Source organism: Ovis aries, chromosome 4, assembly GCF_016772045.2.
Source record: "Ovis aries strain OAR_USU_Benz2616 breed Rambouillet chromosome 4, ARS-UI_Ramb_v3.0, whole genome shotgun sequence".
Classification (NCBI taxonomy): domain Eukaryota; kingdom Metazoa; phylum Chordata; class Mammalia; order Artiodactyla; family Bovidae; genus Ovis; species Ovis aries.
This window is the reverse complement of record NC_056057.1, coordinates 4,069,857-4,141,945: the sequence shown is the minus strand read 5'-3', so window position 1 is coordinate 4,141,945 and position 72,089 is coordinate 4,069,857. Positions and strand designations below refer to the sequence as shown.

At 36.9% G+C, this 72,089-nt stretch overlaps 1 pseudogene; it reads right to left on the bottom strand.

Moving 5' to 3' along the window:
• Window positions 1–42,735: 42,735 nt before the first annotated feature.
• LOC101106253 (small nuclear ribonucleoprotein E-like) lies at window positions 42,736–43,014 on the bottom strand (annotated as a pseudogene).
• Between the last annotated feature and the right edge of the window lie 29,075 nt (window positions 43,015–72,089).

The following is a 72,089-nucleotide window of genomic DNA, read 5'->3' as shown; positions in this document are numbered from 1 at the left end:
TTTACCATAAATGCTGTATTAGTTCCTGGAGCTGCTATAACAAACTATTAAAAAACAGACTGCTTTAAACAAAACTAAGCACAATATTCACTTCAGTTTCAGAGGTCAGAAGTCCAAAGTCAGAGTGTGGATGGGCCCACACTTCTCAGGCTCTGGAGAAGAATCTGCTCTCTTCCTCTTCCAGATTGTGCTGACTCTCAGCATCCCTTGACTTGTATCATCCCTCTGCTCCATAGTCACATAGCCTGCTCTCGGCGTGTCTTCTCTGTGGGTCTGTCTTATCAGTTTACTTGTCATTGGATTCAGGACCCATGGACAATTCAGGATGATCGCCTTTTCCTAAGATCCTTAAATTGATTACATCTACAAAGATCCTTATTTCAAACAAGGTAACATTCACAGGTTCCAGGGCTTATGACATGGGTATACTTGGCTAGTGGCCACCATTCAACCCATTTCAGATGCTACTAGTTATTACTACAGTAAAATGTTCTTTGCCAAATAATGTTTTAATCATCCTATGCATTGTTGCCTGTGTTATGAAGAAATGAGGCATTCTAAAGTAGACATAATAGTTTCCTGTTTTAAACATAGTATTTTACAAATTCACTTGTCCATGAAAACATTAAACAAAATATGTAGGAATCTATTTGGACACACTACAGTTCCAAGGGACACATTTGCAGTAGTGCCAGGTAACATTCATACCTTAAAAAAAAAAAAAAAAAAAAGAGTTTTAACTGATCTTACTAGCATATTTCCAGGAAATATTTAAAGCAAATTTGTCATTTAGGTTTATGAATATAGATAGATAAATCCTTCAAAGCTTCAAAGTACTTAATAATTATTAAAAATTATAATATGATGCTGTTTTCAATCAGATCCTTAATTGACTCTAAATTCTAGTGAGCAACTTATTTCCTTAGTAAACCTTATCAGAAGAAACATTTCTTATGGAGATTGTATGGAAAACAACATGAACTTCAATATTTATTTCTCTTAATTTTGACTTACTCTTCCTTAATATTGAAGTTAGATTTTAATCAAGGCCACTTCTAACTGCTCAGTCACAGACACATTCACTCTGTGAAAAGTGAAGAGATGCTGTGTTTTTTGAGGATGATTATTGGCCAGTAAAGAGCTATTTAGATGTTTCAGTCAGCCAAATAATTCTTTCCTCATCAGTGCTTTTGATGATCTGCTTCCTCCAACTCCTGTGCTCACAGAATATAACTCCTGTATTCAGAATATCTGAGTCTCTACAATATCGTTTTTATGATGATCCTAGCAGTTTCTACAAGGACAGAGACAATGGAGGACCAGCACTTGCCCCCATCTGCAGTACAGGATTTTGTCCTCCTTTTCTGGTGACTTGAATCTTTAGAGTATAGCATAGTCATTAAAGATAAGCAGTGGTTGAAAACCAGGGGTCACATAACATTTGCATTATGGATGAAGTTTCAAGCAACATTACTCTGTGTGTCATACTCAAGGCAGTGCAGCCTGCATTAGTGGGATGCTGGGTATCCTGGAAGTGATAAGCTGTTGAGCTACAGGGGATTTATAGTTTCTCTGGCACAATGGATAGTCCAAGGGGCAGTGAGACACTACAATAAATGAGGTCTGGCATTTCACTTGCCCCACTTTCCCTCCAAAACTGTGAGTGATGGATGTATCTAAATATTCAGCCTCCTAATGGAAAATGATTGGCCATTTAACTTGTCTGTGCAGACATTCCATGGCTTTGCAGTCTGCCACTCAAATGGCAAACTTCTCTGAGGCCTAAGATCAAAGAGCTACTATTATAACCCTGAATTTAAAACTTGAGTCGTACATAAACAGATACCTTTCAGAGAGGAAGAGCAGTAAGTACACCCGCAGTATAAAGTGGCAACTGCATGGAGGAGAGACAGGGAAATGGTGTGTCAACCCCATTCCTCTGGATCCATGAACACAGAGTGGAGACCAGCTTTCACACCCCAGGGAGCTGCAGGCAGAATGCAGGTGAGCTCCTCAAGGGTGGTCTCACCTAGACCAAGCACTGCTGATGACAAGACCAGTGCAGGGCCCCTATGTTCATGTAAAGGAGAAGAAGTGGACTCCTGGCTTATGTAAGTGAGGCACAGAGCTCTGAGCCTTAAGAAAGCTCCAATCAAGAGGAGGAAACATTTCTACACTGTTGCTGGGAATGTAAGTTGGTGCAGTTACTATGGAAAACTGCATGGACTATCCTCAAAAAACTAAAAATAAAACTACAATATGATCCAGAAATTCTACCCCTGGACATATATCCAGACACAACTATAAATGTCCATCAACAGAGGAATGGACAAAGAAGATGTGGTACATATATATAAAAGACAAATACCATATGATGTCACTTATATGTAGAATCTAAAATATGACACAAAAAATGTATCTATGAAACAAAAACAAATCAAAGACATAAAAAATAGACTGCTGGTGCCAAGGGGTAGGGGGTGAGAGAGGGTAGAAGTGGAAGTTTGGGATTAGCTGATGCAAACTGGTATTTATAGGATGGATAAACAACAAGTTCCTACTGTACAGTACACAGAACTGCGTTCTGTATCTATGATAAACTGTAATAGAAAAGACTATGAAAAAGAATGGTTATGTGTGTATAAGGACAGCTGTCCATTTACGTCCCATACCCAGATTATTCGTAAGGGTTCTCCAATTTCTGTGCAACAGACTACTTTCTTAATGTTCCTTTTCCCTGAGCATCTGATGGTGAATGGGGTGGAGATTATTTGCTAGTTTATTTTTCCTAAGACTTTATTCATAGGAGAATTGTTCAGTCACATTACATTGCCTAGTTAAATAATGTCAAAGAATAGGAATATTGAAAGAGTGTCACTTTATAATATAAAACATTATCGGATTATTTTGAGGTAAACATAATCATTAAACTTTAGAAAAGCCCTCATATTTCTCAAAGGAAAATTAAAATAATTATATTTTCTAAGTAACTTCTAATCAACTTCCCCTGCTGAATCCCAACTCCTCTACTTGCATGTGCTGACAAAAAAACTTTATGAAATATCCCCTCACCAAAATTTGTTATAAAGAGAGGGAATTTCAAGTAGAACAAAATCCTTGTGCAAAAACAAAATAGCATCATGTATGTTTGCACATGCATGTGTCCTTGTTGAGCATTACTGTAGACCAAAGTCCTGTGAAAGAGATTCTACAGAAAAGACTGAAAAGATAGAGAAGTTCACTTAAAGAAAGAGAAAATAAGCTTGATTATTTGGGAGAATGTTTCTCAAACTGAATTTGCCACAAATTAGAGGGCAATGAAATATGTTTAGGCAGAGGCAACTAGAATTTTCTTTAATATAAACTGGAGTAGAATATATCAGATTTTGTCACAAAAGCAAGACAATTCATTTGTGAAAACTTTGTTTCATGATAGATAGAATAAATACATCAGATCAGTTCAGTTCAGTCGCTCAGTCATGTCCGACTCTTTGCAACACCATGAATTGCAGCACACCAGGCCTCCCAGTCCATCACCAAATCCCAGCGTTTACTCAAACTCATGTCCATCAAGTCAGTGATGCCATCCATCCATCTCATCCTCTGTCGTCCCTTTCTCCTTCTGCCCCCAATCCCTCCCAGCATCAGAGCCTTTTCCAATTAGTCGACTCTGCACATGAGGTGGTCAAAGCATTGGCATTTCAGCTTTAGCATCAGTTCTTCCAATGAACACCCAGGACTGATCTCCTTTAGGATTGACTGGTTGGATCTCCTTGCAGTCCAAGGGACTCTCAAGAGTCTTCTCCAACACCACAGTTCAAAAGCAACAGTTCTTCGGTGCTCGCCTTTCTTTATAATCCAGCTCTCACAGCCATACATGACCACTGGAAAAACCATAGCCTCGACTAGACGAACCTTTGTTGGCAAAGTAATGACTCTGCTTTTGAATATGCTATCTAGGTTGGTGATAACTTTCCTTCCAAGGAGTAAGCATCTTTTAATTTAATGGCTACAATCACCATCTGCAGCGATTTTGGAGCCGCCCAAAATAAAATTTGCCACTGTTTCCTGTTTCCACTGTTTCCCCATCTATTTGCCATGAAGTGATGGGACCACATGCCATAATCTTAATTTTCTGAATGTTGAGCTTAAGGTCAACTTTTTCACCCCCTCTTTCACTTTGATCAATAAGTTTTTTAGTTCCTCTTCACTTTCTGCCATAAGGGTGGTGTCATCTGCATATCTGAGGTTATTTATATTTCTTCTGGAAATCTTGATTCCAGCTTGTGTTTCTTCCATTCCAGCGTTTCTCATGATGTATGTACTCTGCATATAAGTTAAATAAGCAGGGTACAATATACAGCCTTGCTGTACTCCTTTTCCTATTTGTAACCAGTCTGTTGTTCCATGTCCAGTTCTAACTGTTGCTTCCTGACCTGTATATATGTTTCTCAAGACGCAGGTCAGGTGGTCTGATATTCCCTTCTCCTGAAGAATTTTCCACAATTTATTGTGATCCGCACAGTCAAAGGCTTTGGCATAGTCAATAAAGCAGAAATAGATATGTTTCTGAAACTCTCTTGCTTTTTTGATCATCCAGTGGATGTTGGCAATTTGATCTCTTGTTCCTCTGTCTTTCCTAAAACCAGCTTGAACATGTGGAAGTTCATGGTTCATGTATTGCTGAAGCCTGGCTTGCAGAATTTTGAGCATTACTTTACTAGCATGCGACATGAGTGCAATTGTGAGGTAGTTTGAGCATTCTTTGGCATTGCCTTTCTTTGCGATTGGAATGAAAACTGACATTTTGCAGTCCTGTGGCCATTGCTGAGTTTTCCAAATTTGCTGGCATAGTGAGCGCAGCACTTTCACAGCATCATCTTTCAGGATTTGAAATAGCTCAACTGGAATTCCATCACCTCCACTAGCTTTGTTCATATGCTTTCTTTTTTTTTAATTTTTATTTTTACTTTATTTTACTTTACAGTACTGTATTGGTTTTGCCATACATTGACATGAATCCACCAAGGGTGTACATGCGATTCCAAACATGAACCCCCCTCTCACCTCCCTCCCCACAACATCCCTCTGGGTCATCCCCGTGCACCAGCCCCAAGCATGCTGTATCCTGCATCGGACATAGACTGGCGATTCAATTCTTACATGATAGTATACATGTTTCAATGCTATTCTCCCAAATTTCTCTCCCTCTCCCCCTGAGTCCAAAAGTCCACTACACACATCTGTGTCTTTTTTGCTGTCTTGCATACAGGGTCATCATTGCCATCTTTCTAAATTCCATATATGTGTTAGTATACTGTATTGGTGTTTTTCTTTCTGGCTTACTTCACTCTGTATAATCGGCTCAAGTTTCATCCATCTCATCAGAACTGATTCAAATGTATTCTTTTTAATGGCTGAGTAATACTCCATTGTGTATGTGTACCAGAGCTTTCTTAGTGATGGTTTCTAAGGCCCACTTGACTTCACATTCCAGGATGTCTGGCTCTAGATGAGTGATCACACCATTGTGATTATCTTGGTTGTGAAGTTCTTTTTTGTACAGTTCTTCTGTGTATTCTTACCACCTCTTCTTAATATCTTCTGCTTCTGTTAGGTCCATACCATTTCTGTCCTTTATCAAGCCCATCTTTGCATGAAATATTCCCTTGATATCTCTAATTTTCTTGAAGAGATCTCTAGTCTTTCCCATTCTGTTGTTTTCCTCTATTTCTTTGCATTGATCCCTGAGGAAGGCTTTTTTTTAATCTCTTCTTGCTATTCTTTAGAACTCTGCATTCAGATGCTTATATCTTTCCTCTTCTCCTTTGCTTTTCACTTCTCTTCTTTTCAGAGCTATTTGTAAAGCCTCCCCAGACAGCCATTTTGCTTTTTTGCATTTCTTTTTCTTGGGGATGGTCCTGATCCCTGTCTCCTGTGCAATGTCATGACCCTCAGTTCATAGTTCATTAGGCACTCTATCAGATCTAGGCCCTTAAATCTATTTCTCACTTCCACTGTATAATCGTAAGGAATTTGATTTAAGTCATACTTGAATGGTCTAGTGGTTTCCCCTACTTTCTTCAGTTTAAGTCTCAATTTCATGATAAGGAGTTCATGATCTGAGCCACAGTCAGTTCCTGGTCTTGTTTTTGCTGACTATACAGAGCCTCTCCATCTTTGGCTGCAAGGAATATAATCAATCTGATTTTAGTGTTGACCATCTGGTGATGTCCATGTGTAGAGTCTTCTCTTTTGTTGTTGGAAGAGTGTGTTTGCTATGACCAGTGTGTTCTCTTGGCAAAATTCTATTAGCCTTTGCTCTGCTTCATTCTGTATGCCAAGGCCAAATTTGCCTGTTACTCCAGGTGTTTCTTGACTTCCTACTGTTGCATTCCAGTCCCCTGTAATGAAAAGGACATCTTTTTTGGGGGTGTTAGTTTTTAAAGGTCTTGTTGGTCTTCATAGAACTGTTCAACTTCAGCTTCTTCAGCGTTACTGGTTGGAGCATACGCTTGGATTACCGTGATATTGAATGGTTTGCTTTGGAAACGAACAGAGATCATTCTGTTGTTTTTGAGATGCATCCAAGTACTGCATTTCAGACTCTTGTTGACCATGATGGCTAGTCCATTTCTTCTAAGGGATTCCTGCCCACAGTAGTAGATATAATGCTCATCTGAGTTAAATTCACCCATTCCAGTCCATTTTAGTTCATTGATTCTTAGAATGTCGACGTTCACTCTTGCCGTCTCCTGTTTGACTACTTCCAATTTGCCTTGATTCATGGACCTAACATTCCGGGTTCCTATGCAATATTGCTCTTTACAGCATTGGACCTTGCTTCTATCACCAGTCACATCCACAGCTGGGTATTGTTTTTCTTTTGGCTCCATCCCTTCATTCTTTCTGGAGTTATTTCTCCACTGATCTCCAGTAGCGTACTGGGCACCTACCGACCTGGGGAGTTCCTTTTCAGTATCCTGATATTTTGCCTTTTCATAGTGTTCATGGGGTTCTCAAGGCAAGAATGCTGAAATGGTTTGCCATTCCCTTCTCCAGTGGACCACATTCTGTCAGACCTCTCCACCATCATCCACCTGTCTTTGGTGGCCCCACATGGCATGGCTTAGTTTCATAGAGTTAGACAAGGCTGTGGTCCGTGTGATCATATACACATGTAAATACATACAAATGGTAGAGTATCCGTGTGTTTTTATACAGACAGTAGGTTAAAATGTATTCTGAACTGTTTTAATGAACAAGTTTGAAGACCACTACTGTGGAAAGATGAAAAGATGTTTAGCCATATCTCATTACTATCTGCTTCTCATTTATGTTCATTAAATTAAATATTAGAGTGTGGGAGTAAAATATGCAATTAAATCTCAAAAGAACTATAACAATCATATGTTCACCATCCACAATTTCAAGTTTATGAGATAGAAGCTGGGCCTGAGATGCATGTGTGTATACAAAGCCAAACAAAGGGCAGAAGAGCTGTGACACAAGTTCAAGTCACACTCTCTGTCCTGCCAGTTACCATTATTGTTAAGCTAACTTAAAAAAATGTCAGGGCTGGAAAAATCTCTTTTGCTGTCTATAAAAGGCAAAATTTCATTAAGAAAATAATGACAAAATAATATATCCTTTGTTGTAGGAAATTTAAACTTCATAGAGAGGTTATTTCTTTTAATTCCAGAAAGTTCATGTTCCTGGGACCACATTTACCATACCTGCCTGTTTTTATATCACCTCATTTGTTGATGCTCTGGGTATTGTTGTCACTTTGAGTCTCTTATCCAGAAATGCCACTCATGCACAGAAAGTTGAGCTTGTGCAGCTTAAACAGTAATTTGAACAGTGACTTTGGACTTGGTATGATTGTTGCAAGTGTTATGAATTATTTTTTCTATAGGCAACAACTTGACCCTGGCAACTAACATAATGCATTACCTGCTGGCAAGAATCCAAGGGCAAAAAAGAAGTGCTTGGAGAAAAGAATACATCAGCTCAGGAGTTTTATAGTCAGTAAAATGTGGAAGAACCAAGTACGCTCTCAAAAGAAATCAGCACAGAAAATGCTTTTGTAAACCAGTCTGATTTTATATAATAAATTTAAAGAAATAAAAATATAACTGGATATGTTTTATACCAACAATAAGTGATCTGTAAGGGAAAATGTATTTGTAAGGATTTATTGCAGTAAATAATGCATTGCTTACTGTTTAAAAATATCTCCTTTCAATAGACATATATGTATATAATAATGGGTTTCCCTGTAGTTCAGCTGGTAGAGAATCCACCTGCCTTGCAGGAGACGCTTGCTCAATTCCTGGTTTGGGAAGATCCTCTGGAGGAGAGTATGGAAACCCACTTCAGTGATTTTATCTGAAAAATCCCATGGACAGAGGAAACTGGTGGGCTACAGTTCCAAAGGGTCACAAAGAATCCGATGTGACCTAAGGGATGTATCACACAGACACACACATATAATTATAAATATTATACATATGTAATGAAACAGTGAAAAAGTATGCTTGGTACTTACCATTTATTTGTAAGAATTTTATTGTGTTGTATGTGAAAGAATTAAAATGTACAAAGTTATTCATTTTTCTAATATACACTCAAGGTAATATTTCCTATTCTAAATATATTTATGTAATATTCATGAGTTTCTTAGTGTAATTAGAATTACAAATAAAGACGGAAAGGTGTAGAGATGAGAAAAGCATAAATCAGAGTATATAAAAGTACAATTATTGTTTTGAAGTTTTCATTTTTATAAAATTCAAAACACTTCAAAAGCTAACATAAAAACTCTTCACTCATCACAAAAATTTTCACAATTATTGTTTTATATATTTACTTACTTCATCAATCGTAAAGGAAGTCAACCCTGAATATTCATTGGAAGGACTGATGCTGAACCTGAAGCTCCAATACTTTGGCTACCTGATGAGAAGAGACAATTCACTGGAAAAGACCCTGATGCTGGGAAGGATTGAAGGCAAGAAGAAAAGGGGATGACAGAGGATGAGATCGTTGAATGGCATCACTGACTCAATGGAAGAGTTTGAGCAAACTCTGGGCAATAGAGAAGGACAGGGAAGCCTGGTGTGCTGCCAGTCCATGGGGTTCCAGAGAATGAGACCAGACTTAGCAACTGAACAACAACATTTGCTTCAGAGTTTTGGAAGATACATTTACTTTAGTCACTTGGTGCATCAGTGAAATACACATAATTAATGCATGTATTTTCAATATTTTCAACATTATATTATAAAGTGCTGTGCTCTGTAACTTTCTTTTTTGCTCTGATATCATATTTGTACAATTTATCCAATAGTGAAAGCAATGGAGTTCAATTCTTTGAGTTGCTATCTAGAGCTGCATCATAAGAATATAGCGTGAGAAATATATATATATTTTTTTACTTCCTTTCCATAATCAGTTAGGTTGTTTTAAATTGCCAGAGTGAGTGAGTGAGTCAGTGAATCAGTGAGGGAAGTTGCCCAGTCATGTCCAACTCTTTGTGAGCCCATGAACTGTAGCCTACCAGGTTCCTCAGTCCATGGAATTTTCCAGGCAAGAGTATTGGAGTGGGTTGTCATTTCCTTCTCCAGAACAGCAACTCAAACATTTGCTTCTGTCTCTACTTGCACCTAGTTAAGAAATCCTTCAGCACAGACGCTCAACTGGGGCTGCTGTCCATGCTAGAACATGTGGTCCACTGTGTTAGGAGGCAGGTCTAGACTTTTGACTTGAAAATAAAAGGGGTTGTATCCAATTTAAACTCTTATCAAACTCACGCAAACATCTCCATTCCTTCACATTGATGTCTCATCTGTTGGTTTTCAATGTTTCTGCCCTTAACCTAAGATTAAAAGGGCTTCCCAGGTGATTCTAATGGTAAAGAATCCAACTGCCAGTGCTGGAGATGCTAGAAATGAGGGTTTGATCCCTGGGTAGGGAAGATCCCCTGGAATAGGAAATAGCAACCCACTCCAATATTCTTGCCTGGAGAATCCCATGGACAGAGAAACCTGGCGGGCTATAGTCCACGGGGCTGCAGAGAGTTGGACACAACTAAGCACAGCACATAGCACAGCAAGGTAAAAAATCTATTTAATTCATAGTTCGATAATTACTAGTGAGATTATCCCTTTGCAAACTTAGTCACATAATAGTTCACTTTTCCATTAATATAATTTTGATATATTTTGTCTGGCTTCCTATTAATTTGGTTGCTTATCTTATGGCTTTGTAAAATTTTTATTAATATGTGCTAACTCAATGATCCCAATATTATTTCAACATGTAGTTGATATAAAATTATTGAGATAGTTTTCTTTATACAAACTAGTCAAAATCTGGTATGTATTTTAAGTTTTAAACTATTCTTCATTATTTTCTACCTCTGTTGAGGTATTATTGTCAAATAAAATTGTAAGATATTTAAGGTCACATCCTGATGCTTTGATTCATATATTCATTGTAAAGGATTCCTCCACCTTGTTAAAACATTCATCACTTCTTATCACTTCTTATAATTCACATTTTATCTTTTTTTTTTTTTTTTTTTTGATGAGAACAAAGGTCCATATAGTCAAGGCTATGGTTTTCCCAGTGGTCATGTATGAATGTGAGAGTTGAACTGTGAAGAAAGCTGTGCACTGAAGAATTGATGCTTTTGAACTGTGGTGTTGGAGAAGACTCTTGAGAGTCCCATGGACTGCAAGGAGATACAACCAGTTCATTCATTCCTTGGGTGTTCTTTGGGAGGAATGATGCTAAAGCTGAAACTCCAGTACTTTGGCCACCTCATGCAAAGAGTTGACTCATTGGAAAAGACTCTGATGCTGGGAGGGATTGGGGGGCAGGAGGAAAATGGGACAACAGAGGATGCAATGGCTAGATGGCATCACTGACTCGATGGATGTGGGTTTGGGTGAACTCCGGTCGTTGGTGATGGACAGGGAGACCTAGCATGCTGCAATTCATGGGGTCGCAATGAGTCGGACATGACTGAGCAACTGAACTGAACTTTATTCTACTTTCTTAGGAAATCCTATTAAGCAGTACACTGTTATGAATTGTAGTCAGCATGTTTTACATTAGATCCTCCATCCTACACTGAAAATGTTTACCCTTTTATCAGCCTCCTTTTATTTCCCCCATCCTCAGTCCCTGCCAGTCACTTGTCCACCCTCTGTTTCCATGAGTTTGACTTTTTTTAGATTCCACACTAAGTGAAACCTGAAGTCTTTGTCTTTCTTTGTCTGGCTTATTTCACTTAGCAGAATGCCCTTCAACTATGTTAAAAACAGATTCCATATAAGATTATCTGTTCTTCTCTTTTGTGTGTGTGTGTGGGGGGGGGGGAGCATTCCTTTGTTCGTTCATTGAAGTGAAAGTAAAAGCAAAAGTGAAAGTCAGTCAGTCCTGTCTGAATCTTTGTGAGCTCATGGACTGTTGCCTGCCAGGCTCCTCTGTTCATGGAATTCTCCAGACAAAAATGCTAGAGTGGTTAGTCATTCTTTTCTCCAGAGGATCTTCCCAACCCAGAGATCGAACCCAGTTTTCATGTATTTCAGACTGATTCTTTACCATCTGAGCCACCAGGGAAGACCAAGTCAGATATTTTATGTTATATGTGTTATACTAGTCTGTTTCTTATTTCCTAAAATTGAACAGTGTATATGTATATGAACTTGTATATGACGTACTTTTAATTTTACTGTATGTTTTCCTTATGTTTAATGTCTATGTCTAGAAAATAATCTTACTCTGAAATGTTCTCTCTCTCTCTCTCTTTTTTTTTTTTTGATAAAAAATGTTATCTCGACTTGATCTTGATCATTGCTATATTGATTCTTTTAAAATTTCTTTATCTAAGAACTCCATGCTGTTCAGTTTTTAAAATGAGCTTCTGCATTTTGGAATAATGAGGAAGTATTACATACAACAGAGAGAGTCTCTGTGATCCCTTCACTTACTTCCCCTGACAATAAATTCTCACAGAACCATGGCACATATTTCAAAATCAAGAAAACAACATGGGACAGCCACCATGAACGAAAATCCAAATTCTCTTCAGATTTGACTTCGTTTTCCACTAATGTCCTTTTCTTCCAAGGCCCCATTCAAGATGCCATGTTACATTTGGCCACTGTGATTCCTTTCTCTCTTGTGTGACCACTTCTCTCTACTGCCTTATTCTTCACCATCTTGACAAATTAGAAAAATAGTACTCTGGTACTTTGTAGATTGCTTCACAGTTTAGGTTAATCTGATGTTTTTTCATGACTGAATTATGTTTTGTGTTATAAGAAAGAAGTTTACACTACGAAGTACTTGATATCAAAAGGCATATGATAGCAATAGGACTTATTACAGATGACGTTAAACTGATTTCTTGGCTAAGGTGGGGTCTATGAGGTTTTTCTATTATGAAGCTACTATTTTCATTTTTCCATACTCTAATTCGGGGAGCAAGTCACTAAATCCAGCCAGTGTGAAGGGGTAGGGATGAGAATTAAGCCTGCCTCCTGAAGTAGGAGAGGGTATTTATATACATTTCATGGATTGCCTCTATAAGGAAGATTTATTTTTTTCCCATTTATTTATATATTTGATAATAATATTACTATGCACTTATAATTATTTGTTTGTTTAGGGTACAGTTCTTTAGTGTGGCTATTTTTGTGGTTGCTCAAATTTGTTTAACTTTGACCATCAGAAGTTCCTTGAGGTAGTTGTCCCCACCATTTTGATATATGTCCATCCTTAGATTTTATACGTTTTCTTAAAATAGGACACTATTCATGCTGCAGGATCATCTTATATTTTCCATGCCAGAACACTAGAACCAGTCATTCCTCCAAGACACACCGGCCGCTTGTATTTGAAGGACAATATTAGAAATTGAGTTTAGGATACTGGATGATTCTGTTACTGGTGCGATGTTATTTTATAGACTCTCCTGTTGCTCAATTCTAATTTGCTAATTATTTTAATAATGTTTTTAATGTTAAACCCTCTACCAGCAAGCTCAAGCTAACCCTTTGAGCTCTTCATGATTTACATTTCTAATATATAAAATATTGACAGTAGTATTGTTTTCCTCTTAGATTTGTTGCTAATAATAAATAAAATTATATATTTGAAGTATGTTGGATTAATGCTACACAATGACTCCTTTAGTATTATTTATATTTTTAACTTCTAACATAGATACTGACAGCGTATACATTGTAGAATTCAACTTTTTAGTTATTTGATTCATTCATTTATCCTGTGCAATATGAAATTCCTCTTTAATTTTTGGAGATCTTTCACACTCACTATGCAATTGTTTCAGTTTAAATTTTCATATTTTTAGACTATGCTTTAGGTGCATTTGATTTGGTACATTATATATATATAATTAATAGACTGCATTTTAATTATTAAGTAATATGTTTAATAGAGCTACAGATATCAAATATTATTTTCTCAAATATTTTCAGCATATATTTTCTCAGATGTAGTATTGCTATGCATTTTTCTTTTGGTTTGTATTTATTTTGTATACTATATTTTTCTAGCACTTGCAATCCTTCTGTGCTAGATTTGCTTCAGGTTTTATTTGTCCTGTCTGATCATCTCTGTTCTCAAATACAAATTTTCAAAACTGACAATTTGTGTGACTAAGACAGCTCTTATGGAGGTTATTGTTCCTTTACTGGGTCCTGGTGCACACAAGCTTTTTTTGTGCCATTTGAATGTCTCTATGAAGTTTGATTTTAAACATAATTGCACCCCTCCTACCATTTTGCTGTGGCTTCTTTTTGCCTTTGAACATGGATGTCTTTTTCTGGTGGCTTTCAATGTTCTGTCAATGGTTGTTTTGCATTTAGTTGCAACTTTGGTGTTGTCACAAGAAAAGATAAACACACATGCTTCCCCAATGTTAAGTGAAAGGCAAAGGAAAAAGGAAAACTATACTCACCTGAATGCAGCGTTCCAAAGAATAGCAAGGAGAGATAAAGATGTCTTCTTAAGTGAACAATGCGAAAAAATAGAGGAAAAAAATAGAATGGGAAAGACAGATACTTCTTTAAGAAAATTAGAGATACCAAGGGAATTTTTCATGTAAAGATGGGCACAATAAAGGACAGAAAGAGTGTGGACCTAACAGAAGCAGAAGAGATTAAGAAGAGGTAGCAAGAATACACAAAAGTCAAGAGGACCTTATGAAGCATTACTGTGAACAAAGCTAATGGAGATGCTGGAATTCCAGCTGAGCAATTTTAAATCCTAAAAGATGATGCTGTTAAAGGGTTACATTGAATATGCCAGCAAATTTGGAAAACTCAGCAGTGGGCACAGGACTGGAAAAGATCAGTTTTCATCCTGTGCTATGTGTGCTTAGTTGCTCAGTTGTGTCTGACTCTTTGTGATCCCATGAACTGTTGCCCACCAGGTTCCTTTGTTCATGAGGATTCTCCAGGCAAGAATACAGGAGTGGGTTGCCATGCTTTCCTCCAGGGTATGTTCCAAACCCAGGGACTGAACCCAGGTCTCCCATACTGCAGGTGGATTTTTCACCATCTGAGGCACCAGGTAAGCCCAAGAATACTGGAGTGGGCCGTCTATCCCTTCTCCAGAGAAACTTCCCAACTCAGGATTTGAACTGGGGTCTCCCACATTGCAGGAGGATTCATTAGAAGGGTAATGCCAAAGAATGTTCAAACTACTATCTGACTGCACTCATTTCACATGCTAGCAAGCTAATGCTCAAAATCCTTCAAGCTAGGCCTCAACAGTGTGTGAACTGAGAACTTCTGGATTTCAAGTTGGATTTAGAAAAGGTAAAGGAGCCAGAGATCAAATTGCCAACATCTGTTGACTCTTAGAAAAAAAAAAAAAAAAGAAAAGAAAAAACAAGATAATTCCAGAAAAATATCTACATCTGCTTCACTGACTATGCTAATGCCTTGATTGATTGTGTGGATCACAACAGACTATGGAAAATTCTTAAAGCGATAGACCTACCAGACCTCCTGACCTGCCTCTTAAGAAATCTGTATGCAGGTCAAGAAAGAACAGTTAGAACTGGACATGGAACAACAAACTGGTTTCAAATAGGAAAAGGAGTACTTCAAGGCTGTATGTTATCACCCTACTTATTTAACTTATATGCAGAGTACATCATGTGAAATGCTGGGCTGGATGAATCACAAGCTGGAATCTAAATTGTGGAGAGAAATATCAATAATTTCAGATATGCAGGTTACACCACCCTAGTGGCTGAAAGTTATGAGGAGCTAAAAATCCTCTTGATGAATTTAAAAGAAGAGAATCAAAAAGCTGGCTTAAAACTCAACATTCAAAAAATAAAGATAATAGCATCTGGCCCCATCCTTTCATGACAAATAGATGCACAGACAATGGAAACAGTGACAGACTTTCTTTTCTTGGGCTCCAATATCAGTACAGATGGTGACTGCAGCCATGAAAATAAGAGACACTTACTTGCTCCTTGGGGAAAAGAAGAAGAAGAAGAAGAAAAAAAAAAAAAACTATGATGAACCAGACAGCATATTAAGAAACAGAAACGTTGCTTTACTGACCAAGTATGTATAGTCAATGCTTTTGTTTTTCCAGTGGTCTTGTATGCTTGTGAGAATTGGAACAGAAAGAAGGCTGAACACTGAAAAACTGATGCTTTCAAACCATGGTGCTGGAGAAGATTCTTGAGAGTCCCTTGGACTACAAAGAGATGAAGCCAGTCAATCCTAAAGGAAATCAATTTTGAATATTTATTGGAAGGACTGATGCTTAAGCTGAAGCTCCAATAGCTTGGTCACCTAATGCAAAAAGCAGACTCATTAGAAAGGACCCTGATGCTGGGAAAAATTGAAGGCAGGAGAAGGGGAAAACAGAGGATGAGATCATTGGATAATATCACCGACTCAATGACACAAATTTGAATAAACTCCAGGAGACAGTGAAGAACAGGAAATCTTGGAATGCTGTAATCCATGGGGTCACAAAGAGTCAGACACTATTGACCAACTGAACAACAACAACAACAACAAAGACAATTCTATAATTTTAATTTGTCTTTCCTATTGACTTTGTTCTTTCTTTATAAATCTTTGCTTCTTAACTTGCTTCATGTTAGAATAATGTCTCTTACTCTGCTGTAATAGAGAATCATGGAGCAGGGGGCTGAAACACAGACTTTTTTTCTCACTTCTTAGAAGACCTCTTCCTGTTTTGTGGGTCACTTTCTTATTGTGCCTTATATGAAGAAAGAAAGAGATGTCTTCCTCTCTCTTTCTTATCTTATAAAGTCACAAATTTCATCATGAGATCTCCACCCTCATGACCTATTCTAATCCCCCTTACCTCCCAAAGGCCCCATATCCAAATACCACAACATTAGCGGTAAATCTTCAACATGTGAATTTTGAGGAGATACAATGTAGTCCATAACATTTTGTTTTTATATTTTTATTTTCTCTTTATTGGTTTAACATGTGTTCTCTTCTATTAAGAAGCTCTCCTTGTATCTGACAAATGAGAAATAATGCAATTCATTTAACACAGACTTAATCGATATTATTATTTTCTCAAAATAACAGGAGCCTCTTAGTAAGTTGTGCCAGAATTTCTTCTTCTCCTTTTCCACATTACTTTTGACTAATCCTCATGTACTATGTTTTAAATTTCCAAATTTTGCATAACTCCTGATATATATAACACATTCTTAGATCTATCACTCAGTAATGACTGGTTTGCTCATTTTTTTTTTTAATCTCCCTTTCTCTTTTAACTATTTTTGAGAATTATGTTCTTTACTATTTCTTTCAGTATATTCATAAGGATGTAAATTTTCTTACTATTTACATAATTCTTTACAAATAGTACTTTGGATGATACTTTAGCTGGCTCTGGAATTATATGGGATTTTTCCTCCCCCCAAAACTATGGATTTTCCTAGTCTTGCAGGTTTTCTTTTCATTGCCACAGGTAGCTGTTGTGGTTGACAAATCTGTAATGATTCTAGCAGTCAATTTTGTGTCACATATCAGTCTTTTCTTTATAGTAGCATAATTTTTAAAAAATTATTTAATTGAAATACAGCATGCAAGCTTGCAGCCTAGTGATTTTCACACCATATGTAAATATGTATTTATCTTCCAAATGAAGACGCCGAAGGTTACCAATTCATGAATTTTCTTTGTTCACCCATTAGGTCAGTACTTGAAAGGGTGCCCACTTTACTAATTTCTAAAATATCTTTTAATTATGCCTATTTGTCTTTTTAATAGGATTTTTTTCTTTTTCTTTTTGGTCTGACTTCTTTGACATTCTGCTTAAAGTTTATGACTGTCATTAATGTTTCTGTATGTAATAATTATTTGTTTATCTACATTATTCCTTAGTAGTCCATTCCATTCCATAAGAGTATGCATTTAAGAACATTTCCATTTTAGGAATATAAAGCAGTTGAATTATCCATTCTACTAGTACATTTGGTTATAATTTATTCAATTTCTGTTTCTGTTTAGAATAGGAAAAAAATGACCATATTTCAAAAATAAGTTATCACTTAACTTCTCTTTCTGTTTTCTCATTGTTAGTGTATAGGAATGCAAGGGATTTCTGTGTGTTGATTTTATATCCTGCAACTTTACTATATACTTGATTAGCTCTAGTAACTTTCTGGTGGAGTCTTTAGGGTTTTCTATGTAGAGGATCATGTCATTTGCAAACAGTGAGAGTTTTACTTCTTTTTAAATCTGGATTCCTTTTATTTCTTTTTCTGCTCTGATTGCTGTGGCCAAAGCTTCCAAAACTATGTTGAATACTAGTGGTGAGAGTGGGCACCTTTGTCTTGTTCATGATTTTAGGTGAAATACTTTCAATTTTTCACCATTGAGGATAATGTTTGTTGTGGGTTTGTCATATATAGTTTTTATTATGTTGAGGTATGTTCCTTCAATTCTTGCTTTCTGGAGGGTTTTTAACATAAATGGATGTTGAATTTTATCAAAAACTTTCTCTGCATCTATTGAGAAAATCACGTTTTATTTTATATATTTTTCAGTTTATTAATGTGGTGTATAGACTTGGATTACTGTGATATTGAATGGTTTGCATGGAAACGAACAGAGATCATTCTGTCATTTTTGAGATTGCAACCAAGTACTGCATTTTGGACTCTTTTGTGGACCATGATGGCTATTCCATTTCTTCTGAGGGATTCCTGCCCACAGTAGTAGATATAATGGTCATCTGAGTTAAATTCACCCATTCCAGTCCATTTTAGTTCTCTGATTCCTAGAATGTCGACGTTCACTCTTGGCATCTCTTGTTTGACAACTTCCAATTTGCCTTGATTCATGGACCTGACATTCCAGGTTCCTATGCAATATTGCTCTTCACAGCATCAGACCTTGCTTCTGTCACCAGTCACATCCACAACTGGGTATTGTTTCTGCTTTAGCTCCATCCCTTCATTCTTTCTGGAGATATTTCTCCATTGATCTCCAGTAGCATGTTGGGCACCTACTGACCTGGGGAGTTCCTCTTTCAGTATCCTATCATTTTGCCTTTTCATACTGTTTATGGGGTTCTCAAGGCAAGAATACTGAAGTGGCTTGCCATTCCATTCTCCAGTGGACCACATTCTGTCAGACTTCTCCACCATGACCCTCCCATCTTGGGATGCCCTGTGGGCATGGCTTAGTTTCATTGAGTTAGACAAGGCTGTGGTCCTGGTGTGATTAGATTGACTAGTTTTCTGTGAGTATGGTTTCAGTATATCTGCCCTCTGATGCCCTCTTGCCACACCTACCATCTTACATGGGTTTCTCTTACCTTGAGTGTGGGGTACGGTTCTATGAAGACCTACAAGACTTTTTAGAACTAACACCAAAAAAAGATATCCTTTTCATTATAGGGGCCTAGAATGCAAAAGTAGGAAGTCAAGAAACACCTGGAGTAACAGGCAAATTTCGTCTTGGAATGTGGAATGAAGCAGGGCAAAGACTAATAGAGTTTTGCCAAGAAAATGCACTGGTCATAGCAAACACCCTCTTCCAACAACACAAGAGAAGACTCTACGCATGGACATCACCAGATGATCAACACCAAAATCAGATTGATTATATTCTTTGCAGCCAAAGATGGAGAAGCTCTATACAGTCAAAAAAATAAGACCAGGAGCTGACTGTGGCTCAGATCATGAAATCCTTATTACCAAATTCAGACTCAAATTGAAGAAAGTAGGGAAAACCACTAGACTATTCTAAATCAAATCCCTTATGATTATACAGTGGAAGTGAGAAATAGATTTAAGGGCCTAGATCTGATACATAGAGTGCCTGGTGAACTATGTAATGAGGTTCATGACATTGTACAGGAGACAGGGATGAAGACCATCCCCATGGAAAAGAAATGCAAAAAAAGCAAAATGGCTGTCTGGGAGGCCTTACAAATAGCTGTGAAAAGAAGAGAAGTGAAAAGCAAAGGAGAAAAGGAAAGATATAAGCATCTGAATGCAGAGTTCCAAAGAATAGGAAGAAGAGATAAGAAAGCCTTCTTCAGTGATCAATGCAAAGAAATAGGAAAAAAAAAAAAAAAAAAACAGAATGGGAAAAACTAGAGATCTCTTCAAGAAAATTAGAGATACCAAGGGAATATTTTATGCAAAGATGGGCTTGATAAAGGACAGAAATGGTATGGACCTAACAGAAGCAGAAGATATTAAGAAGAGGTGGCAATAATACACGGAAGAACTGTACAAAGAAGAGGTTCACGACCAAGATAATCATGATGGTGTGATCACTCATCTAGAGCCAGACATCCTGGAATGTGAAGTCAAGTGGGCCTTAGAAAGCATCACTACAAACAAAGCTAGTGGTGGTGATGGAATTCCAGTTGAGCTATTTCAAATCCTGAAAGATGATGCTGTGAAAGTGCTGCACTCAATATGCCAGCAAATTTGGAAAAATCATCAGGGGCCAAAAGACTGGAAAAAATCAGTTCTCATTCCAATCACAAAGAAAGTCAACACCAAAGAATGCTTAAACTACCACACAGTTGCACTCATCTCACATGCTAATAAAGTAATGATCAAAATTCTCCAAGCCAGGCTTCAGCAATACATGGACTGTGAACTACCTGATATTCAAGCTGGTTTTAGAAAAGGCAGAGGAACCAGAGATCAAATTGTCAACATCTGCTGGATCATGGAAAAACAAGAGAATTCCAGAAACACATCTATTTCTGCTTTATTGACTATGCCAAAGCCTTTGACTGTGTGGATCACAATAAACTGTGGAAAATTCTGAAAAACATGGGAATGCTAGACCACCTGACTTGCCTCTTGAGAAATCTGTATGCAGGTCAGGAAGCAACAGTTAAAACTGGACATGGAACAACTGACTGGTTCCAAATAGGAAAAGGAGTATGTCAAGGCTGTATATTGTCACCCTGCTTTTTTAACTTATATGCAGAGTACATCATGAGAAACCCTGGACTGGAAGAAACACAAGCTAGTATCAAGATTTCTGGGAGAAATATCAATAACCTCAGATATGTAGATGACACCATCCTTAATTGTAGAAAGTGAAGAGGAACTAAAAAGCCTCTTGATGAAAGTGAAAGAGGAGAGTGAAAAAGTTGGCTTAAAACTAAACATTCAGAAAATGAAGATCATGGCATTTGGTCCTATCACTTCATGGGAAATAGATGGGAAACAGTGTCAGACTTTATTTTGCTGGGTTCTGGAATCACTGCAGATGGTAACTGCAGCCATGAAATTAAAAGATGCTTACTCCTTGAAAGAAAAGTTATGACCAACCTAGATAGCATATTCAAAAGCAGAGACATTACTTTGCCGACTGAGGTCCATCTAGTCAAGTCTATGGTTTTTCATGTGGTCATGTATGGATGTGAGAGTTGGACTGTGAAGAAGGCTGAGCACTGAAGAATTGATGCTTTCGAACTGTGGTGTTGGAGAAGACTCTTAAGAGTCCCTTGGACTGCAAGGAGATCCAACCAATCCATTCTGAAAGAGATCAGCCCTGGGATTTCTTTGGAAGGATGATGCTGAAGCTGAAGCTCCAGTGCTTTGGCCACCTCATGTGAAGAGTTGACTCACTGGGAAAGACTCTGATGCTGGGAGGGATTGGAGGCAGGAGGATAAGGGGACGACAGAGGATGAGATGGCTGGATGGCATCACTGACTCGATCAATGTGAGTCTGAGTGAACTCCCGGAGTTAATGATGGACAGGGAGGCCTGGCGTGCTGCGATTCATGGGGTCACAAAGAGTCAGACGCAACTGAGCGACTAACTAATGTGGTGCATTACATTGATTGATTTGCGGATATTGATGAATCCTGGCATCCCTAGGATAAAGCCCACTTAATCATGATGTATGATCTTTTTAACATTAACAATGAGAAAACAGAAAGAGAAATTAAGGAAACAATTCCATTCACCATTTCAACAAAAGAATAAAATACTTAGGAATATATCTATCTAAAAAACAAAAGACCTATATATAAAAAACTATAAAACTCTAGTGAAAGAAATCAAAGAGGACACAAATAGATGGAGAAATATATTGTGTTCATGGATCAGAGGAATCAATATAGTCAAAATGAGTATACTACCCAAAGCAATCTGTAGATTAAATGCAATCCCTATCAAGCTACCAACAATATTTTTCAGAGAATTAGAACAAATAATTTCACTATTTGTATGGAAATATGGTACTGACACAAATACAGAAATATAGATCAATGGAATAAAATAGAAAGCCCAGAGATAAATCAACACACTATGGGAACCTTATCATTGACAAAGTAGGCACGAATATACAATGGAGAAAAGACAATCTCTTTAACAAGTGGTGCTGGGAAAACTGGTCAACCACTTGTAAAAGAATGAAACTAGAACACTTTCTAACACCATACACAAAAATAAACTCAAAATGGATTAAAGATCTAAATGTAAGACCAGAAACTATAAAAGTCCTTGAGGAAAACATAGGCAAAGCACTCTCTGACAGAAACCACAGCAGGATGCTTTATGACTCACCTGCCATAATATTGGAAATAAAAGCAAAAATAAACAAATGGACCTGATTAAAATTAAAAGCTTCTACACAACAAAGGAATTTATAAGCAAGGTGAAAAGACAGCCTACCGGATGGGAGAAAATAATTGCAAACGAAACAACTAACAAAAAATTAATCTCAAAAATATTCAAGCAACTCCTGCAGCTCAAATCCCGAAAAATAAATGACACAGTCAAAAAAATGGGCCAAAGAATTAAACAGAAATTTCTCCAAAGAAGACATATGGATGGCTAACAAACACATGAAAAGATGCACAATATCACTCATTATTAGAAAAATGCAAATCAAAACCACAATAAGGTACCATTTCATGCCAGTCAGAATGGCTGCTATCCAAAAGTCTACAAGCAATAAATGCTGGAGAGGGTGTGGAGAAAAGGGAACCCTCTTACACTGTTGGTGGGAATGCAAACTAGTACAGCCACTATGGAGAACAGTGTGGAGATTCCTTAAAAAACTGGAAATAGTACTGCCATACGTCCTAGCAATCCCACTGCTGGGCATACACACCGAGGAAACCAGAATTGAGAGACATGTGTACCCCAATGTTCATCACAGCACTGTTTATAATAGCCAGGACATGGAAGCAACCTAGATGTCCATCAGCAGACGAATGGATAAGAAAGCAGTGGTACATATACACAATGGGATATTACTCGGGCATTAAAAAGAATACATTTGAATCAGTTCTAATGAGGTGGATGAAACTGGACCCGATTATACAGAGTGAAGTAAGCCAGAAAGAAAAACACCAATACGTATACTAATGTATATATATAGAATTTAGAAAGATGGTAACAATAACCCTGTATGCAAGACAGCAAAAGAGACACAGATGTCTAGAACAGTCTTTTGGACTCTGTGGGAGAGGGAGAGGGAAGAGGGTGGGATGATTTGGGAGAATGGCATTGAAACATGTAAATTATCGTATGTGAAGCGAATTGCCAGTCAGGTTCGATGCATGATACAGGGTACTTGAGGCTGATGCACTGGGATGACCCAGAGGGATGGAATGGGGAAGGAGGTGGCAGGAGGGTTCAGGATGGGGAACACATGTACCCCCATGGCATATTCATGTCAATGTATGGCAAAACCAATACAATATTGTAAATAAATAAATAAAACTGAAAAAAATATGTTATTCAAATGGAAAAAAGAGTAAATGCATATTAGGCACTTTTCATCCTTTTCATTTAATCAGTGAGAAGGCATATTTGTGTACATAATAATGTAGATTATTCTGTCAAATTTTGATGAGCTATGGCCTCGAGAATTTAAGGTTGATTGATTAATTTTGTGTATTGCTTGGTGGAGAGGAACACTGCAGGATGGATATTGTAGAAACAGACACATAGAACCATATTATCTATGTGTCATAAAGTTCTATTACATTTTATTATAAGTACCTATTTACTCTGTTTCAATAGAGTCATAGTTTGTTATTATTTTCTTGCTTTTGTGTGGCTGATTGAGGTGTAGTTATGTAATCTGAGGTGAAAATTTTAATCTTCTTCACAAATGTTATGCATTATATATTATATATATACTATATATATATATATATATATATATATAATATTGTTAGTCCATGATATTTATAGCATATTGAAAACTACTGTTGTTGTTGTTCAGTCATTAAGTCGGGTCTGACCCTTTGCATGCATGTCAGTCTCCTCTGTCCTCCACTATCTTCCGGAGTTTGCTCAAATGCATGTCCATTGAGTCGATGACGTTTCCTAAGCATCTCATCCTGTGCTGCTCCCCTCTTCATTTTCCTTCGATCTTTCCCAGCATCAGGGTTTTTCCAGTGAGCTGTTTCTTGGCATCAGTTGGCCAAATATTAGAGCTTCAGCTTCAGCATCAGTCTTTTCAGTGAGTGTTGGGGTTGATTTCTTTCAGGATGGTCTGGCTTGATGTCCTTGCAGTTCAAGAGGCTCTTAAGAGTCTTCTCCAGCTCCACAATTCAAAAATATGAATTTCTTGGTGCTAAGCATTCTGTATGATCCATCACTCACCTCTGTATGTGACTACTCAGAAAAACATAGATTTAAGTATAATGACTTTTGTCAGTAAAGTGATGTCTCTGCTTTTTAGTACGCAGTCTAGGTTTGTCATAGCTTTCCTTCCAAGGAGAATGCATCTTTTAATTTCATGGCTACAGTCACCAACTGCAGTGACTTTGAAACCAAAGAAAATAAAATCTGTTGCTGTTTCCACTTTGCCCCCTTCTTTTTGCCATGAAGTGATGGATCTTAGTTTTTTGAATATGGAGTTTTAAGCTATCTTTTTCACTCTTCTCTTTCACTCATTAAGAGGTTCTTTAGTTCCTCTTCACTTTCTGCCATCAGAGTAGTATCATTTGCATACCTGAGATTGTTGATATTTCTCCTGGCATTCTTGTTGATAATTGTGGCTCATGCAGCCTGGCATTTGGCATGATGTATGGGCTTCCCTGGTGGCTCAGATGGTAAGGAATCTGCCTACAATGTGGAAGACCTGAGTTTGATTCCTGGGTTGGGAAGATCCCTTGGAGAAAGGAATGGCAACCCACTCCAGTATTCTTGCAATGAGAATCCCATGGACAGAGGATGCTTCTGCTGCTGCTAAGTCGTTTCAGTCATTTCTGACTCTGTGGGACCCCATAAATGGCAGCCCATCAGGTTACCCCATCCCTGGGATTCTCCAGGCAAGAATGCTGGATTGGGTGGACAGAAGATACTGGTGGGCTATAGTTCATGAGTTCACAAAGAGTTGGACATGACTAACTAACTAAGCAGCAGCACTCTGCATATAAATTAAATCAACAGGGTAACAATATACAGCCTTGTCATACTCCATTCCCAATTTCGAACCAGTCAGTTGTTTATGTAAAGTTCTAACTGTTGCTTCTTGACCCACAAACAGGTTTCTCGGGAGGCAGGTAAAGTGGTCTGGTACTCTCATCTCTAAGAATTTTCCACATTCTGTTGTGAGCCACACAATCAAAGGCTTTAGTGTAGCCAGTGAAGAAGTAGATGTTTTTCTGGAATTCCCTTGCTTTCCCCATGGTCCAGAAACTGTTAGCAATTTGATCTCTGTTTCTTCTGCCTTTTCTAAGCCCTCTTGTACATCTGGAAGTTTTGAGCCTAACCTTACTATCATGTTAAATGAGCACAATTGCACGTAGTTTGAGCATTCTTTAGCTTTGCCCTTCTTTGGGATTGGAACGAAAACTGACCTTGTAAATTGATATTGAGAAATACATGTAATCAAATTGGGCTAAGTAAAGCATATGAAAGTCAAAACTTAGATATTTTATTTTTTCTTTATTTAAATAGATTTTTTTTTCTGAACTTACAGGACTGCTGTCTAGGAGAGATTAACACTGAAGTTTATCCATCTCAATCTTGATAGCAGTGTGCTCTTCCATTCATGGAAATGCATTATTTTATCATGGCTGTATTTGTAAGTAGGAGATTCAGTAAGACAGAACAGGTGGTTCATCAGTTCACATAGAAAACATTTTGAATTTCAAAATTGTTTCTTTTTTTAAAAAAATTACTTATTTGACCTGCACTTGGGATCTTTATTAACTGTCCACATCATGGGTCTACAACTGAGATTACTGTTTGCCTCCATCCATTATCTTGCGAAAGGTGGCTCCTCCATGGCCCCAGTTACATTTATCACACTTTTTGAACTATGTGTCCATTGTCTACTCTGTCAGAAATTTGTGGCTTATTCACTTTAAAAAGATATATATTTCAGAGCTCCATATAGTAAGTCTCTATATCACTGTAAGTGCTCAACACATATTTACTGAGTGACCGAATAGTTGCATTAATGAATAATCAGCCAGTGCCCTATCAAGTGATGCTGATTGAGTACAGTGTAACTCACACTCTCACAGACTCATCTGTATCTCAATTGTGCCTTCTTCTTAAAAGCTCATCTTTTCAGAAGGGGAAAAATCAAAATATAAATGAGGAAAGAAACCTTGGTTTGATAGAACCTGTCAGTAAAATCCAAGCTGGTATCATTGCAAAGACAAATTCTGCAGGCATGTCTCCCTAACAGTTAAGGTCTAACAAGATGGCTAGACATAGATACTATTAGGCTAAAGTATGTTCCATTTTATGAAAAATCAGTTATCCTTAGCATTCTAGACAATAACAATTTTCTGACTTTAAGTAACAGTGTTAACATGTCCGATTCTTTGTGACCCATGGACTGTAGCCCACCAGGCTGCTTTGTCCATGAAGTTTTCCATGAAAGAATACTGGAATGGGTTGTCATTTCCTTCTCCAGGGTAACTTCCTGGCCCAGGAATCCAACTCAAATCTCCTGGATCACCTGAACTGGCAAGTGGATTCTTTACCTCTGTGCCACCTAGGACAACTAACTGTGTTAACATATCTTTGTCCTTTTAAGAATGGATTCCACCATGTCTTTATTGTTTCTTTTCCAAAGTCTTCAAGGATGCTTATTTCAAGATTATTTGTAATTCTCCATTAATTCATCATTTGTATTTTTCAGAAACATCAATAACATCATATTGATTCCATTCAATGGAAGTTTTTCAAAGATGTTGACATTTGAGATTACTTTTAGAGTTATTGGACTTCTCTGAAGTCCCAGTGGGTAAAAAATCTTCTTGTCAATGCAGCAGAAAGAGGAGATACAGATTTGATCATTGGATCTGGAAGATCCCATGGAAGAAGAAATGGCAACAGACTCCAGTATTTTTGCCTAAAAGCCCATGGACAGAGGAACTTGTCAGGCTACAGTCCATGGTGTCACAAAGGGTGGGACACAAATCAGCAGACATGCACTTAGAATCATTTAATGTTACTCTCAAAATAAGCATACCTGATGACATTATTTTCAGAGAGCAGCATACTAATAAATGCCCTTAAGTCAGTTATGAAGGACATTGTTTATTTTCTCAATATTATATGGGGATTTTTCAAATTTCACATTTAGTTTTAATTCTATAAATCAGCAATATGTTCAAACATTCTTGACTGTTGTCCATGTTTTAAAAAATTGTGTGGTGGGTTGGAAGTTTCCTAAGGTGAAAAAAAAAAAAAAAAAAGAAAGAAAGATGTTAAACCTAAAGAGAAAACAGTAACAACACAAAAGTACTTATAGAGAAAACCACATGTAGAACAAAATCTTTCAATTACAGGAGTGAAATCAAGGAGTAGTAAGCTCAGATAATTAAAAGATGCTTTTACATTGAGATGATTTTGGAGTTAGAAAATCAATTTACAATACTGAAGTCTATTAGCCTCTTCACCCACTGATGCTATCCAGTGGCTTTTGTCTCCATGCTGAAGTGGTGGGTACAGAGGATATAAAGGCACAGGTCTGCAAAGACATGTTCATACCTACTCTCTAGTAGCAGAATCCTTGCCAACCCAGCAAATAAAGAAATCATTGTAACTTCTTTCCTTCCCAAGATAAATACTGGGGAAAAGATAAGTGAAATAACAATGGGTGAAATGATGATCTTTAAATATAAAATTGAGGAAACTGAATATAAAGAAGAACTAACACCTGAAGGAATAGATTTGATGAACAAATTAGAAGAAAACTCTGGTATGATTAAATTATATTAAATTATGTCTTGAAAAGTCACATATATTTAAAGAAATTATCTAAACAAAAATTAAAAGTAAAAATTGCACATTACAAATTTAATTTATATCTATCTATATATCTCAATGGATGAACTATGTAACCAAATAGATAAATCGATATAGGACAAAGCCAAATAATAATCATAATTGTTATTATTGAAAATGTTATTGTTGCTAGTTTACATAGAACAAAGATGCTACATAACATAAATTATACATAACATAGATAAAATATCTTCCTGAAGAAATAAACTTTAGAGTAAAAATGCCTATGAAATATATACCTATATCTCTATCTCTGTGTGCAACTAGTGACTGGGGCATGTTTGTTGTTTAGTTGCTAAGTCATGTCCAACTCTTTTGCAACCTCAAGGACTGCTGACCATGCTCCTCTGTCCATGGAATTTCCCAGGAAAAAATACTAGCATGGGTCACCATATCCTTCTCCAAGGGATGCTCCCTCCTGAGGGATCTAACCCACATCCTGCATTGCCAAGCAGACCCTCTACTTCTGACTCACCAGGGAAGCTCAGTGATTGAGACATGTTGTTGCTCCGTGGCTAAGTCATGCCCGACTTTGTGATCCCAAGGACTACAGCATGCCAGGCTCCTCTCCCCTCAACTATCTCACAGGGTTTGCTCAAATTCATATGTTTTGAGTCAGTGATGCTATCTAACCATCTCATCCTCTGTCACACCCTTCTCCTTTTGCCTCCAATCTTTCCCAGCATCAGATTCTTTTTCAATTATGCATACTAACATACACATGTTGGGTGGGATGAGGAGCGTCAGTTCTATGTGGTTTTGAATTCAAAACATCAGAAACAAAGGAGGAAATACATGATAAAATAAAACATATAAAATATTTAATATCAGAAAAGTTGTTAGTTAATTAGCTGTGCCTCTTAAAACATATCAGTGATACTGATAAAAATAAAATTAACTAGATGTACTATAAATCACATAAAATGGTTAAAAGTAGAGGAATAAAAATGATCTATGAAAGGCACATGCTGACAAGAGGAGTATAAGCCTAATTTAATGTAGAGAAAATATATCTCAAGTTTAAAAGGAAAGGAAAGATATATTTAATATTGACAATTTTTTTTTCTCCAAGATGACAAGAATCCAAGAGTCAAGATTCTTAATATTTCAATGCCAGAGTTTCAAATCACACATACAAAAACACTAGAAAGAAAATGAGAATTTGACAAATCATTAATCAGAAGGAGTAGCATTAACATACCTCTTCAAGAAAAGCGAGATTAACATTAAAAACTAAATACAGGTTTGCATATACATTAAAGAGAGTGTTTATGTTGTCACTTCCATACTTTTATGTGGTATTTACTTTCAACATTGTGTTTAAATCGGATAGCAAGTTTTAAGGAAAAATATATCTAAGGAAAATATTTGCTGTTCACTCACTCAGTCTTGTCTAAGTCGGCTAATCCATGGACTGCAACATGCCAGGCTTCCATTCCCTTCACTATTTCTTGAAGTTTGGTCAAACTCATGTCCACTGAGTCAATGATGCCACCCAACCATCTCATTTTCTGTCCCCTTTCACCCTTTTCCTCCTGTCCTCAATCATTCCCAGCATCAGAGTACTTTTCTCTTTGCATCAGGTGAAGAAAACACTGAAGTTTCAGCCTCAGCATTAGTCCTTCCCATGGAAATTCAAGGTCGATTTCTTTTATGATTGATTGGCTTGACCTCCTTGCAGTTCAAGAGACTCTCAAGGTATTCTCCAGCACCACAGTTCAAAAGCATCCATTCTTTGATATTCAGCCTTCCTGATGGTCCAACTCTCACATCCATACATGACTACCATAAAAACTATACCTTTGAACATATGCACCTTTGTCAGCAAAGTGATGTCCTGCTTTTTAATATGCTGTCTAGAATTGTCATAGCTTTTCTTTCAAGGAGCAAGCATCTTTTTATTTCATGGCTGCAGTCACCATCTGCAGTGATTTTGGATCTAAAGAAAATAAATTCTGTCATTGTTTCCCTTGTTTCCCCACCTATTTGCCTTGAAATGATGGGACCAGATTACATGATCTTTGTTTTTTGAATGTGAGTTTTAAGCCAGCTTTTTCACTTTCCTCTTTCACTTTCATCAAGGGGCTCTTAAGTTCCTCTTTGCTTTCTGCCATTAGAGTGATGTCATCTGCATATCTGAGGTTATTGATAATTCTCCCAGAAATCTTAATTCCAGTTTGTGTTTCATTCAGCCTGGCATTTCGTCAGATGTACTCTGCATATAAGTTAAATAAGCAGGATGACAATATACAGCTTTGATGTATTCCTTTCCCAATTTTGTACTAGTCAGTGATTCCATGTCTGGTTCTGTTTATTTTTGACTTGCATACAAGTTTCTTAGGAGGCAGATAAGGTGATCTGGTAATCCCATCTCTTTAAGGATTTTCCACAGATTGTTGTGACCCACACAGTTAAAGGCTTTAGTGTAGTCAATGAAGCAGATGTTTTTCTGGAATTCCTTTTCTTTTTCTATGATCCAATGGATGTTGGCAATTTGAACTCTGATTCCTCTGCATTTTCTAATTCCAGCTTGTACATCTGGAAGTTCTTGGCTCATTTACTGTTGAAGCTGGGCTTGAAAGATTTTGAGCATTACCTTGCTAGCAAGTGAACTGAGCACAATTGTGCAGTAGTTTGAACATTCTTTGGCATTGTCCTTCTTTGGGACTGGAATGAAAACTAATCTTTTCCAGTCTTGTGGCCACTGCTGAATTTTCCAAATTTGCTGGCATATTCAATGCAGCACTTTAACAGCATCATCTTTTAGGATTTGTGATAGCTCTGCTGGAATTCTGTCACCTCCACTAGCTTTGTTCATAGTACTGTTTCCTAAAGTCCTTTTAACTTCACATATATACACTTTGAATAAAAAACTGATTGTGTCAGAGAAAGGAAAGTAAACCTGAAATTATCTATTAAAAATATAAATGAGAAAATTACTGAGTACAGTCATGAAATGCACTGAAAAATGTACTGAAAATACACATCAGTCCAAAAAATTGAAAATATTAGTAAAATGAACCATTATGTAACTTGAACCTCAAAAAAGCAGAAAATGTGAATAGTGCCTTAACTATAGACAAATGCAGAAATTAGCCAGTGATTTTCTCCTTGGGAAAGTGTGTCAGGTTCAAAGAGCTTTCCAAGCAAAGTTTCAAATAATAGATCATTTCTCAGCTACATTTTGTAATAAAGCAAACAATATCCAAAAAAAAAGATACAAAGCTTCTTAGGTCATTTATGAGGCTTCTATGTCTCTAACGTGAAAAGACAGAGAACATTCCTAACCAAAGGATTCTGAAGTATTTTCACTTTGAATAGATGTGAAACTTCTCAGTAGAATCACTATTAATTTATGCTTCAATGAATGAGGAATATTCCCCATAATTGTGGTGGCTTCCTGTGGCTTCCATTTAAAGAGATGAATAATAACATGTTGAAAGTAAGAATAGTGAACTTCCAGATACTAGACAGGTAGAGGGATGTAAGTAGTTGTACAGTTGAAGCTAGAAAGCCTACATGGGAGATGAGTGGGACAGACACTCAGGAGATCTGGGAATTACCACTCCTATCCTGGGTGAAATATCTCCTCTAGGCTTGAGGCAAGAAAGGGGCTGCTGCCCACAGTCTCCGGCAGGAAATCTCACAATCCAGCACAGCAGGTGGAATGGGACAAGCAGGTGCTGCAGATAAAGCAGCCTGACATCAGAACAGGGAGGAGCTATCGATAGGAATATGTGGCTTTCTCAGGTTTGTTTGTTGTTTGTTCTGCATCTGTCTCTGGGATGCAGACAGAAACAAACACAAAGAAACACAGGGTGGTCTTGCCGCCTGGGATCCCAATGGGGTTTCCAAGAAGAACTGGCACTGAAGGATTGCAGACAATTTGAAAGTCTGGATTATACATTTAAGGAAATACCAAGGGTCCTCAGATTCAACAAATTTAAAAATTAAAACTAGAAAAATTCAGAACACATCTTAATGCCTGGACACTTTAAAGGAAAAATGAAGCTATCAAACAGTAAATGCAAGACTGAATCCGAGAAATCAAATAGACATCAAATAGTAGCATGATTCTTTCCATAACATGGGCTACCATGTAACTCCTTGAAAAAGCAATGCTGTCAACTGAAATTTATTTTTGTTTGTTAATTGTTTTCTCTTTTCCTTTTTTTTTTTTTAAATGGGGAATGCTTCCCTATTATGGCCCCAATGGAAACATGAAGTGAATATGAAGGCATATAGGGAGTAAGATGGAGACGGCAATGGCACCCCACTCCAGTACTCTTGCCTGGAAAATCCCATGGATGGAAGAGCCTGGTAGGCTGCAGTCCATGGGGTCGCTAAGAGTTAGACAGGACTGAGCAACTTCACTTCCACTTTTCACTTTCATGCATTGGAGAAGGAAATGGCAACCCACTCCAGTGTTCTTGTCTGGAGAATCCCAGGGACGGGGGAGCCTGGTGGGCTTCCGTCTATGGGGTCGCACAGAGTTGGACACGACTGAAGTGACTTAGCAGCAGCAGCAGGGAGTACGAATTTGCAAAGAGCTCGACTTTCTATTTGCAGAATTTTTAGAATATATAGACAGTTTGCACCGCTCAATGACATTGAAGTTTAAGAAATGCCATATCTATTTTCAAAATCAAACCAAGGTATGGCTTTGAGTGAGAAGTCCAATTTTCCTACTTTTTAATTAAATTTTTAATGAAATATAGTTGATTTGCAATGTTGTATCCATTTCATATGTATAGCAAAGTAACTCCGTTATACATATATATGTATAGGCATCACTGATGCAATGAACTTGGGCAAATTCCAGGAGATGGTATGGACAGGGAGGACTTGTGTCCTGCTGTCCATGGGATTGCAAGGAGTTGGACACAGCTGGACAACTAAACAGCAACAACAACGTGTGTGTATGTGTATGTATCACTGATATCACTGATATATGTATTTGGGTGGTGATTTAGTTGATAAATTATGTCCAACCCTTGCGACTCCATGGTATGTAGCCTGCCGGGCTCCTCTATCCATGGGATTATCCAGGCAAGAATACTGGAGAGGGTTCACATTTCCTTCTCCATATATATATATGCATATTATTTTGTATATTCTCTTACATTATATATTATTATAAGATATTGAATAGAGCGCCCTTTACTATTCAGTATGTCCCTTTTGCTTATTTACTTTATATATAGTTGTGTTTATCTATTAATCCCAAACTCCTAATTTATCCTTCCCCTGCCTTTCCCCTTTGGTAATCACAAGTTTGTTTTCTACATCTGTGAGTCTGTTTCTTTTTTTCCCTGCTTTTTTCAGGTACAGAGATGTTGCCTATTAGGGTTGCAAGGGAATCACTACCTCTTTCCTACCTGGAATCTTAGAGATCTGTGTCTCTCTTTAAAGCTATTACTCAGATCTTTTTCTTGATGCTGAGTGGTGTCACTACAGGTTTGGTGTTTTCTCTGCCATGCATTCTTGCGGGAAGATAGGATTCTCTTGCTTACCTTCAAGGTTGGGAGCCTGCAGGATAGGAAGACAATGTACCATTTTCCCAGGCAGTTGTGCAGCTATACCCCATCAAAGGCCCAGTCCCTGCCTTGGCAGCTGTGCCCAGATCTGTCCTAGGACAATAGCATGGTATTGACAGGTCAACTCTTCTGAGGTCTCAACTATTTCATCCTTGTTTTTCCTGCCTTTTATTTCACAGGAGAAATGAATGTGGGGAATTTCTCATTCAGATTTGAGGATTCCGTAATATTTTGAATTTAAGAAAAGGTCATTCTTGAGAAATACAATAGATAGCTTTCCATCTCAGAAAGATGAATGATACATATTTTTTTCCAAAAGGAAAGAAGTTATCTATTTGATTAGTCAGAGTGAGTACATTAAATTTTCAATTGTTCCCTTAAAAAAAGATCTCTACAGTGAACATGAAAATATTATGCTTTGGAAGAGAAATATTTTCAAATATATTATTTTACTAGTGGGTTAAAATTGTTGAAAAATGGTTATTAAAACACACACATACAAATATATACACCATGAACTTTGTGGCAGTCTAAAGTTGATAACATTTAGCATTAGCATTGCAGGGTATATAATGTTCAGTAATGCAATATGCTAGGACTACATCCATTTTCTGAATGATAAATACAATTTATTTAAGTCTGACTTTGAGTGCTGTGGATGTCAAATGAGTTTATTTATTTATTTATTTATTTTTAATATCTTCCCACTGCTCTCTGACCTCTATTTAGCATGCCATATTTTAATTCTTTGTTCTGTAAAAATATCAAATTTAATATCCAAATGATTTGCAGTAAGGAGAAACTTTCTCTCTCTAAGTCCCTCTAAGCAAAGATAATTTTTCAAGCTAATGAAGTCTTAGTATTTTCCAAATAGTGCTTAGGGAAACATCAAAGGAAAGAACAGTAAATACCCTTCCCTGTGTAGAAAATTATTGGGCATAAATAGAATTCACTAGATATTCATAAAGATAGCAGCTAAACATGAATATACAACAACCAGCATAAGACCCCATTATTCAAAGGACTCATCACATTGGACTGAATAGTAATTTCAAGGAAAGCTAGTTACTAATAGATTGTGTTGTTGAGAATATGTTTCCAAAAATACTTGTAGTTAACAAAACAAAAAGTAGGTTATATACAGAGTCATTGCATGACCTTAAAATCTAACAACCTCCTCTGGAATCATTTTTATTAGGCTGGAATGAAATCACTGCTCATCAAGACTGCATTCTCAATAGAAATTTAGGGGTAGGGTCATTAACAAAGTTAATGAAAACACTCACAGGGACTCAGGATGTTCTCATTGTGGGATAATTCAGATTGAATGATGCATCACAGGATGTTAATTTCAGAGAAACTTGAAAATATGTAGCTTTCAAAGTACCACTTAATAGTGCCTCTAAAATGTCAGTGTCTAAAATACTAGGATCTTTCATTTTATGAAGGACTGCAAGAGCATTACAGTACAATACACTTTGGGTTATGGTCTGTGCCACCCGAGTTTTTGTCTCCCTTTGCCATAATTAGGATAATAAAATTAAATTGATCATAATGATAACAAGGTTACTATATATGAAACATGTGATATATGACCATTTTATTGTAACATGTTAAGCACCATGTGAATATGATGTTTTCCTAAATTCTGTCGAAAACTCCATATGGAAACATTATTTCTATTGTGGAAAAAAGGAGACAATTTTCAGAGACTCACATTTGCCCCAAGATTCTTTAGCTCTTGAAGAAGGCAACCCATCACCTCTCAGGTACTATCTGAGCTTCCAGTAACCATCTGCAAACTGAGAAGACAACACCTCTCTCAAGAATTATTAGGATAATAAATGAGTTTATATATATGCAAATATATATGTTGCAGTCCATGGGGTCACAAACAGTTGGACTGAGCAACTAAACTGAACTGATATATATATATATATATATATATAAACATATGGATAGTCATTCAAATATTAGCTTCCATGTGATAGAGACCATGTTCTTGAAATTGAAATATTCAAGGTTAACCAGAAAATAAAGCTTAACCATTTTATTAACAGACAGTTAATAGAAGGGTGTTCTACTAACAGAATGGTGCTGAGCGTTGGATTCACTTGCCCTGGAGTTTGCACCTGCACTTGCATGTTAGCTACAGAGCTGAACCCTGGGGACCACATCAAGGGACCAAAAACAATTGATGGAAAAAAGATTGGCCTTTGAGATTTTAAATAACACATAAATTGTATGGATATAAGCAGAAAGAGATCCATAAAAAGGGATAGAATAGCTCTCCAGCTCTCAGCTCAGCAATGCCGGAATGAAAATTGACAGATAATCTTAATAAATATAAAGATCTATGGGAAGGGCTCAGGTAGCCCTGAAGGCACAGTAAGTGGACAGTGACAGAGACCAAAGGCATTATTGGTAGGGACAATGAAATATAAGATGATGGACACTCAGCATTGCAGCCAGTCTCAGTTTGATGCAAGATACAGGGGCAGTAGCTAAAATGTATGCTTGCTTTGCTATAAAGTCCAGTGTGACATTGTAAGGATCATAATAGAAACGTGAGATCTGTGGTCTGATACCATGGGTAGGAATTCTGGTTCAGATCCCATCTAGCTGCTGGCTCTCCATCAGACACTTAGGGTAGTGCCTATTTCTCATTTTCAAACTAACAGAAATGTCTAGTTCTCATTTTCAAACTAAGAGAAATGTCTATTTCTCATTTTCAAATTAAGGATGGTAATAGTTTTTTCATGGGGTTGTTTTTAGTATGTAAAGAGATAGTTTACTTAAGACTTAGTTCAGTTCAGTTCAGTTCAGTCACTCAGTCGTGTCCAACTCTGCAACGCCATGAATCGCAGCACACCAGGCCTCCCTGTCCATCACCAACACCCAGAGTTCACTCAGACTCGCGTCCATCGAGTCAGTGATGCCATCCAGCCATCTCATCCTCTGTCGTCCCCTTCTCCTCCTGCCCCCCAATCCCTCCCAGCATCAGAGTCTTTTCCAATGAGTCAACTCTTCACATGAGGTGGCCAAAGTACTGGAGTTTCAGCTTTAGCATCATTCCTTCCAAAGAAATCCCAGGGCTGGTCTCCTTCAGAATGGACTGGTTGTATCTCCTTGCAGTCCAGGGGATTCTCAAGAGTCTTATCCAACACCACAGTTCAAAAGCATCAGTTCTTTGGTGCTCAGCTTTCTTCACAGTCCAACTCTCACATCCATACATGACCACAGGAAAAACCATAGACTTGACTAGACAGACCTTAGTAGGCAAAGTAATGTCTCTGCTTTTGAATATGCTATCTAGGTTGGTCATAACTTTTCTTCCAAGGAGTAAGCATCTTTCAATTTCATGGTTGCAATCACCATCTGCAGTGATTTTGGAGCCCCAAAAAATAAAGTCTGACACTGTTTCCACTGTTTCCCCATCTATCTGCCATGAAATGATGGGACCAGATGCCATGATCTTCGTTTTCTGAATGTTGAGCTTTAAGTCAACTTTTTCACTCTCCTCTTTCACTTTCATCAAGAGGCTTTTTAGCTCCTCTTCATTTTCTGCCATAAAGGTGGTGTTATCTGCATATCTGAGTTTATTGTTATTTCTCCCGGCAATCTTGATTCCAGCTTGTCTTTCTTCCAGCCCAGCGTTTCTCATGATGTACTCTGCATAGAAGTTGAATAAGCAGGGTGACAAGATACAGCCTTGACGTACTCCTTTTCCTATTTGGAACCAGTCTGTTGTTCCATGTCCAGTTCTAACTGTTGCTTCCTGACCTGCATACAGATTTCTCAAGAGACAGGTTAAGTGGTCTTGTATTCCCATCTCTTTCAGAATTTTCCACAGTTTATTGTGATCCACACAGTCAAAGGCTTTGGCATAGTCAATAAAGCAGGAATAGATGTTTTTCTGGAACTTTCTTGCTTTTTCCATGATCCAGCGGATGTCGGCAATTTGATCTCTGGTTCCTCTGCCTTTTTTAAAGCCAACTTGACCCTCCAAGATACATAGAAAAATAATTTCATAATATGATGTCTCTTTCTCACACACACACAAAAAATATGTATAAGGCAACTGTGACATTTAATTAGGCTTCTTTTAGGCCTCTTTTTTTCTTAAGAAAGATAATGTGAATCTGAAAATGGGAGAATTTAATTCAGATGATCATAATATCTAGTACTGTGAGCAAGAATCCCTTAGAAGAAATGGAGAAGCCCTCATAGCCTACAAAAAAGTTTGGAGCTCAGTACTTGGGTGCAATCTCAAAAACTACAGAATGATCTTGGTTTGTTTCCAAGGGAAATCATTCAACATCACAGTAATCCAAATCTATGCCCTACCCATTGATGCTGAAGAAGCTAAAGTTGACCTGTGAAAACCTACAAGACTTTTTACACCTATCAACTAAAGAAGCTCTCCTTTTCATTATAGGGGATTGGAATGAAAAAGTAGGAAGTCAAGGGATAGGTAGAGAGATAAGTGATGATTGATACTAGAGAAATATAAGGCTTAAAGAGAGAGTTGCTACATATACCAGTATTTTTTTTTCATTTTTGTACTGAATTTCATTCAATAAATACACCACAATTAATATACCAGTTTCCAGTCTGGGGCTATAGCAACAAAGGTGCTATGAGCAACATTTACATGCTTTTTGGTGAACATAAATCCTGATTTCTAATAGCTAAATATCCAGAAGTTGACTTTCATTATTACAAGATATGCATATATTAATACACAGTAAAGGGTACTGCAAAATATTTTCGAATTCAACCTTGCATCAGTAGTATAAGAAGTTTCCAACAGGTCTACATTCTCACCAACATCTGGAAGAATCAGTGCTTTTAATTTTAGTTATTCTATTTGCTAAAGCATGGTATCTAATGGTGTTTACAATTTGCATTTCTCTAAACTAATGATGGTGAGCAAATTTTAATTTATTCATCAACATTTTGATATGTTTTTTGGGAAGAGACTATTCAAAAGCTTCCCCCCCTTTTTTTTCTTTACTTAGGTTATCTGTATTTTAAAAATGTATTTATGATTGTACCTAATTTATTCTACCTGAGTCCTTTTGGCAGTTATGAATTGTGAAATATTCTTTGAAGTGAAAAGCAAAGGAGAAAAGGAAAGATTTACTCATTTGAATGCAGAGTTCCAAAGAATAGAAAGGAGAGATAAGAAAGCCTTTCTTGGTGATCAGTACAAAAATAAATAAATAAATAAAGGAAAACAGTATAATGGGAAAGACTAGAGATCTCTTCAAGAAAATTAGAGATACAAGGGAATATTTCATGCAAAGATGGGCACAATAAAGGATAGAAATGATATGGACCTAATAGAAGCAAAAGATACTAAGAATACACGGAAGAACTATACCAAAAAGATATTCACAACCCAGATAATCACGATGGTATGATCACTGACCTAGAGCCAGACATCCTGGAATGTGAGGTCAAGTGGGCCTTAGGAAACATCACTACAAACAAAGCTAGTGAAGGTGATGAAATTGCAGTTGAGGTATTTCAAATCTTGAAAGATGATGCTGTGAAGGTGCTGAGCTCAATATGCCAGCAAATATGGAAAACTCAGCTGTGGTCACAGGACTGAAAAGATCAGTTTTCATTCCAATCACGAAGAAAGGCATTGCCAAAGAATGCTCAAACTACCACACCATTGCACTCATCTCACATGCTAATGAAGTAATCCTCAAAATTCTTCAAGTCAGGCTTCAACAGTATCTGAACCATGAACTTCCAAATGTTCAAGTGGATTTAGAAAAGGCAGAGGAACCAGAGGATCAAGTTGCCAACACTGGCTGGATCATCAAAAAAGCAAGAGAGTTCCAGAAAAACATCCATTTCTGCTTTATTGACTATGCCAAAGCCTTTGACTGTGTGGACCATGGCAAACTGTGGAAAATTCTGAAAGAGATGCGAATGTCAGACCACCTGACCTCTTGAAAAATCTGTATGCTGGTCAGGAAGCAACAGATAGAACTGGACATGGAACAACAGACTGGTTCCAAATAGGGGAAGAAGTATATCAAGGCTGTATATTGTCACCCTGCTATTTAATTTATATGTAGAGTACATAATGAGAAATGCTGGCCTGGAAGAAGCACAAGCTGGAATAAAGACTTGCAAGGAGAAATAACAGTAACCTCAGATATGCAGATGATAGCAGCCTTTTGACAGAAAATGAAGAATAACTAAAGAGCCTCTTGATCAAAGTAAAAGAGGAGAGGGAAAAGGTGGCTTAAAGTTCATTATTCAGAAAACTAAGATCATGGCATAGGGTCCCATCACTTCATGGCAAATAGATGGGGAAACAGTGACAGACTTTTTTCTTTTTGGACACTAAAATCACTGCAGATGGTGACTGCAGACATGGAATTAAAAGATGCTTACTCTTTGGAGGGAAAGTTATGACCAAGCTAGAGAGCATATTAAAAATCAGTGACATTACCTTGTCAACAAAGGTCCATCTAGTCAAAGCTTTGGTTTTTCCAGTAGTCATGTATGGATGTGAGAGTTGGAGTATAAAGAAAGCTGGGCGCATAAGAATTGATGATTTTTTTTTTTTTACTTAGATGTATTTATTCTTTTTTTTTTAAATTTTTTAACTTTACAATACTGTATTGGTTCTGCCATACATTGACATGAATCCACCACAGGCATATATGAGTTCCTAACCCTGAACCCCCCTCCCACCACCCTCCCCATATCATCTCTCTGGGTCATCCCAATGCACCAGCCCCAAGCATCCTGTATCCTGTATTGAACCTAGACTAGCAATTCGTTTCTTACATGATAGTATACATTTCAATGCCATTCTCCCAAATCATCCCACCCACTCCCTCTCCTACAGAGTCCAAAAGCCTGTTCTTTACATCTGTGTCTCTTTTGCTGTCTCGCATATAGGGTTATCATTACCATCTTTCTAAATTCCATATATATGTGTTAGCATACTGTATTGGTGTTTTTCTTTCTGACTTACTTCACTCTGTACAATCAGTTCCAGTTTCGAGATTCCTTAAAAAACTGCAAATAGAAATGCCTTATGACCCAGCAATCCTACTGCTGGGCATACACACAGAGAAAACCAGAATGGAAAGAGGCACATGTACCCCAATGTTCATCGCAGCACTGTTTATGATAGCCAAGATATGGAAGCAACCTAGATGTCCATCAGCGGACAAATGGATAACAAACTTGTGGTACATATACACAATGGAGTATTACTCAGCCATTAAAAAGAATACATTTGAATCAGTTCTAATGAGGTGGATGAAACTGGAGAATTTATGCTTTTGAACTGTGATATTGGAAAAGACTCTTAGGAGTTCCTTGGACTGCAAGGAGAACTAACCAGTCAATTCTAAAGGAAATCAAGTCCTAAATATTCATTGGAAGGACAGATGCTAAAGCTGAAATTCTAATACTCTGGCCACCTGATGTGAAGAACTGACTTATTTCAAAAGACCCTGATGCTGGGAAGGATTGAAGGCAGGAGGAGAAGGGGATGACAGAGGATGAGATGGTTGGATGGCATCACTGATTCAGTGGGCATGAGTTAGGGTAAACTCCAGGAGTTGTTGAGGAACAGGGAAGCCTGGTGTGCTGCTGTCTATGGGGTCGCAAAAAGTCCGATATGACTGAGTGGCTGAACTGAACTTATGACTTGATTTTTTTCTTAATGCTATTTTGTTGAACAAAATAAGAAATGTATTCTAGCACAATTTAAAAAGTGTATCCTCTTTCAAAAATCATAGTGTTTCTCAATTTCATGAGGAAATTTTCCTATGTTTTATTTTAGATGCTTAGTTATTTGAGGTTTGTAATTTCTCTCAAATTTTTAAATACTTTCAGTTTAGATTCATTGTTTTTCTTCTATATAGATTTCCAAATATCCTTAGGTCATTTGTTGAAGAGGGTAATCCTTTCCCTACAGATAAATAATGAAGATTTTGTCTTAAATCAAATAAACAATTGTGAGTCCATTTCAATATTCTTAATTCTCTTTAATTGGTCTCTGTCATATTTTTGTACCAATATTCCACTACATTATTGCTTACACTTTTTTACAGTAAGTGTTGATATGACAGACTGTCTGTATGATTTGTTCTTTGATATTTCTTGCCATACTATAGGGGCTTCCCAGGTGGTGCTAGTCCTAAAGAACATCCTTGCCAATGAGGAGACACAAATATGTAGGTTCAATCCCAGAGTCAGGAAGATCCCCTGGAGAAGAAAACTGGCAATTCACTCCAGTATTTTTGCCTGGAGAATCTCATAGACAGAGGAGCCTGGTGAACTACAGTCCATGGCATCACAATTAGTCAGACATGACTGAGCATGATCCAACTATGAAAATGAAAGTGAAAGTCACTCGGTCGTGTCCGATTCTTTGTGATCCCATGGACTTATACAGTTCATGGAATTCTCTAGGCCAGAATACTGGAGTGGGTAGCCTTTCATTCTCCAGGGGATCTTCACAACCCAGGGATAGAACCCAGGTCTCCCACATTGCAGGTGGATTATTTACAAGCTGAGCCACATGGGAAGCCCAAGAATCCTGGAGTGGGTAGTCTATCCCTTCTCCAGCAGATCTTCCCTGCCCAGGAATCCAACCGAAGGCTCCTGCATTGCAGGAGGATTCTTTACCAACTGAGATATCAGGGAAGCCCATACCCTATAAATCATATGAATTTTATATGTTTTTAAGAATGAGCTCATCATTGTACACACACACACACAAACACACACACACACTTCCTGGGATTGTCTAGAAATCACATTGGTTCGAGGCGATCTTGAATATTCATAATAAGTATGAATATTTCTTTTCACACTTTTCATCATGAAAAGAGGAACTTTTCATCTTATGGACGTAATATTTTTCTAAATTGCTTTAATTTCTTTAAATACAAACTCCATGTAGACATATTATAAGTTATAAAATACATTTATTCCTAATTAGTTTTATTTTCTTACATTACAAGCGATATTTTCAGATTCATTATTATTTTTTATGGAGTATAGTTACAGGCAGTATTATGTTAGTTTCAGGTGTACTGCATAGTGATTTGATATTTGCATGCATGATACAGTAATCCTCATGGTAAGTCTAGAAATCATCTGTTCCTATACAAAGTAATTATATTATTGATCATGTTATTTATGCTGTATATTTAATCCCTGTGGTTTATTTTTATAAAAACAGGCCCCCAGCATTTATTGTTATCTGGTAATTGTATAAGGATGAGCAAATCAATATGAATACATGTTTTAGAACTAACTGACAAAGTCTCTAACAAAGGACACCTAAAAAATGAACTGTTTTTTCAAATGTTTTCTTTCTTCATTGATCATTTCTAGTTGGATACACTTTGGAGCAGTATAATGTTATCTCCACTTAGCATTATCTGACCCATTTATTTTCTTGATTTTGTTTTAGATTGACTCTCTTTTGCATCATCTAATACAAGGTTTATACACTCATCAAAACAAATGATACAGCCCTCTAGCCACATATTCACTTGCTCATAAAGCCACACCTGAATCTGAGATCTATTTTCCAAGTATCTGAAGATGAGCTTGATGGGCTGCACTATCACTATTTGTATGCTCAGGCCCTGACCCAAGTACTTCATGGTGGAAGTTCACAAAGACCTGTGGCTTATTTATTTCATAATTGGAGATTTGAACCTCTTAATAACCTTTACCTATTTTGCCCAGACCACACCTTCAACACTTATATCAAACATCCATTTATTCTCTGAATCTATGAGTCTATTTTCATTGTTTTGTTTTTTGTTATAAATAAGATCATGTGGTATTTGTCTTTTCCTATCTATTTCACCTATCATAATTCCCTCTAGATCGATCAATGTTGTCAGAAATGGCAGTATTTAATATTTTGTAGTTTAATAACATTCCATTGTAAATATATATCACATGTTTTTAATAGCCTTCCAAGCTTGTCCCTCTTAATTTTCACCAATGTTTCAACCACCTAAAATACTTGCCAATTCTTTAGACACATCCATGACTTTGTAATGCTTTTCCATTTATTTGGGAGGTTTGGACTGTGAAGAAGGCTGAGTGCTGAAGAATTGATGCTTTTGAACTGTGGTGTTGGAGAAGACTCTTGAGAGTCCCTTGGACTGCAAGGAGATCCAACCAGTCCATTCTGAAGGAGATCAACCCTGGGATGTCTTTGGAAGGAATGGTGCTGAAGCTGAAACTCCAGTACTTTGGCCACCTCATGTGAAGAGTTGACTCATTGGAGCAGACTTTGATGCTGGGAGGGATTGGGGGCAGGAGGAGAAGGGGACGACCGAGGATGAGATGGCTGGATGGCATCACTGACTCAATGGACGTGAGTCTTAGTGAACTCCGGGAGTTGGTGATGGACAGGGAGGCCTGGTGTGCTGCGATTCATGGGGTCTCAAAGAGTCGGACACGACTAAGTGACTGAACTGAACTGAACTGAACTGTTCCATCTTCACCTGTCAATCCCTTCAATTCCCATAGAACTCAGCTTTCTTCTATAACAGCACTTAACACTTAGTTACCCAGTCATCTATTTATGTATCTAATCTTTTACTAGGTTGTGAGTGTTTTAAGGTCAGAGGTCATGCTTCATTCATCTATTTATCTTCAACTGCCCTTTGGGCTCTCTCATAGTAGCCACTTGGTCTGTGTTTGTTGACTAAATGAAGACCCAAGTTTTTCTTAACAAATTTATCAATGGGAAAGTCAGAAGGAAAGGACCTGGAAAGACTGGTGAAATAAAACTTGAAACATGGGTCACTGAACTAGAATGTGTAAAAAACGTTGTCATTTTAGTGAGATAAGTATGAAGTCCTGTGTTTTATTTACAAAATTCACTCCACAAGTGCCATTTCGAAAAGGTGGTATATTCATTCATGAAAAAATGACCAAAGGATGAAAATTTCATTTGTGCTAATAATAAGCCAGAATATTTACAATTAGATTATTTTACACACTTACCCACCTACCCAGTTATTAGCTAACATAAGCACCAGGGCCCCCTTGATGAATCACAAACTTAGGTGTCATGGCAAAGGGGCTTGTGTCATAGCTCATAGCTATGATGCTATGAGCCATGCCATGAAGGGTCACCCAATACTTCATGAGTCACAGTGAAAAGTCCTGACAAAAGTTGGCCCACTGGAGGTAAATGGCAAACCGCTCCAGTTTTCTTGCATGGAGAACCTCATGAACAGTAAGAAAAGGAAAAAAAAAAAAAAAAAAGATGTGACCCCAGAAGATGAATTTCCAGGTTGAAAGGTGTCCAATATGCTACCAGAGAAGTGAAAGTGAAAGTCACTCAGTCATGTCCAACTCTTTGTGACCCCATGGACTGTACAGTCTGTGGGATTCTCCAGGCCAGAACTGGAGTGGGTAGTCGTTTCCTTCTCCAGAAGATATTCCTAACCCAGGGGTCAAACCCAGGTCTCCCACATTACAGGTGGATTCTTTATCAGCTGAGTCACCAGGGAAGCCCAAGAATACTGGAGTGGATAGCCTATCCCTTCTCCAGCAGATCTTTCTTACCTAAGAATCGAACCAGGGTCTCCTGCATTGCAGGTGGATTCTTTACTAGCTAGGTTACCAGAGAAGGCCATAAAGGTAAGAATGGAGGTCATTTACGAATAGAATGAAGTGGCTGGGCCAAAGTGGGAATGATGTGTGGTAAGAAGCCCAATGCTGTAACATTGGATATTGCATAAGAATCTGGAATGTTTTGTCCAGAAATTGAGGTAAATAGGGCATGGTCAAGCAGGAGATGGTAAGATCAAACATCGACATCTTAGGAATCAGTGAACTAAAATGAACAGGTGAATTTAATGTAAAATAAGTGAATTTAATTCCAATGACCATTATATCTACCACTGTGGGTGAGAATCCTGTGGAAGAGATGGTGTAGCCTACATAGTCAACAAAAGAGTCTGAAATGCATTAGCCACGGACAATCTCAAAAACAGCAGAATGATCTCAGTTCATTTCCAGGGCAAACCATTCAACATCACAGTAATCCAACTCTATGCCCCAACCACTGGTGTTGAACCAGCTGAAGTTGGCAATCTATGAAGACCTACAACACCTTCTAGGACACACACACACATACAAATGTCCTTTGTATCAATAGCAAACTGGAATGCAAAAGTAGGAAGTCAATAAATACCCAGAATAACAGGCAAGTTTGGGCTTGGAGTGAAAAATGAAGCAGGGCAAACATTACCAGAGTTTTGCCAAGAGAATACACTGGTCATAGAAAACATCCTTTTACAACAAACCAAGAGATGACTCTGCACATTGACATCACCAGATGGCCAATGCCAAAATTAGATTGATTATGTTCTTTGAATCCAAAGATGGAAACATCCTATACAGTCACTAAAAATAAGACATGGAATTAACTGTGACTCAAATTATGAGCTCCTTATCAAACAATTCAGACTTAAGTTGAAGACAACAAGGAAAACCACTAGGACATTCCAGTATGACATAAATCAAATTCCATAAGATTATACAGTAGAAGTGACAAATAATTTAAAGGCTTAGATCTGGTAGACAGAGTGTCTGAAGTGCTATGGAGAGAGGAGCATGATGCTGTACAGGCAGCAGTGACCAAAATAATCCACAATAAAAATAAACACAAAACTGTAAAGTGGTTCTCTGAGGAGGCTTTACAAATAGTTGAGGAAAGAAGAGAAGTGAAAGGCAAGGGAGAAAGGGAAAGATAAAACCAAATGGATGCAGAGTTCTAGAGAAACAGCAAGGAGATAAGAAAGCCTCTTAAATGAATAATGCAAAGATATTGAGGAAAAGAATAGAATGGGTAAGACTAGAGATCTCTTTAAAAATTGGAGATATCAAGGGAACATTTCATGCAAGGATGGGCACAATAAAGGACAGAAACCATAAGGAACTACCAGAAGCAGAAGAGATTAGGAACAGATTGCAAGAATACACATAAGAACTATACAATAAAGGTCTTAATGACCTGGATAACCATGATGGCTCACCTAGAGCCAGACATCCTGGAGTGTAAAGTCAATTCGTCCATAGGAAGCATTACTATGATCAAAGCTAGTTGAGGTGATAGAATTCCAATTGAGCTATTTCCAATCCTAAATGATGATGCTGTTAAAGTGCTGCACTCAATTCAGTACAGTTGTTCAGTCTGACTCTTTGTGACCCATAAACTGCAGCATGCCGGGCCTCCCTGTCCATCACTAACTCTCAGAGTTTACCCGAACTTATGTCTATTGAGTCAGTGATGCCATCCAATCATCTCATCTTCTGTCATATCCTTCTCCTCCTGCCCTCAATATTTCCCAGCATCAGGGTCTTTTCAAATGAGTCAGATCTTTGCAACAGGTGGCCAAAGTATTGGAGTTGCAGCTTCAACATCAGTCCTTCGAAAGAACACCCAGGACTGATTGCCTTTAGGATGGACTGCTTGGGTCTCCTTGCTGACCAAGGACTCTTGAGAGTCTTATCCAACACCATAGTTCAAAAGCATCAATTCTTTGGTGCTCAGCTTTCTTTATAGTCCAGCTCTCACATCCATACATGACTACTGGAAAATCCATAGCCTTGACTAGATGGACCTTTGTTGATAAGGTAATGTCTCTGCCTTTTAATATGCTGTCTTGGTTGGTCCTTCCAAGAAGTAAGTGTCTTTTAATTTCATGGCTGCAATCACCATCTGCAGTGACTTTGAAGCTCCCCAAAATAAAGTTTGACACTATTTCCACTGTTTCCCCATCTATTTGCCATGAAGTGATGGGACTGGATGCCATGATCTTAGTTTTCTGAATGTTGAGCTTTAAGCCAACTTTTTCACTCTCCTCTTTCACTTTCATCAAGAGAGTCTTTAGTTCTTCTTCATTTTCTGCCATAAGGGTGGTGTCATTACATATCTGAGATTATTAATATTTCTCCCAGAAATCTTGATTCCAGCTTGTGCTTCATCCAGCCCAGCATTTCTCATGATATACTCTGTCTATAAGTTAAATTAGCAGGGTGACAATATACAGCCTTGACGTACTCCTTTTCCTATTTGGAACCAGTCTGTTGTTCCATGTCCAGTTCTAACTGTTGCTTCCTGACCTGCATATAGGTTTCTGAAGAGGCAGGTCAGGTGGTCTGGTATTCCCATTGCTCTCAGAATTTTCCACAGTTTATTGTGATCCATAGAGTCAAAAGCTTTGGCATAGTCGATAAAGCAGAAATAGATGTTTTCTGGAACTCTCCTGATTTTTTGATGATCCAGCAGATGTTGGCAATTTGATCTCTGGTTCCTCTGCCTTTTCTAAATCCAGCTTGAACATCTGGAAGTTCATGGTTCATGTATTGTTGGAGCCTGGCTTGGAGAATTTTGAGCATTACTTTACTAGCGTGTAAGATGAGTGCAATTGTGCAGTAGTTTGAGCATTCTTTGTTATTGCCTTTCTTTGGGATTGGAATGAAAACTGCCTATTTCCAGTCCTATGGCCAGTGCTGAGTTTTTCAAATTTGCTGGCATATTGAGTGTGGCACAGCATTATTTTAGTATTTAAAATAGCTTAACTGGAATTCCACCACCTCCACTATCTTTGTTTATTGTGATGCTTCCCAAGGCCCAGTTGACCTCACAGTGCAGGATGTCTGACTGTATTGATTATCTGGATTGTGAAGATATTTTTGGTACAGTTCTTCTGTGTATTCTTGCCACCTCTTCTTAATGTCTTCTGCTTCCATTAGGTCTATACCATTTCTGTCCTTTATCGAGCCCATCTTTGCAATAAATGTTCCCTTGGTTTCTCTAAATTTTTGAAGAGAGCTCTAGTCTTTCCCATTGTATTATTTCCCTCTATTTCTTTGTATTGATCACTGAGGATGGCTTTCTTATCTCTCCTTGCTATTCTTTGGAACTCTGTATTCAAATGGGTATGTCTTTCCTTTTCTCCTTTGCTTTTCACTTCTCTTCTTTTCATATTTGTAAGGCCTCCTCAACAGCCTTGTGTTTTTTTGTTTTTTTTTTTTTTTTGTGTTGTGTTTTTTTTTTTTTTAATTTCTTTTTCTTGGGGATGGTCTTGATCCCTGTCTCCTGTACAATAGCACGGGCCTCTGGCTATAGTTCATCAGGCACTCTCTCTATCAAATCTAGTGCTTTAAATCTATTTCTCACTTCTACTCTATAATCATAAGGAATTTAAGTCATACCTGACTTAATGGTCTAGTGGTTTTCCCACTTTCTTCAATTTAAATCTGAATTTCGTGATAAGGAGTTCATGATCTGAGCCACAGTCAGCTCCTGGTCTTGTTTTTGTTGACTGTATAGAGCTTCTTCATCTTTGACTGCAAAGAGTACAATCAATCTGATTTCAGTGTTGACCATCTGGTGATGTCCATGTGTAGAGTCTTCTCTTATGTTATTGGAAGAGGGTGTTAGCTATGACCAGTGTGTTCTCATGGCAGAACTCTATTAGCTTTTGCCCTGCTTCATTCTGTACTCCAATGCCAAATTTGCCTGTTACCCCAGTGTTTCTTGACTTCCTACTTCTGCATTCCAGTCCCCTATAATGAAAAGGACATATTTTGGGGGTGTTAGTCCTAAAAGGACTTGTAGGTCTTCATAAAACCATTCAACTTCAGCTTCTTCAGTGTTACTGGTTGGGGCATAGACTTGGGTTACTGTGATATTGAATGATTTGTCTTGGAAACAAACAGAGATCATTCTGTTATTTTTGAGACTGCATCCAAGTACTGCATTTTGGACTCTTGTTGACCATGATGACTACATTTCTTCTATGGGATCTCTGCCCACAGTAGTAGATATAATGGTTATCTGAGTTAAATTCACCCATTCCAGTCCATTTTAGTTCACTGATTCCTAGAATGTCGACGTTCACTCTTGCCATCTCCTACTTGACCATTTTCAATTTACCTTGATTCATGGACCTAACATTCCAGGTTGTTATGCAATATTGCTCTTTACAGCATTGGAAATTGCTTCTATCACCCATTACATCCACAACTGGGTATTGTTTTTGCTTTGGCTCCATCCCTTTATTCTTTCTGGAGTTATTTCTCCACTGATCTCCAGTAGCATATTGAGCACCTACCGATCTGGGGAGTTCATCTTTTAATGTCCTATATTTTTGCCTTTTCGTATTGCTCATGGGATTCTCAAGGCAGGAATGCTGAAGTCATTTGCCATTCCCTTCACCAGTGGACCACATTCTGTCAGACCTCTCCACCATGAGCTGTCCATCTTGGGTGGCCCCACGTGGCATGGCTTGGTTTCATTGAGTTAGAAAAGGCCGTGGTCCATACGATCAGATTGGCTAGTTGTCTGTGATTGTGGTTTCACTCTGTCTGCCCTCTGATGCCCTGTCTCAGTGCCTACCACCTTACTTGGGTTTCTCTTACCTTAGACTTGAGGTGTATCTTCACGGCTGCTCCAGAAAAGTGCTTTCACTGCTCCTTACCTTCGACGTTGGGTAGCTCCTCTCCACCGCTCCTGCACCGTGCAGCCTGCTACAGTCAATACATGTGAGCAAATTTGAAAACCTCAATGGTGTCCACAGGACTGAGAAAGTTAGCTTTCATCCCATTCCTCAAGAAGGGCAATGGCAAAACATTTCACAAACTAGGAAGGTAATGCTCAAAATTCTTCAAGCTAGGCTCCAGCTTCACATGAACTGAGAATTTCCAGAAGTTCAAGCAGAATAATCAGATATCAAATTGCCAACATTTGCTGTATCTTGAAAAAAGCAAGGGAGTTCCATGAAACCATCTACTTGGTTTTGTTGACTATGCTAAATCCTTTGACTGTGTGAATCACAACAAACTGGAAAATTCTTAAAGAGATGGAAATGCCAAACCACGTTACGTGCCAAACCACGTTGCCAAACCATGTTACCTTCTTGACTTATATGCAGGTCAAGAAGCAACAGTTAGAACTGGATATGGAAAAACTGACTAGTTTAAATTTGGAAAACGAGTAGGATAAGGCTGTATATTGTTACCCTGTTTATCTAATTTATATGCAGAGTGCATCATGTGAAATGCTTGGCTGGATAGATCACAAGCTGGAATTGAGATTGCTGTGAGAAACATCAGCAGACTCAAGGTATCCAGATGATGCCACTCTAATGGCAGAAAGTGAAGATAAACTAAAAAGTCCATTGATGAGGGTGAAAGAAGAGAGTAAAAAAAGCAGGCTTGAAACTCAACATTCAAAAGCTAAGAGATTGGCATTTGGTCCCATCACTTCATGGCAAGTATCATTTGAAATAAGCACAACTGCCTATGCCACCAAAAGAGACTTACTTCTGATCTAGGACACACACAGACTGAAACTGAGAGAATGGAAAAAAAAAAAACAAAACAAAACACTCCATATAAATCAAAACAAAAAGAAATTTGGTGTAGCAATAGTTGTATAACATCAAAGAGATTTAAAGAAAAAATAAAAAAAAAAAGATTGTAACAAGAGACAAGGAAAGATCAATCCAGGAAGAAAGCATACCAATTGTGTACATATGCATTTAACACAGCAGCACCTAAACACATAAAACCAGCATTATGAAACAGTAAGGGATGAACTGACAGTAACACAATAATAGATGATAAGGAACAAATACCCCACATATATGAATAGACAGATCATCCAGACAGAAATCAATAAGGAAAAACTATCCTTAGATGACATATCAGCCCAGATAGGCCTAATGGATACATATACAAAATGATATCACATCCAAAAATGATAGAATTTACATTCCTTTCAAGTGTACATGAAACATTTTTCAGGACTGATAATATGCTAGGCAACAAAGGAAGTGTCAGTAAATTCAAAAGGACTGAAATCACATCGAGCATCTTTTTTGACTACGATTATATGATCACTAGAAATGAACTGACAGAAAAGAAAAAGAATACTGCAAAAAATACACAGGAAGTAGAGTTTAAATAACATATTACTAACAGTCAATGGGTAACTGAAGAGATTAGAGAAAATCAACAAATACCTGAAGACAAATGAAATACAATAATTGAAAATTGATGGGAGACAGTAAAATCAGTTCTAAAGGGGATGCTTACAACAATGCAAGCCTACCTCAGGAAACAAGATGAATTTTAAATAAACCCTCTAATTTTGTGCCTATGGAACTAGAAAAAGAAGTACAGACAAAACCTCCTATTAGTGGAAGAAAAAAATAAAAATCAGAGTAGGCATATATAAAGTAGAGACTGAAAAATAATAGACAAGGTCAATACAAATAAGGCCTGGTTATTTGAAAAGATAAAACTTTAGGCAGGTTCATCAAGAAAAAATGAGAGTGGTCCCAAGTAAATAAAATTAAATATGAAATCTTATAATAAAAACAAAAATGCAAAAGATCATAAAGTGTTACTACAAATATGTACCAATAAAATGGACAACCTAGAAAAACTGACAAATCCCTAGAAATGTACAGTCTCTCAGGACCAAAGGAAGAAGAAATAGAAAATATTAATAGACTGATTACCAGTAATGAAATTAAATCATAAATCAAAAAAACATTCCTAACAGACAGAAGTGTAGGAGAGATAGCTTTACAAGTTAGTTCTACCAAATATTTAAAGAGGAGTTAACATCTACACTTCTCAAGTTATTTTAAAATTTGAAGGAAAAAAAAAACAACACTTATGAACTCATTTTATGAGGCCAATGTTACCATGATATTAAGCTAGACAAAGACATCACACACACACACACACACACACACACACACACACACACACATTGTAAATATAACTCCCAGAAGAAAATCAGACTCTTCAGCAGAAACTTTGCAAGCCAGAAAGAACGTCATGATATTCAAAGTGAAAAAGGGGGGTGGGGGAGAAATACCCTTCACAGTAAGGCTATCATTCAAATTTGAAAGAAAGATTAAGTTTTACAGACAATCAGAATCTTAAAAACTTCAGCATCACCAAACTGGCTTTATAAGAAATGCTAATGCAACTTCTGAAAGAGCTACAACTAGGGAAAAAAAGAGACTTTGTGTGTGCATCTACATATATAAATATGTTCCCTGCTGGTTTAGTTGGTAAAGAATCTCCCTGTAATGCTAGAGACCCAGAATCGATCCCTTAGTAAGGATGATGCCCTGGAATGGTAATCCATTCCAGTATTCTTTTTTTATTATTATTAATTTATCTTTTTAAATTGAAAGATAACTGCTTTACAGTTTTCTGTCAAACCTCACACTCCAGTATTCTTGCCTGGAGAATTCCAAGGACAGAGGAACCTGACAGGCTACAGTCTATGGGCTCTCAAAAAGTTTTACATAGCTGAGAACTAACACTTTCTTCCTACATATATATACACATACATTTACATATATATGTATATATATATATATATATACATCAGTGATGTATGAAGATGCACAAATTCTCAATAAAATATTAAGAAATTGAACCCAACAATACATTAAATGTATTAACAATACATTAAGATGCAAGAATGGTTCATTATCCACAAATCAATAAATATGATCTATCATATTAGCAAACTGAAGAGTAAAAATTACCTGATGAGATCACCTCAACAGATGCAGAAAAAGCTAGCAGCAAAATTCAACACTCATTGATGATAGAAACTCTCCACAGGCTGAGTACAGAGTAAACACACCTCAATATAACAAAAGCCATGTATAACCAACATACATCCAAAATTATTCTCAGTGTTGAAAAGCAGAAAGCATTTGCTCTTAAGATCAGGTGCAAAACAAGGTACCCACTCTCACCACTTTTAGTCAACACAGTATTGTTTTCTGTTCCTGTAGCTTTGTTGTTGCTGTGTTCTCTTCTTTTGCTCTCTTCTCTTGCAATTTGGTTATTGTTTTTAGTGTTATTGTTTGCATTTTCTTTCTCTATTTCTGTGGGTATATCTATTACAGATTTTGGTATGCAGATACTATGAGAGTTATACCTATCAACATATACGTGTATAATTATTTTAAATCAACAATCTCTTAAGTTTAAACACATTATAACCACCATACATATTTACTTCCCTTCCTATGTTTCATACTTTTGAAGTCATATTTTACATCTTTCTTCTTTGTGCATCCCTTAACCACTTACTGTAGATGTAGATGATTTTCCTACTTTCGTCTTTAACATTTCTACTAGCTCCATAAATGATTGATCTACATTCGCTATATGGCTTTATCAGGGAAAATCTGTCTTTCTTTTTTCCCTAGTTGTAGCCCTTTCAGTAGTTCCATTAACATTTCTTGGCAAGCCAGTTTAGTGGTGCTGAACTCTTTGAAGATTTTGATTGTCTGTAAAGCTTTATGTGTCTTTCAAATCTGAATGATAGACTTACTAGGCAGGATGCTCCCCACCCCCACCCCCGTTTCCACTTTGAATATCATGACATTGCGACTGGCCTGCAAAGTTTCTGCCAAAGAGTCCGATTTTCTATTGGGAGTTCTATTTTATATAAGGATTTTTTTTTCTCTAGTTTTGCAGACTTGAACATTCTCTATCTCTGTGGCCATTTTAATTGTAATATGTCTTGATGTAGAATTCTTTTGGTCTATCTTGTGTGGTTCCCTCTGATTCCTGGACTTGGATTTCCATTTACTTCCTCATGTTAGGGAAGGTTTATCATTTCCTCCAATAAGTTATCATTTCCTCCAATAAGTTATCTGCTCCTTTCTCTCTCTCTCATCTCTTTCTAGGACCCCTATAGTTGGCATATCATTATACCTGATATTGTCCCAGACATTTCTTAAATGATCCCCATTTTTAAAATTGTTTTCTTTTTCTGTTCTGCTTGATGATCTCCACTATTTTGTCTTCCAGATCCATTCCTCTATATCATCTATTCTATTGCTGATTCCTTCTAGTGTACTTTTATTTGTTATAATATTTCTTAGCTCCATTTGATTCTTCTTTATATCTTATGATTCTTTGTTGAATTTCTCACTGTACTTATCCATTCTTCTCTCAATCATGTTTAGCAACTTTCTGATCATTAGTTTGACCTCTTTACCAGCTGGATTGTTAATTATTCAGTTCATTTTCTAATTTAGCTTCTTGGTCCTTTGTTTAGAACATAGTTCTCTGTCTGTTCATCTTACTCAATTCTCTGTTGATTTCTACATGTTAGGTAGGTTGGCTATGCTTCCAGATATTGCAGAAACATGCTTACCTTGGAAAATCCTATGGGGCCAAGCAGTATACTCCCCTCTGATCACCAAGGTGACTCCTGTGTGATAGTCTGTGCCTTTCTGTTGTGACTACTGTGGACATACTGATGGGGAGGGATGGCTACTTCTTAACTGACTATGAGGCTGTGACTTTTGCTGTGGTTGGGGGCCTGCTGGAGAGAAAGGTAGGTTTAATACACAATTGGTTGCATAGCATGGAAGAATATAGCTCTAGTGCAAACATGCTTGTGGGTGGGATTGGATCCTTGGCACTGATAGGCTAGAGGGAGGATTCCAGCATAGAACTTGCCATCACTGGTGTTAATTTCATAAGATAAGCTCTGAAAATTTACTGCCTGCCTCTTCCTGAGGGTATCCCATATGCCTCTTGTTTCTCCAGGAGGCTCACCAAGATCACCAGTTGGGTCCCACCTAAGCTTCTCTTGAATTACTGCCAATGTATGAGACTTAGAACGTGAGACTTGCAAGTGCTGCTTAAGAGTAGAGACTCTGTTTCCTTCAACTTCCCAGCTCTCTGGAACACAAGCCCTGTTCATTTTCAAAGCCAGACATTTTGGGGGCTCTTCTTTCCAGTGTAAGACCCCTGGGCTGGGAACCCAGTGTGGAGTTCGGTTCCCTTGCTCCTTGGGGGTGAACATCTATAATTGTGATATTTCTCTTTCCGTGGATCTCTGACTAGGGAGTACTGTTCCTTACTAAATATTTTCTCCCCAGCTTTACTTCATGTGTGGTTTCTTCTTTATGTCTTTGGTTATGGAAAATCTTATATATATATTTATTTAACATAGGATTACTCTGTTCATTTTGTGTCCAGAATATTGAAATCACTTACTATATATACTAAAGTTTGTAGATTTTTATGTGTTTTTCATTTCCAAATACAGAGTTATCATCTGTGAAAAATACCTGCTTTGCTTATACTTCTGTAATGTTTAACCTTCCTGTCTTACTAAATTTGCAAGAACATCCATAACAATGTTAAGTATAGGTGGTGATAGTAGACATCTTAAAGTTATTTTTAAAGTCAAGAGGAAGATATTTATTATTTTAATATTTAATATGCTTGTAGCTCTATATGATTTTGTGTAAATGCTTTATAAAATGTATGGAAATTTCTTATATTCATAGCTATTGAGAATTTGTTTCTAATTGTTAATTTCATCAAATGATTTTTTCTTGTATCTATTGATTTGAAAGTAAATTTTATCCTCTATTTAAAGTGGAAATTATATTAATTATGTTTTTTTATATTACATTAAATGCATTCCTGGGGTACATCTTTACAAGGTAATATTTTACTTTATAAATATTTATTGATTCAATGGGCTATATTTCCAGATATTTATGGATCTAAGTTTATAAGTGATATTCACCTAAACTATTCCTTTCTTTTGATATCCTTTTCATGTTTCAAAATTAAATTGGCAATTCGAGGTTTTTTGTATTTCCATACAAATCTTGAAATTATTTGTTCTAGTTCTGTGAAAAATATGCCTGGTAGCTTGATAGGGATTGCATTGAATTTTTAAATTGCTTTGGGTAGTATACTCATTTTCACTATATTGATTCTTCCGACCCATGAACATGGTATATTTCTCCATCTATTAGTGTCCTCTTTGATTTCTTTCATCAGTGTTTTATAGTTTTCTATATATAGGTCTTTAGTTTCTTTAGGTAGATATATTCCTAAGTATTTTATTCTTTCCGTTGAAATGGTGAATGGAATTGTTTCCTTAATTTCTTTTTCTATTTTCTCATTATTAGTGTATAGGAATGCAAGGGATTTCTGTGTGTTGATTTTATATCCTGCAACTTTACTATATTCATTGATGAGCGCTAGTAATTTTCTGGTGGAGTCTTTAGGGTTTTCCATGTAGAGGATCATGTCATCTGCAAACAGTGAGAGTTTTACTTCTTCTTTTCCAATTTGGATTCCTTTTATTTCTTTTTCTGCTCTGATTGCTGTGGCCAAAATTTCCAGAACTATGTTGAATAGTAGCGGTGAAAGTGGACACCCTTGTCTTGTTCCTGGCTTTAGGGGAAATGCTTTCAATTTTTCACCATTGAGGATAATGTTTGCTGTGGGTTTGTCATAGATAGCTTTTATTATGTTGAGGTATGTTCCTTCTATTCCTGCTTTCTGGAGAGTTTTTATCATAAATGGATGTTGAATTTTGTCAAAGGCCTTCTCTGCATCTATTGAGATAATCATATGGTTTTTATTTTTCAATTTGTTCATGTGGTGAATTACATTGATTGATTTGTGGATACTGAAGAATCCTTGCATCCCTGGGATAAAGCCCACTTGGTCATGGTGTATGATCTTTTTAATGTGTTGTTGGATTCTGACTGCTAGAATTTTGTTGAGGATTTTTGCATTTATGTTCATCAGTGATATTGGCCTGTAGTTTTCTTTTTTTGTGACATCTTTGTCAGGTTTTGGTATTAGGGTGATGGTGGCCTCATAGAATGAGTTTGGAAGTTTACCTTCCTCTGCAATTTTCTGGAAGAGTTTGAGTAGGATAGGTGTTAGCTCTTTGCGAAATTTTTGGTAGAATTCAGCTGTGAAGCCATCTGGACCTGGGCTTTTGTTTGCTGGAAGATTTCTGATTACAGTTTCAATTTCTGTGCTTGTGATGGGTCTGTTAAGATTTTCTGTTTCTTCCTGGTTCAGTTTTGGAAAATTGTACTTTTCTAAGAATTTGTCCATTTCTTCCACATTGTCCATTTTATTGGCATACAACTGCTGATAGCAGTCTCTTATGATCCTTTGTATTTCTGTGTTGTCTGTTGTGATCTCTCCATTTTCATTTCTAATTTTATTGATTTGATTTTTCTCTCTTTGCTTCTTGATGAGTCTGGCTAATGGTTTGTCAATTTTATTTACCCTTTCAGAGAACCAGCTTTTGGCTGTGTTGATTTTTGCTATGGTCTCTTTTGTTTCTTTTGCATTTATTTCTGCCCTGATTTTTAAGATTTCTTTCCTTCTACTAACTCTGGGGTTCTCCAATTCTTCCTTTTCTAGTTGCTTTAGTTGTAGAGTTAGGTTGTTTATTTGACTTCTTTCTTGTTTCTTGAGGTATGCCTGTATTGCTATGAACTTTCCTCTTAGCACTGCTTTTATAGTGTCCCACAGGTTTTGGGTTGTTGTGTTTTCATTTTCATTCGTTTCTATGCATATTTTGATTTATTTTTTGATTTCTTCTGTGATTTGTTGGTTATTCAGAAGTGTGTTGTTCAACCTCCATATGTTGGAATTTTTAATAGTTAGACATATAGATCAATGGAACAAAATAGAAAGCCCAGAGATAAATCCACACACATATGGACACCTTATCTTTGACAAAGGAGGCAAGAATATACAATGGAGTAAAGACAATCTCTTTAACAAGTGGTGCTCGGAAAACTGGTCAACCACTTGTAAAAGAATGAAACTAGATCACTTTCTAACACCACACACAAAAATAAACTCAAAATGGATTAAAGATCTAAATGTAAGACCAGAAACTATAAAACTCCTAGAGGAGAACATAAGCAAAACACTCTCAGACATAAATCACAGCAGGATCCTCTATGATCCACCTCCCAGAATTCTGGAAATAAAAGCAAAAATAAACAAATGGGATCTAATTAAAATTAAAAGCTTCTGCACAACGAAGGAAAATATAAGCAAGGTGAAAAGACAGCCTTCTGAATGGGAGAAAATAATAGCAAATGAAGCAACTGACAAACAACTAATCTCAAAAATATACAAGCAACTTATGCAGCTCAATTCCAAAAAAATAAACGACCCAATCAAAAAATGGGCCAAAGAACTAAATAGACATTTCTCCAAAGAAGACATACGGATGGCTAACAAACACATGAAAAGATGCTCAACATCACTCATTATTAGAGAAATGCAAATCAAAACCACAATGAGGTACCACTTCACACCAGTCAGAATGGCTGCGATCCAAAAATCTGCAAGCAATAAATGCTGGAGAGGGTGTGGAGAAAAGGGAACCCTCCTACACTGTTGGTGGGAATGCAAACTAGTACAGCCACTATGAAGAACAGTGTGGAGATTCCTTTAAAAATTGCAAATAAAACTACCTTATGACCCAGCAATCCCACTTCTGGGCATACACACCGAGGAAACCAGAATTGAAGAGACACATGTACCCCAATGTTCATCGCAGCACTGTTTATAATAGCCAGGACATGGAAACAACCTAGATGTCCATCAGCAGATGAATGGATAAGAAAGCGGTGGTACATATACACAATGGAGTATTACTCAGCCATTAAAAAGAATTCATTTGAATCAGTTCTGATGAGATGGATGAAACTGGAGCCGATTATACAGAGTGAAGTAAGCCAGAAAGAAAAACACCAATACAGTATACTAACACATATATATGGAATTTAGGAAGATAGCAATGACGGCCCTGTATGCAAGACAGGAAAAAAGACACAGATGTGTATAACGGACTTTTGGACTCAGAGGGAGAGGGAGAGGGTGGGATGATTTGGGAGAATGGCATTCTAACATGTATACTATCATGTAAGAATTGAATCGCCAGTCTATGTCTGACGCAGGATACAGCATGCTTGGGGCTGGAGCATGGGGATGACCCACAGAGATGTTATGGGGAGGGAGGTGGGAGGGGGGTTCATGTTTAGGAACGCATGTAAGAATTAAAGATTTTAAAATTAAAAAAATAAAAAACTTAAAAAAAAACAAAATTAAATTGGCCTCATGAATAAGTGTGGGAATATTTCCTCTTTATTTTTATTCTCTAGAAGAATTTGTGAGAGATTATTATTACGTTTTTCTTAAATGTTAGGAAGAATTCACTGAAGAAGCCATCAAGTCTCTACTTTACTGGTGAGTGTGTTTTTCATTACTGTCTCAATTTCTTTAAAGAATACTCAAATTTTTAAATTCATCATTTGTCATTTTGGGTAAGTTTTGTTCTTCAAGAAATGTATCAACTTCATCTAAAATTACCATAAAGTTATTCATAGTATCATATTATGATCTTTTTAGCATTTTTAGTACTTACAGTGGTTATAATTAGTGTTTTCTTATTTCCTTCAGTATTGCTATGGGCTTCTCAATTTGATTCACTTTGTCAATGAATCAAACTATTATATTTTTAGCTTATTTTCCACAGTATGTCTCTTTCTAATTTTTATGCCTTTTTAAAAACTATTTTGATGTTGAATTCTTATGTTTTTCTTATGTTCTTGGAGGTTCTATGTTCTTACGGTTTCTTCATTAACTTTTTAGGTGAAATCTACATTATTTATTTATATTCATTTTTGAAATAAAAAATGATTTGATTTCACTTTTGTGAAATGAAAATCACATTTTCATGTATTCACATTTCATCACATTTCATGCGATGACCTTAAAGCAATAATTTCCCTTTTAAGCACTGCCTTAAATGTACTTCACAAATATTAATATATCTCATTTACATTATTATCTAAAATATTATCTGATACAAATTATGACTTCCTAACTGAATCAATAATTATTGATAATCCATTTGACAATGTTAATTGTTGCTAATTCATCTTAATATTATTCATATTTAACACAAATGCAATATAACTATCTTGCTTTATTCAACAATGTATTATAACCTCTAGTATTACTTATTTGAAAGTTTATAAATATTTGCACAACATGTCCTGTTTTTCCTATATGTATCAAATCAGTTCTAGCTTTTAATCTCTCTGTAATTTTACAATAACTGTTTTCATGCAAAATTAAAAGCTGAAAATCTCATGAATTACTGTGGCAATTTTTCTTTTGAAATATTAAAAAATACTTCAATTTATAGATTAAGATTGTAGGATGTAAAGTAATTTGGACCATTTTCACTCCAGGTTTCATCTGGAATGCTGTACTATATCCAACAATAAGTACATTTGGCCTCTATTTCTTCCAGAGAATGCACTTAATTTGTCCCAGTGGTTTGGCTGGCCTGGAAGTACAATTGGGTGCTTCATGTACTTCTAATCACATTTAGTGGAATACAGATAGTAGAGACAGGCAGTCTGTGAATATACAGCGATTCAAGAACTCTAAGGAACAAGTTAATGGAAAAAATTATGTGCTTACTTTACAGACTTTTGAACTTTAAAGTATGTGCAAAGGATGAATGGTTCGGAAATGTAATAGGGAACAATGAAGTCCTGGGCACATCCTTTATAATATCCTAAAGTCTAACTGCAAAATTATTAATGTCCTGCAAGAAAATGTACTGGAATTTAAAGCATGCAAATTCAAACAGGGTAGAAAGTTCTATACAAATGCACCTGATCTTTCCAACCATAGGGGAAACTAAATTAACTTTCTTAATAATTTTCCTAGGATGTAACATTTCTAATACTTCACTCTAACTCTTACAGTAACTCCATTAAAAAAGCAATTAGAAATGACAAATAAATCTTTGGATTTAAAATATTTTATCAGAATGTTCACAATAATTTTTAAAAGCAATGCATAGAGTATTGAAATATTAAGATGTATGAGAAATTTAAAAAAAAAGTTCAAACCTCAATACTAAGAGATAAACACTGCAGCAAGAAATAAATGGCTTGAGTATCCTTGGGGACTACGCATACACACATACACACATATATGTATCTATATGACTAACGTTTATTACTAAACAATATGAATTAATGGCAAAACCAACACAGGAGTGTAAAATAAAATAAAAAAAGAATTTTGATTAATATTTTATATGTTATCTCATTTATTCCTCTAGATAGTCATATAAAGCAGGAAATATTTTCAAGTACATTTGAAGGAAGAGAAAACAATCCAAGTAAATTTGAATAATTTGCCTGAGTCATGCAAGAATTAAATAAAAAGCTGAAATTTGAAAAAAAATGAGAAAGTTTAGAAAACAATATGCTAACTTTCCCCCACTGAGTGCCCTCTGTTTGTATTCTTTTGCATATATTTAATTGTATTATTCTGTTCTTATTTTTGCCATTTATTACTTTATCTGCTTAAAACACTTATAGATTTATAAATAAGATATGTTCATCTATTATTAAATCTTTGTACTTAATACTATATTTTTTGGTCAACATTACACTTTTTTTTTTTACCCATACTTTGTTGTTTTGTTTTTATATATGCATGTTTTTTCAGAATAAGTCATAATGATCTGCTCTTAGATTGCTGCTGCTGCTGCTGCTGCTGCTGCATCACTTCAGTCCTGTCCAATTCTGTGCGACCCCATTAGACGGCAGTCAACCAGGCTCCCCAACCCCTGGGATTCTCCAGGCAAGAACACTGGAGTGGGTTGCCATTTCCTTCTCCAATGCACGAAAATGGAAAGTCAAAGTGAAGTCGCTCAGTCGTGTCCGACTCTTAGCGACCCCATGGACTACAGCCTACCAAGCTCCTCCGCCCATGGGATTTTCCAGGCAAGAGTACTGGAGTGGGTTGCCATTGCCTTCTCCGCTCTTAGATTAACCGACTGATATTTGCTATCATATGTAATCTGAACTGTTTTATATCTTTAATCTCATTCTGTTTCTTTTTAATTTTCTCATAATTTTTTTATATCAGTGACATGAGTGTTATAATTAGATAATGCAATAATTATTTTTTAAAACATAATTAAAACATCTTTGGTCATCTTTGTGGTTTGTGTTAATAATTAAAATTATTTCCAGAATATGTGTGAACTGATCCATAATGTTGCTTTTATTATAAATTAAGCCTTTGAATCAATTATCTATCTGCCTACCTATCATCGATCTACTGTTTCTGTCTGGCCTCCAGCTCCATTGGTTTTCACTGGTAGCAATCAGGCTCTGTGTGTTGATTTACTCATGTGAGTCACCTAGAGAATCTCCACTTCTACATCTATTTGCGTTGTCACAACTCTTGGATAACAGAGAGTTAATGACTCATCAAGAAGCAAAGAGAGAAAAATCAAATCAATAAAATTAGAAATGAAAATGGAGAGATCACAACAGACAACACAGAAATACAAAGGATCATAAGAGACTACTATCAGCAGTTGTACGCCAATAAAATGGACAACATGGAAGAAATGGACAAATTCTTAGAAAAGTACAATTTTCCAAAACTGAACCAGGAAGAAATAGAAAACCTTAACAAACCCGTCACAAGCACGGAAATTGATACTGTAATCAGAAATCTTCCAGCAAACAAAAGCCCAGGTCCAGATGGCTTCACAGCTGAATTCTACCAAAAATTTCGAGAAGAGCTAACACCTATCCTACTCAAACTCTTCCAGAAAATTGCAGAGGAAGGTAAACTTCCAAACTCATTCTATGAGGCCACCATCACCCTAATACCAAAACCTGACAAAGATGTCACAAAAAAAGAAAACTACAGGCCAATATCTCTGATGAACATAGATGCAAAAATCCTCAACAAAATTCTAGCAATCAGAATCCAACAACACATTAAAAAGATCATACACCATGACCAAGTGGGCTTTATCCCAGGGATGCAAGGATTCTTCAATATCCGCAAATCAATCAATGTAATTCACCACATTAACAAATTGAAAAATAAAAACCATATGATTATCTCAATAGATGCAGAGAAGGCATTTGACAAAATTCAACATCCATTTATGATAAAAACTCTCCAGAAAGCAGGAATAGAAGGAACATACCTCAACATAATAAAAGCTATCTATGACAAACCCACAGCAAACATTATCCTCAATGGTGAAAAATTGAAAGCATTTCCCCTAAAGTCAGGAACAAGACAAGGGTGTCCACTTTCACCGCTACTATTCAACATAGTTCTGGAAGTTTTGGCCACAGCAATCAGAGCAGAAAAAGAAATAAAAGGAATCCAAATTGGAAAAGAAGAAGTAAAACTCTCACTGTTTGCAGATGACATGATCCTCTACATGGAAAACCCTAAAGACTCCACCAGAAAATTACTAGAGCTCATCAATGAATATAGTAAAGTTGCAGGATATAAAATCAACACACAGAAATCCCTTGCATTCCTATACACGAATAATGAGAAAGTAGAAAAAGAAATTAAGGAAACAATTCCATTCACCATTGCAACAAAAAGAATAAAATACTTAGGAATATATCTACCTAAAGAAACTAAAGACCTATATATAGAAAACTATAAAACACTGATGAAAGAAATCAAAGAGGACACTAATAGATGGAGAAATATACCATGTTCATGGATTGGAAGAATCAATATAGTGAAAATGAGTATACTACCCAAAGCAATTTACAAATTCAATGCAATCCCTATCAAGCTACCAGCCACATTTTTCACAGAACTAGAACAAATAATTTCAAGATTTGTATGGAAATACAAAAACCTCGAATAGCCAAAGCAATCTTGAGAAAGAAGAATGGAAGTGGAGGAATCAACTTGCCTGACTTCAGGCTCTACTACAAAGCCACAGTCATCAAGACAGTATGGTACTGGCACAAAGACAGACATATAGATCAATGGAACAAAATAGAAAGCCCAGAGATAAATCCACACACATATGGACACCTTATCTTTGACAAAGGAGGCAAGAATATACAATGGAGTAAAGACAATCTCTTTAACAAGTGGTGCTGGGAAAACTGGTCAACCACTTGTAAAAGAATGAAACTAGATCACTTTCTAACACCACACACAAAAATAAACTCAAAATGGATTAAAGATCTAAATGTAAGATCAGAAACTATAAAACTCCTAGAGGAGAACATAGGCAAAACACTCTCAGACATAAATCACAGCAGGATCCTCTATGATCCACCTCCCAGAATGCTGGAAATAAAAGCAAAAATAAACAAATGGGATCTAATTAAAATTAAAAGCTTCTGCACAACAAAGGAAAATATAAGCAAGGTGAAAAGACAGCCTTCTGAATGGGAGAAAATAATAGCAAATGAAGCAACTGACAAACAACTAATCTCAAAAATATACAAGCAACTTATGCAGCTCAACTCCAGAAAAATAAACGACCCTATCAAAAAATGGGCCAAAGAACTAAATAGACATTTCTCCAAAGAAGACATACGGATGGCTAACAAACACATGAAAAGATGCTCAACATCACTCATTATTAGAGAAATGCAAATCAAAACCACAATGAGGTACCACTTCACACCAGTCAGAATGGCTGCGATCCAAAAATCTGCAAGCAATAAATGCTGGAGAGGGTGTGGAGAAAAGGGAACCCTTCTACACTGTTGGTGGGAATGCAAACTAGTACAGCCACTATGGAGAACAGTGTGGAGATTCCTTAAAAAATTGCAAATAGAACTACCTTATGACCCCGCAATCCCACTTCTGGGCATACACACCGAGGAAACCAGAATTGAAAGAGACACATGTACCCCAATGTTCATCGCAGCACTGTTTATAATAGCCAGGACATGGAAACAACCTAGATGTCCATCAGCAGATGAATGGATAAGAAAGCTGTGGTACATATACACAATGGAGTATTACTCAGCTGTTAAAAAGAATTCATTTGAATCAGTTCTGATGAGATGGATGAAACTGGAGCCGATTATACAGAGTGAAGTAAGCCAGAAAGAAAAACACCAATACAGTATACTAACACATATATATGGAATTTAGGAAGATGGCAATGACGACCCTGTATGCAAGACAGGGAAAGAGACACAGATGTGTATAACGGACTTTTGGACTCAGAGGGAGAGGGAGAGGGTGGGATGATTTGGGAGAATGACATTCTAACATGTATACTATCATGTGAATTGAATCGCCAGTCTATGTCTGACGCAGGATGCAGCATGCTTGGGGCTGGTGCATGGGGATGACCCAGAAAGATGTTATGGGGAGGGAGGAGGGAGGGAGGTTCATGTTTGGGAATGCATGTAAGAATTAAAGATTTTAAAATTTAAAAAATAAAAAACTAAAAATAAAAAATTAAAAAAAAATTAAAAAAAAATAAGTAGAGCAGGATTAAGAAACTATAAACAGAAAAAAAAAGAGAGAGAGTTAATGTACTTTCTCAAATCATTTTAATTAATTTACTTTTATGTTATGAATTATAGCCAAAATATAGTCAATGTAATATTAGCTGGAGGATTGTCAAAGAGCGTGGAAAAAACTATGTTATAGAGGTCATGCTTTAAACAAAGAGACTGAGAACCTTTTTGTTAAAGAAATCTGAGCAACAGAATTCTGATGGATCAATGAGATTATGTGATTAAAGTATTTTTAAAATAAAAAAAAGCAAAAGCAAACTATAATTATTCAGTAAAAAGTATCATGAATTTTACTGACACAATAGGACTTCCCAGAGTGTTTTGCTTGCACAAATAAGGAGAGCATCCAAGAGGAGCTGGCATTTGAATTGAATTTTGAAAGATGAATATTATTTCTTCAGGGACCTTAGTCTGATGGCTTAACCAATTTTAAGTATGGTAAGTGTCGTTTTAATTTAGATAAATTTCTAAACAGACCTATATCAATTCAACTGTTTATTTAATTTTCATCAACACATTACCAATTTTAAATTGGATGAGTGAATTGTTGTTCAAATTGATGCTTAACCTTCCAAAACATCAGGTCATTGTTAGTTGATTCCATGTGATGACACTCAAGAGGATTAAAGAACTTCATGCACTGCATCCAAAAAAAAAAAAAAAAAATCACAGCAAGTAGTCTTTTTTCATTGCCTTTTTCTGTGAAGAAATTTACATTTCTTTATAAGGTTGTTTAAAGTTTTGTCAAGCTCTGCTCCTGTGACTTTTCTTCGCTCCCGTATATTTCCCACCAGGGACTTAAACCATCTGGTTCTGAGAGATGGTGCACTGTATTACCGTCCTAGTGAGTGCATCTTGCTAATAAGCAGTGATCTACAAGACATTTTAAGAGCTTGTATTTGACATCACAAATACACATATAAGTGAATTTCTGTTCTTTACACTAACATTTTGCAAGTACCTTTCTTGTTGAAACATTCCATTGGGAAAAACAATCTGTTTTGCTAATGTTTTAAGCGCTTTAGAGAATAACTTCTGTGTTTTATATGCATGGTTTACCTTATATCTTATCATAGGGGAGGCAAAGAGAAAATCTGTTCCTGTGTGTTGTTACAAATGCAACTGTATGAGAACTGGCAGTTGGCCTATTTTATACTAGCTTAAAGAAAAAAAAAAAAAACACAAAAAACCTATGTTAGAGAAAATTAGGATGGATGCTGTCGTAAGTGTTGATGAATAATGTAATTAAAATCAGAGTAAGATTCCTTTAAATAAATGAGATTTATCTTTTCTTTAGATTTCTTTTCATTCTCTCTTGTATGATTTAAATTGTTATCATTTAGTTTTTTCTTTCTAATTTTAAAACTTTTTTTTTTCCTGAAATAGATAATTACAGTTGATTGCACAGGAAATAGTGTCATTCATTGTTTATCTATTTTGAAAATTTGTCCAGTAACTGTTTATAAAGAGTTTTGACCATATCCATTAACTGAGAGACTGTCTTGGTTAATAAAAAAGAAAATTGTTTTCTAAGTATAGCCATGTTCATTAATTCTATTAATGAAAGTACGAAAATAATAGATCATCTTGAATTTTTCATTTGTATCTAACTCCAGTGTTTCCAAGGACAGAGTAAAGACAGTTTTCCTTAATAAAATATAGAACTGCAGGCCTTCAGAATAAAAAGGAATACTAGAGATAAAGACCTCCCCTTTGAATGGTGAGTGCTGACTTTGCAATGCGTCTGGTCCACACATTGCACAAAGCAGCAGAGGGTCAGGAGCTTTGATTAACTTCCCATAACGTCTGCCACATTGCATATTTGCCACTGCCAAGTGTTTTATTTTCTTTTATCTTATTTGATTTTTATAACGATATGGTGAGTTTCCTGTTATTATGGATTTTCTTTTGAAGATATGGAAACAAAAACCTATATTAAGTGATTTTCTTCAAAATTATACTGTCAGTAAGAAGTAAAATGTAAGTTGCATACTTATCTGGAGCTTTTCCTTTTCTCTCAACTATAATAACAAATATAAATAAGTGGATACATTTGTATGTGCATATTTCAGACCCTATTACTGTATCACTAATTATACAAAGCTGACAAAATAGCTATTTCAAATTGCTCATACTTCTGTCAGTGATGAAATTGATCTCGGTTTTCCTAGGTAGTAGTTGCTTGGGATCTTTTGTGCAATTTCAGTCAGATATAAGCTGGAACTGCACTCATCTGAAAACTCAACCAGGCTGGATCAAAACAGTGTATTTCCTTAGCAGTGAAATGATGCTGCTATTGGCACGGCAGTCCACTGGAGTAGGCATGGGGCAGAAGTGGTTACTTCTGGACCCTAGAGCGCATTAGTGTCAATGTCTCCGACCCTCTTCCATAATATCTAGACCCTTCCAGAGAAAGCATGGCCAGAGAAATAAGAGGAAGCTGCAAACAGCTTTAAGAGGAGGAGAGAGAGGAAGAGGAGGATTCCTTAAAGTTACACAGCACCATTTTCATTATCCTCAATTAATCAAAGCAGTCACAAGGTCACACAGTGGCAAAGGGATGCGAGGCCAATTCTACATCTTAATAGGAAGGATGTCAAAGTATGTGCTCAAATTGCACAATGTAGATTAAAATGTGTTAACTTCATTAGCATCTGTGTTTTTTCCAGCCACCAATAATTTACTAAGGGCCTATTACTCTCAAAAGAGGAAATTATATCACTTTTTCTTAGTTCTTTAGGTAACGTGCATGTTTAGCTTGTTCTAAAAGAGCATACCCCATGGGGTTAATGAGCGTTGCTTAACGACAAACTGATGAAAATCTACTCTGAAGTAGCTGCCATTAACCATTTCTGATCATATGTCAAAGGGTGCTTCACTGGACATGGAAGCAATTACATGTTATTAACATCTGTTCTCTGCACATGACAGTCATGGGGTTGTTCTGTTGGAGAACTTCACCCCATGTCATGGATCAACAATATCCTTTCTGGTTTTTTCGTTTGTTTGTTTGTTTACAGAGAACATTTTTTTTTTTTTTCAAAATCAGGTCTATTTTGATGGAAGTTAGCTGGTGGGCTGCCGTCTATGGGGTCACACAGAGTCGGACACGACTGAAGTGACTTAGCAGCAGCAGCAGCAGCAAGGTTCTGTGATTTGACTATTACCTTCACTAATTGTTTGACCACAATGTGGAAATAGTTAACTGGGATATGCATCTATGTAACCACCTATGATTTATGCCAGTCTTACTTTGTCCCCTGTTTGGGAAATAAATAACACTTTTTGGGAGCTAAAACTAATCATAAGTACTGTAGAAGAGACTTAAATTCTTCGTTATTAATTTTCAGATTCAAAATAGAATGGGAAATATATGTCAAGAAGCACAAACTAGCATTTTATTTATAAATAAGTATTTATTTTTAATCAAGTTAATATTTGAATGCATTTCCCATCTCAGATACTGTGGAAGGACTTGTTCAGGAAAGCAGTGGTCAACCCTGCCCCTCCTGCTCCATGCACGGAGCAGGGGCAAGTCCCCTCCTTCCTACCTGGGCCTTCATTCTTCTCACAGCTGCCCTCACAGCCTCTATTCTTCACTCACACCACTTCCACAAGGTATAATACTTATATCACTTTGTTCAACAGTACTGCATACACAGCATTCTGCTTCCACACCGTCATTTCCCTAAAGTGTGTGTTCAAATCTGTGTTCAAGACTGTTTTTGAAAGGACATCAGTATCTCTACCTGCTCTTCCATGCTCTTCTAACTTCATAGCAATTGTTGACTAAACTGTAGACAAGATTTTGATGTATTGATATTGTAGGGACCATACTGTTGATATTTCTCAATTCCAGACCTACTGGGTACTAGGATTTTTTAATCTTTTATGAGTCTGGGCCATCTAAGGTGATGGAATTCAGAAGACAACTGATTTTTTTCTCTTTATCTCTATTAATCATAAACATTACTCCCTGTATGTTGATTTTGGTATATTGCTGCTATAACTGTGTATGGAAATTGTCACTGCCATATTCATAAACTAAGGACATTGCAGCCATCAAGCTCCTAGACCAGGCAACCATCCTCAACTGTGTACCCTGAGGGGTTTATGAAGGAGGACAGCAAAATGTTACATAGTCAAGGTGTGTATCAGAGGAAGACGCCAGTGAGCCCAGATGCTTGCATCTTCCCAGACATAGAAAAGCCTTAAAGATGAATTACCTTGAGATATCTGGTTTTCCTTAATTAATAGTAATCTTTTGATGTTTCAACTATATAAATCTATATATCCTGGTTCCTGCCTTACCTCTTAGAAGTAGTCCGTCAGAATTATTTAAGAGGCTGTCTTCTGGACTCACATACTCAGAAAAATCACTGAATAAAACATAATCCTTAACTTTTAGGTTATGCATTTTTTTTTTGACTTTGCAAACCACAGTGGTTTAAAGCAACACAAATGTAATGTCTTATACAGAAGGCAGGTTTGGTTGGGTTAAAATTACTTTCTAGAGGTTCTAGGGGACAGTCTGCTTCCTTGCCTTGACCAGCTGCTACAGGAGTCCATAGTCCTTGGTAGATGACACCTCCTCCATCTTCTAAGGCTTCTAAGCAATGGATGGTCCAGCCTCCCACTTAGCATACCTCTGACCCTGCTTCCTTGGCTACATCTCCAAGTCCTCTTCTGTCCTCTCTTACACTTTAAAGAGGCTTGCTTTCTACTGGGCCCACCCACTTTAATCTCCATTTAAAGTCAGCTTAATCATCAACACTAGTTCTTCTTTGCCATATAACACAAAAATATTCATAAGTCCCAGCAATCTTAACAGGGCTACAAAGCATGGGCATTGTTCTGTCTACTACACCTTTGTTCTTGCTGGAAATGTCTCAGTTCTTATTTATTTATTTATTTATTTTTATTGTTAGAATGTATTATAAACTCAAGTCTTCCAAACTCTAATTTACCCACTCTATCAAACCTATTTTTTTTTTCCCCCAGAACCTCCCTTCCTGTGGCACTTGGTTGGAAGTGAAAGTGAAAGTGTTAGTCACTCAATCCTGTCTGACTCTTGGCAATCCCGTGGACTGCATCTTGCCAAGCTCCTCTGTCCAAGGGATTCTCCAGGCAAGAATCCTGGAGTGGGTTGCCATTTCCTTCTCCAAGGAATCTTCCCAAACCAGGGATCCAACCTGGGTCCTCCAGCATTGTCACAATACCAATAATCTAGTAATTAGACAAACCCTGTACCCTCAGGAATCAGAGATGCTGAAAGGATCCAAGCTTTGATTTAGTTGCATTAGTAATTAAAACATCATATCAAAGCTGGTATTTCTGTGATTCTGAGAGCTACATGCTGAAATCTATATCTATGTATTTGAAAATGTAAAATATATGTTCCTCAGCAAATGGGCTGCCTTTTGGAGGGTGAGAGTTGAGTCCTGTAATTCTGAATCATAGAGAAACTGAAAAGTTTTCAAGGCTCTCTGGTTTCAGGGAATTCCTCACCTCCCAGGTGGGCCATAAGTTATTAGGTTGATTGCAAACAGGCATTCTCACGACACTTCAAATGAAATTAAATGTGACACAGTTTATCATAGCTGAGCTGGCAAACCCTCATGATAAAGAAAACTGGGAATGGATCTCATCTGAGCGTCTGAACACAGTATTTTCCTCAGCTAGCTCATTTTATTTAGTAAATCTGTCCTTTTTTTTCAGAAGTGAAAGTTCTAGGATACTATATGATAATTGGAGTACTTAAAGAAAATTTGGGATGCCCTGGTGGCTCTGACTGTAAAGAGTCTGCCTGCAATGCAGGAGACCCAAGCCTGATCCCTGAGCTAGAGGATCCCCTAGAGAAGGAAATAGCAACCCACTCCAGTACTCTTGCCTGGAAAATCCCATGGACAGAGAAGCCAAGTGGGCTATACAGTCCGTATTTTCACAAGATGTCAAGACATGACTGAGCAACTTCAGTTTCACTTTCAGAGAAGATTTAACCTTTTTTTTTTTTTGCCCAAATTCTTCACTTACGTTTTTATCATTGCCACAAAGATGAATATTTTAAGGCAAAATCAGAAAGAGTGGCAAGATAAAACAAACCTTGTTTGCTCTTTCACAGTGGAAAATAAAAGTTATTCCACAGCCAGATGGCATTCTATTGCTCATTCAGATCACCCAAGTCCACCTCCTGTTGTAAAACAGCAACGTGTTAATTCAACTTTGAGAAGGGTTTCTGACTTCTGGTTTCCTGGATGGACTAGGAACTCCGTTGAAATTTATGTAAAAGTTCCTTAGAGAAAAATAAAATGGATTTTCAAAGCTTGGAAGGAATGTGAGCAGAAGTGAAAGTCAGTGTGTTTGCCTATAAATTCTGCTTCTTCTGCCTTAGCAGCTGAAGTTTAACCTTTTGTCTTTTTAGTTGGCTTGAAGCAATTTCGTCTTCATTTTAATTCACTGTTCCTAAATAGCTCTCAGAAGAGACTGTG